General features: G+C 54.7%; 2 protein-coding genes across 6 annotated transcripts; both read left to right on the top strand.

Moving 5' to 3' along the window:
- Positions 1-322: 322 nt before the first annotated feature.
- Positions 323-25,264, top strand: PALM (paralemmin). Of its 3 annotated transcripts, none has more exons than XM_070793430.1 (9): positions 323-525; positions 11,397-11,448; positions 11,949-12,029; positions 12,237-12,367; positions 13,830-13,983; positions 15,484-15,505; positions 17,075-17,134; positions 19,534-19,665; positions 23,195-25,264. In XM_070793430.1, the coding sequence occupies exons 1-9, from the start codon at positions 521-523 to the stop codon at positions 23,722-23,724; spliced, it is 1,167 nt and encodes a 388-aa protein (XP_070649531.1). In that variant the 5' UTR covers positions 323-520; the 3' UTR covers positions 23,725-25,264. The 3 variants fall into 3 exon arrangements, with proteins under 3 accessions (XP_070649531.1, XP_070649530.1, XP_070649529.1); XM_070793428.1 differs by lacking the exon at positions 323-525 and adding an exon at positions 8,552-9,168; XM_070793429.1 differs by lacking the exons at positions 323-525; positions 19,534-19,665 and adding an exon at positions 8,544-9,168.
- Positions 25,265-25,362: 98 nt separating this feature from the next.
- Positions 25,363-36,442, top strand: MISP (mitotic spindle positioning). Of its 3 annotated transcripts, none has more exons than XM_070793427.1 (5): positions 25,363-25,488; positions 30,702-32,569; positions 33,154-33,284; positions 34,680-34,718; positions 35,775-36,442. In XM_070793427.1, the coding sequence occupies exons 2-5, from the start codon at positions 30,760-30,762 to the stop codon at positions 35,862-35,864; spliced, it is 2,070 nt and encodes a 689-aa protein (XP_070649528.1). In that variant the 5' UTR covers positions 25,363-25,488; positions 30,702-30,759; the 3' UTR covers positions 35,865-36,442. The 3 variants fall into 3 exon arrangements, with proteins under 3 accessions (XP_070649528.1, XP_019820399.2, XP_019820398.2); XM_019964840.2 differs by lacking the exon at positions 25,363-25,488 and adding an exon at positions 26,474-26,571; XM_019964839.2 differs by lacking the exon at positions 25,363-25,488 and adding an exon at positions 26,774-26,851.
- The last annotated feature ends 28,522 nt before the right edge of the window (positions 36,443-64,964 follow it).

Raw genomic sequence — 64,964 nt, forward strand, 5'->3', positions numbered from 1 at the left:
CGCAGCGGGACCGTGAACTCTTGGAGCCGCCTGCCGGGCCTCCCCGAGCGATTTGTCCCCATTCGCGCCTCTCTGGCCGGGGAGCCGGGGAGGGGCGGCGTGGATGGCGGCCAGGCTGGATCCCCGGCCGGCGCCTGGACCGGCTCGGCACGAGAATCAGACCCGCGCCGAGATGGAATGAATGGGTCAGGGCGGCCAGAGCTTCGGGCAGACAGGGCGGGAGGGCGCGCGGTGGCCGGGGCGCGGCGGCGGCCGGCAGGAGGCGCAGGCGGGCGGCGGCTGGAGGCGAGGAGCCGGCGGGAGGGGGCGCGAGTGAAACGCGGCGGCGGCGGCGCGCGCGCCCAGCCCACCCCCAGCGCCCGCCACCGCGCGGACAATAAACAGCCGCGCGCGGGGCGATGCCCGCGCCGGTGCCGCCGCCCCCGCGCCGCGCAGCCCCGGCCGCCTGGCCTTAGCCCGCCGGCCCTCCCCCGCGCGCCCCCGCCGCCGGCCTCGCGGACCCACTGATCTCGGCGGGGAGATGGAGTGAGTAGCGCGCTCGCGCCAGGGGCGCCCTGGAGGCTGAGGCCCAGATTCTCGCCCCCACAGCGCTGGCGGGGAGGTAGCGAGGGACTCCCGGGACCCCCGCTCAGCCAGGGAGGGACTCGGGCTGGGCGGTGCCCGCCCCAGGCCTCCCCCTCGACCCGGCCCCGGCGGCCCACGGGCTCACGAGGACTCGGGCGGCGGCGGCTGGGGGCGGCCCGGGACGCGTGAGAGTGTGGGGAGGGGACGCACTGTGCCTCCGCCCTCGTGCCCCGGGCGGGCTGCGGCCCTCCTGCTTCTGGGGCGGCGGAGCGACCCCTCCTCACTGCACCGCCGGGCCTGGAGCTCGCTTCCCAGCCCCGGCCTGCGTTCGCTGCGCCCTGTGCCCTGGACGCGCACCGGCCGGTCCTCCGTAGCCTGGCTGCCCTCCCCAAGGACCTCAAGTGCTGTCTGGAGCCCTTGCTAAGGCGGGGGTCCAGCCGCCCGATTTCCCGGCTTCTAGTGGGCTTTGCTCCAGGCTTCCGGGTCTGGCATGTGTGTGAGCCCAGGGGTCCCTGTGCTTTCCAACAGCGGAGCTGCGGTCCCCTCCCTTCCTGGCGAAAGTGTCTCTGAGGTGGGGCCCCTAATGATGTAGCCAAGAGTCTGCTAGCCCGGGGCTCGGGGTAGGAGTGGATGAGTGGGCTGTGTGCCGCGGCTTGGATGAAGGACTGCGGGGCAGCGGCGGTCCCTGCACTAGCGGGTGCCCAGTGTGTTTGCCTGGTCATTTACGGGGCGGGTCCTCTGTTCCTGGCGTCAGGGCATCCCCCACGCCCCTACTCCCACAGGTGGGCGCAGGGAGGCTGTGGGGTGTGTTTACATGGGCAGGGGCTGGGAAGGCGATGTCTGGCGTCCTGCAGCCCCCCCTGCCCTATGCGGGGGCCAGCGACTGCCCCACTCTGGGCCATATCCCCACCCTGCCCCGGGCCCAGACATGGAGGTCCACCAGCCCACCCGGCTGGCTCCTGGGCCCTTCCCACAGGGTGTATTTTCCAAGCCTGCAACTTTCCTCCGGGGATTCACCCGTGACCCACCACACCCTCAGCTGGGTGGGAGCCACTGCCTCCTGCCCCCACCTCCCGGCAAGGCGACACCCTATGTCCTCTGCTTTTGAAAACCCAGACAAAGGCCCTGCCAGGCCCGGGAGCCCAGCCAGGGGCTCAGGGGAGCAGGGGCCCAGACCTGTCTTCTATGTTCCCCTCACTTGTTTATCTGCTGTGCTCCCAGGGGCCCAAGGGAGCCTCTGGGCCTCCAGACAGCTGGCCTGGGCAGGGTGTGGCCTTGAGGAGGGGGCTGCCTGGGGGAGGAGGCGTGTAGACAGAGGAAACGCCCACCCAGAGCAGAGGAATGAGATGAGATATTCAGGATGGACCCCATTGTTTCCTTTCCCGCCACCCGTTCATTTTCCATGGGTTTACGGAGGCCCAGAGACGGGCAACCGCTAACCCCAGGGCCACAGAGCACACAGAGGGCTCCTGGGTGCTTGCCGCCCTGACCCTAGGCCTTCTTGGTCACAGTCAGATGTGGTGCCAGGGTCTCCCCATTAGGCGGATCCCTGGTTTTTCTGGGTGCAGGTGTGGGACGGGACTTGGCATTAACTGCCTGAGTAGCCGTGCAAGGAAGCCAGTCCCCAGCGCTGGAGTTGACGATGTGTGGGGAGGGGCTCCATCTGCTCCCCACATGAACACCTGCCGGGCCCTCTGTCCTTCTTCATGGGATCACAGCCCCCACCAGGGCACAGTCATTTACCTCCCTCCGTTTCCATGGATTCCGCCATCACAGGAGATGGTAATGCTGGAAACTTTCTTTTAAAAAGACGTTTAGCATTTGACAGATTTTCATCATTTTAAGGATTAAACAAATTTCCACTAATTTGAGAACGTAAGAATTCTTACCAGCCAGTGGGGGCGATAGGTGGTGCTCTAAAGGTGGAACAAGGGTGGGGCCGGGAACTGGGGGACAGGGAGCTGGGTGCATCCTGCCATGGGGAGGGTCTGCTGGTGGCCCCAGGGGAGGGGCTGCTCCTCTGGCCCCTTAGCTGGAAGCAGCCGTCTCAGATGTCCACATCTTCTCTGGTGAGCATGAGGTTCGGGCCCCGTAGTGGGCAGGAAAGCAGTTGGGTCAGGACTCATCAGGTCCCTTCTCATCCTGAGGCCTGAACAGTTTTAGAGAGATCATCAGCTCAACTGGGTGCTAACTGCATCCTTAATGCTCCTTCTGCATGTGCTGGTCTCCCTCTCTAATGAGAAGCAGAACCAGTATCTAGTGATAATAGAACTTAATAACAAGTTTTTATTTTCATGGTATCTTTTTTTAAAGTGTTTTTACTCTGATGGTTTTGGCACTGGCTTCTGGTTTTCTCAGCCTTGGTAACATTTCCTTTGAAAACAAAGGGGTTGGATTTAAACAGTGAGTGGATTTGAAGGGAAGAACATAACGATAATCCTAGAGGTGGTAGCAGGAAGACAGGAAAGTGGCCTAAGAGGTCCAGATGTGACATTTACTTGACGATTATTGAGTGCTTGCTGTGTACTGGGCCCCTTTCTGAATGCTTTGTTCCCGTGGACACACTTGGTCCTGTGAGGTGGGGAAACTGAGGCACGGAGAGGTGACTGGACACGCCCGAGGCCACACAGCCAGAAGAGGGTGATGCTGGCATTTGCTCTTAGGCATTCTGGTGCTGGGGAGGGGGGCTGAGGAAGGGCCTTTGCACCTTCTTGTCCAGGGGCTGTGGACTGGTGGTTCTGGGTATCCAGACATCAGTTTTTCAGCCTGGTTGGCCGATTGGGTCGCACAGAGGTGGCCTTTGTTGTGGTGGTCTGGTCTCCCAGGGGCCATCTACTCTTGACCCACTGCCAGGGAACCCTCTGTGGCTGCGGGCATGGAGAGGGTTTCCTCACCCACCATGGGGTCTTGGTCAGGCCGCCCCCTTCTCTGAACCTCACTTTTCTCATCTGGTGAATGGAGCATCCTGGGAGGTCTCAGCCCCATGGGGAGGCCCATCTTCAGAGACTTCAGGTTTTGATGAAGGAAAACGAGTTGACTTTTTTGAAAAAATGTCTCCTCACCTTTCCCCTAGTCTGAGACCCTACTGCCTCCATCCTTTCTCTACCCAGGAAGCCTGGCATCTGCTTTTTTTGGGGTTGTTTGTTGGTTTGTTTTTGGCCACACCATGTGGCTTGCAGGATAGTTTCCCTACCAAGGATAGAACCTGGGCCCTAGCAGTGAAAGCACCAAGTTCTAACCACCAAACCTCCAGGGAAGTCTCTCATCTGGTCATTTAAGAAACACTTCCTGCTGACTACCGTAGCCCTGTGCAGGATCAGAGGGGTCTGGGGGAGCCTGTGGAGGGTCTTCTTTGAGGTCTGGGAAAGGTTTCCTGCTCTGTTCTATTATGGACCTTTTTTGTAAAAGATACTTAAAAGTTTTCCCAGGCAGGCAGAAGGGTGCAGCAGGTGGAAAGACTGGTCTGTGCAAAGGACCAGAGGTGGGAAAGTGTAGGGAGAAGAGAGCGTTCTTTGGTTTGTGCTCTTGGGGCCAGGTCCTCCTGGGCCTACACTGCTCATCTGGGGAGCCATGGGTGGTGTCTGAGCAGAAGAGAGAGGTGCTGACCCAGGCACCAGAAAAAGGCTCCAGTGGCTAAGGGGCCAGAGCAGGGAGCAGGGAGAAGCAGCTCAGGACTCAGCCTCGACAGGCCATTGGGGACAGCCGGCAGAGAAATGCCGTATCTGGAGGAGAAGTGGCAGGACCCCATGTCTGGGTGGGCGTGGACCCGACTTCAGAACTCTGTGATAGTCAGAGCTGCCTACAGAGATGGGGGCTTGGTCAGGGTGAGACAGCCCAGTCCCTGGGCGTGCTGGGAGGCTAGGGGTCATCAAGACCATGCTTCAGAGGGTTTCTGTAGAGCGTGAGATGGCTGAGCAGAGGTTGTGGTGTTGAGGAGTGGAGATCTGGGATGTGGTTTCTGTCTCCTGCCTGTGGGTTTCAACTAGGAACTCAGGACAAGTCAGAACCATCCCTGGGACAGCCTGGACGGGGCCAGGTATTGGGAGGAGAAGCCCGACCCAGGCCCCGAGGTGGGAAGACAGGTAAGGACAAGAGTGAGTGCAGGCCTGCCTGGGAACCCAGTCTGGGTGAGTGGGGGCGCGGGTGGGGGGTCAGCAAGGCTTGGCAGGGGCTTCTAGTAACAGCTGTCAGGGAGTGGGCAGGCGATGACCAGGTCAGGTTGTGTTCAGATCCTGCTAATCCTGAAGAGCCTCAGAGCAGGGTTGGCAGGACCTTATGATGTCCCTGGGGTGGCTGCCTCACCCCCTAGTATGGCCCTTGGTGAAACAATCAGCATCTCTGCTGTATCTGTGTGTATATTTATTCTTACCAGCTTGTTTGAGATCATTCACACACCACACAATGCACCTGATTAAAGTGGCTCAGTGGTTTTCAGTACATGCAGAGTTGTACAGCCATCACCTCTAATTCCAGAACATTCCATCAACCCCCCAAAACCTCATTCCCACCAGGACTCACTGCCCACCCCATCCCCCAAACCTGCTGCCGCTGCTGCTAAGTCGCTTCAGTCGTGTCTGACTCTGTGCGACCCCATAGACAGCAGCCCACTAGGCTCCCCCGTCCCTGGGATTCTCCAGGCAAGAACACTGGAGTGGGTTGCCATTCCCTGCTCCAGTGCATGAAAGTGAAAGTGAAGTCGCTCAGTCGTGTCCGACTCTTCGAGACCCCATGGACTGCAGCCTTCCAAGCTCCTCCGTCCATGGGATTTTCCAGGCAAGAGTACTGGAGTGGGGTGCCATTGCCTTCTCCTCCCCCAAACCTGGACAACCACTAATCCCCTGTCTGTGGATCGGCCTGTTCTGGATGTTTCCCATCAGTGGAATCACACCCTGTGTGTCCTTCTGTGTCTGCTTCTCTCACTGAGCACCGTGTTCTCAGGGTCCGTCCACCTGGCAGTGAGCATCAGAGCTCCACCCCTTTTCAGGGCTGAGTGAGCGCCTGTGTATGGAAGGACCACCTTGTATTTATCCATCATCCGTTGGTGGGCACTTAGGTTGTTCCTTTATTAATTTGTAAGTCACTTCTGAGGCAGCTGGGGCTTGTTCTTTGTCCTCTCTTGAATGTGGGGAGCCCAGGTACTATTTTGGATGAATTTAAGATGTGACAGGAGAAGGCAATGGCACCCCACTCCAGTACTCTTGCCTGGAAAATCCCATGGACAGAGAAGCCTGGTAGGTTGCAGTCCATGGGGTCGGTAAGAGTCGGACACAACTGAGCGACTTCACTTTCACTTTCCACTTTCATGCATTGGAGAAGGAAATGGCAACCCACTCCAGTATTCTTGCCTAGAGAATTCCAGGGATGGGGGAGCCTGGTGGGCTGCCGTCTATGGGGTCACACAGAGTCGGACATGACTGAAGCAATTAGCAGCAGCAGCAGCAAGATGTGACAGTGAATTTCTTTAAAAAAAAAAAAATGATCACAGGACAGATGGTCTGGGGTGGGGGGGCATGGAGGGAGTGCGACAAAGGTGGGGAGCCCTTAGGTGGGGGCCTCCTTTGGAAATGGAAGGACCCTAGCACACATGCTCACCCAGTGGACATTTATTGAGTGCCTGCTGTATACTGGGGACATGGCAGGGACAAAAAGAGACAGTTATTGTCCTTGTGGAGAAATCAACAAAATAAAATCACTAGATTTTCTGGATAAGGGCTGGGGGGTGGGGGTTGGAGGTGCTGGGGTTAATTAGAGTCAGAGGAGGCTGGAGTAAGGATGTGACATCTGAAGACAGGCCCCAGGAGCCCCTTGAAGACCTGGCAGGGGTGGCACAGGTCTGGACACAGTCCATGCAAAGGCCCTGAGGTGGGATCGCACCTGGAATGTTTTGAGGCGCTGGAAGTGGAGGGATGCAGGTCTGTGGGGCTGGTCGCTGCAGAGGCATTTACTGGAAGCCAGAGGAGGCGCAGCCCTGCGGGTGGGCAGGCATTCATGCCCTGCTGCCCTGTTCTGTTGTGAGGGCCCGGGCAGGGTCCAGCTCCCCTGCCCCCTATCCTAGGTTAATAGGCAACAGTTTTTCTTTGCTGGGTCTGTGGCCTGCTGCAACTGCTGTCTCCACCTTGGTGGTGATGTCTCTCTGCCTGGAAACTTTTGGAAAGCCCATGCCTCAAGGGCTGTCTACCTCACCAGTGACATCAGTGGTCCTAGGGACTCACCTGTGCTGAAAGCTGAGGGGCTTCGAGAAGAATTCCTTCCTGATGAGGGCAAGAGACCCAAGAAGGCTCCCTGAAAGAGGCAGCTATGTCTGAGTTGAGATTGGAGGTGAAGGAGAGAAAGGGGAAAGGTGAGGGGCAAACACAGGGGCTTGAGTGGCTGCTGAGAGGTTGACGTTCATTCAGGGTGATGGAACTGTGGCGGATCTGTAGCGAGGAAGGTGTTGGTGCTTAGGAGGGGCCAGGGATGGGGCTGGGAACCAGCCTCCCCAACTCCATCCCCCACTCAATGTGGGGAGAGGCCACTGGGCTCCCCTCACCTCTCCACCCCTTGCCCCGCGTGACTCTGCCTCCCCCCACCACCACCCATGGCCGAGGTCGTTGTCAGCTGTTTTCTTTCAGTTAGCACAGGAATGTTCCAGCACTGGGCTCCACGCCTGCCTGGACAGGGACCCCCTCATTCTGGCTGTAGCTGCTGGGCGTGGGCTCTGGAAGGACAAGTGTGACCCCTAACCCCCACACCCACCTCCCACCTCCCACACTGGACCCTCCTGGCCCCTGGGTGACCTTGGGCCGGTTGTGTAACCTCTCTGGACCTTTGAAAAATAAGCGCCTGCAAAGCTGAGGCGTCTGCCGGGCTTGCTGGGTTCGGGTCTCATTAGCTCATCTCCTGGACCACGATTATCTCACGCGCTTGCAGCCGACGCCCTCCCCGAGTCCTGAGCCGCCCACAAGGCCGCTGGAGCCCAGAATCTGCTCCAAGCTCCGTAAATATAATCGCGCGGGGACCAGACGCCTGCGCGCGCTGACGGTGGGCGTCCTGGCCTAGGGCTTGTCCCTCCTCAGCAGCTGCAAGCTGTGGCCCGTAGCCCAGCGCAGCCAGTGGAGGCTCAGAGACACAAGTAACTTGTTCCGGGTCACACAGCCAGAGGAGGGCAGCTGCCCTAAAGCCTCCGCCCAAACTCAGCTTCTCCGCCCAGTGTGTAAATCAAACAGTTTGTGATCTGGCCTCTGCTTTACTCACTGAGCCCAAGTGAGCTTCTCAGGGGTCCCACTGACCACCCCACTGACCACCCCCACCGCAGCCAGGCCAGGGAGACCCTGCGCTCCCTGCGCCCGGGAGCCTGCCCGCCTGTCTGGGTGCAGATCTCACTTCACCATTTAGATCCTTCATTGATAAAACGGCCATAATCATCCCACGTGCCTCACAGGATCTTCGGGAGATCGATGCTTAGCTCCCTCCAGACCCGCCCGCGGAACATGGTTCCTATTCTATTCCTGATTTGCTAGGGAGTTCCAGCCTCCTGTTTTGTTTTTCGGATTTATGATTCGAGCCTTATCTTGGCTTGACCTTGGCTGCCTCGTGCCAAGGGCGGGTTCAGACCCTTCCCGGATAGAAGCCCTTCCCTGGGTGGACGCCCCTATCACCAGACCTGGAAGCCCTCCTCCTGCCGCAAGGGTGGGAGAGACCCAGTTGCCATTTGGGTCCCACCCGGTGCAGGCAATCCCTGAAGCCCCGGGCAGGCAGCCCCTCAGCCCCTTAGCGCCGGGCTGGGGGGTGGGAGATGCTCGGCGCCGGCCCCACCCTTGAGCGCCAGCGGGCCTCTGCGTTGCCATGGGGATGGCGCGGTTGCCAGGGCGACCGCCTCCCGTGGGCTCAGCCATCCATCACCCGCGGTGGCTGAGCCCAGGGGCTGGGTAGGGTGGGGCGGCTCAGGCGACCCCAGGCCTGGGGAGGGGCACCTGAGGGGGGGCACACAGACTGCACCCCTGGGGCTGAGACTGGAGACGGGTGGAGAGAGATGGAAATTCTCTCCCTGGGCCAGCGCCTCTCCTCACTGTGTCTAAACTTCCCCTGCCCTGGCTTGGCCCTGCAGGGATTGGCCGCCCCAGTAAGGACACTGCCCGCCTTGTCTCCAGCTTGGCGAGCTGGCCTCACAGCCATCTCTATGTCCTTGTATCCAGCCTCAATGGCCACCTATCCACCCCTCCAGGGTGGGGACCCAGTGTTAGGCAGCTTGGTCCCCCTGCCCTCTGTGGCCCTGCTTACACTGGGGTATCAGCTGCTATGCCTCCCTCTTGCAACTCTGCCTCTTGCCTGGGTGGGCTCCTGGAGGCTGAACTAGAGCTGTGCGAAAAGGGAAGGCCTGTGGTACAGCCTGGGGCTGAGCAGCTGTGGTTCGAATCCCAGCTCTGCCACTTTGTAGCTATGTGACTTTGGACAGGTGACTCACACTCTCTGGGCCTCAGTTTCCAGCTATGGGAAGAACATAGCAGGCAGAGGGAACATCAAGAATAAAGGCCCTGAGCTAAGAATGAACTTGGTTCAGGGCAGGTACCACAGGAGGTCCTGGTGGCTGGAACAGAGTGAGCACAAGCGGGAAGGAGAGCAGAGGTCAGGCACCAGGGCAGGGGAGAGGATGGGGGCTGGGCTATGCCAGGGGGTGGGCTTTCAAGGGGTGATGGGAGCCAGGAGACTTGAGAGCAGGAGAATGATGGGTTTGGATTCTCATTTTGAGCAGCAGCTTCTAGTTGTGGGCTGTCAGGGTTCAGGGAGGTGGCAGGTGATGGTAGAGGCTTGGGCTGGGCTGGAGAGTGTGGGGTTTGCAAAAACTGAGGGGATGGGCCCATGTTGGGGAGCACAGCATGTTACCCTGTCTGTATGACACGAGGTGATGGGGCAGACCCAGAAATCCTGCTGGTCTGGCCCTTCAGAAAGGGCATCTGAGCTGGACAGCTGGACCAAACCTTTCTTGAACTCCACCCAGCTGAATGCAGCCTCCCTGAGGAAGGAGAAGGGGAAGCTGCAGGGGTGCGGCTGGTGTGCTGGGCCCCTGGGAGGCAGAGGGGGGCAGGTGCTGCCTCACAGGAAGGGAGGAGCTGGGTGGGGTCACCTGGCCGGAGCATGGGAGCCAGATGACTTCACAGGTCTCAGCATGGCCAGGAAACTAGACCCGAGTAAGGCGGGTGACCGGGTCACTGCTGCCCCGGGATGGGTGTCCACCGAGAAGCTACAGGGTCTGTGTGTGTGTGTGTGTGTGTGTGTGTGTGTGTGCACGCACACAGGGGCTGGGGCTGGGGTAGACCTTGCACAGTGTTTCCCTTCTAAACCACAGTTTAGGGGGTGACATAGCAGGAGGGCCCAGAGCTGGGATGTGCAAATGGGGAAATGAAGGCCAGAGGGGCAGAGAGTGTGGAGGCCTTGGGGTGGCTCTGGGCCCTGAGTCAAGGCTGGGGGTGGGCGGGGTCCAAAGCATGGTCTGTAATTTCAGTGCCTGTGAAGATAAGGGGGTCGGGGCAGACGGAGGGGGCGGTGGGGAGGTGGGGAGTGGAACAGGTTGGGGGGGTCTGGCTCCCACTGCCAGGCCCTCCCATATGAGATGAGGCCTCCCATCAGTCAGTCCCTCCCAGAGTGGCCCTGTGGTTTATCAGGGGTTTGAGGCAGATGGTCTGGAAGCCCCCCACTCAGGCTGAGGACCCTCCACCCCCTGGAAGCTCGAGGTTACCCTGAGGAGGAGGAGATGTTCAGGGCATCATTCATCTGACCATTTCACTCTGCATCTACTGTGTGCAGCTTCCAGAGACAGGAGACCTGGAAGGGAGGGGGCAGGTTCTGAAAGCTCCTCCCCCCTCCACCCCAGGTAGGGAGGGGGATGCAGGGGATCAAGGGGAGGGGTAGGAGGAGGACCTATCTTCCAGGTCCCGTGCCCTCTCTGAAGTCCCCAGATCCTCAACAGCATGAAGTCCTGTCCCTTTAAGAGCATCTGGCAACACTGGCATTTATCTAACTCCTACTGCATACCAGCTTAAGGCTAATACTGCACTGGGTGGGCTCTCAGAAAACATGGATGGGGGACTTCCCTGGCAGCTCAGTGGTTAGGACTCTGTGCTGTCACTGCCAGGGCTGGCTTCAATCCTTCCAGACCCTCACCTTGGCTGGGTAACTAAGATCCTGTAAACCTCATGGTGCAGCAAAAATAAAAAATGAAAGAAACAAGCAAAACATGGGTGAGGTGAAGAAAGAATCTGGGGTTGGATTTAAGCTTTGCTACTTTTTTGCTGTGTGTTCTTGGGAGGCTCACAGCTCTCTCTGAGCTGTTGGGGTTCTGGAAGACTCCAGAGGCAGCCAGTGAGGGAGACACCAGAAATACCAGAACAGCATCGAGGACTTGGCAGTCAAGGGGTGGGGGATGGAGCTGGAGGGTCCCTCTTCCTCCAAGTGTTCCTCCCAGAGCTGGAGAAGGATGAGGAAGGGGCTGTCTTGGTCAGTCTCTCAGTCTGGAAGAGACCCTCTACTCCAGGCTTCTATTCTCAGGGAACTCCTATGCATCATTCAGAGCCTAGCTTCAATGCCCTCCCCTTCCCAAGCCATCCCTAGGTGTCTGGACTGGGCCTCAGCTATCCTGTCCCTTGTCCCTGCCCTGAGGAGTGGCAGGAGGGTTTGTGGGAGAATAATGCAGGAATAAGCTTGCATGGGGACAAGGGGGCTGTGGAACGATCTCATTTGGCAGAAGGGAACTCGGGCTCACCCGGCAGGAAGGCATAGAGTGGGAATTCGAACTGGATCTTCTGAAAGCAATGTTGGGGGTCAACCCCCCCACTTGATCTTTTCTGTCCTCCCAGGGTCCTGGTGGCAGAGACCCCATCCCAGCAGGAGCGGCTGCAGGCCATTGCAGTGAGTTGTTCCAGGTCCCAAGGATGGGATGGGCATGGGGAGGAGATTGGGGGGGACCCAGGGCCTCAGGTGCTCCCCACACCCAGCTTGGGGCTCGGGGACTCAGATCCCAGGTGTAGTATGGGACACTTCAGTGCCTGCTAGCATCTCCCCACAAAATTAAAACGTTGAGCGTCCCTTAGTCTTCAGCATGTGGACTCCAGCTGAGAAGCTTCTCAGAGCCCCTGGGCAGCTCCCCTGCAGTGGTGGGGTGGGGGGGGGGGCAGGGCAAGGAACTTGCACTTGTGGCAAGGCTCGGGGAAGTTGGGGGGAGGCTGGTAGTCCTTCCTGGTGAAGGGACAAGGTGGGGGAGGTTGGGGGAACAGGCTGGGTGCAGGTGGGGGTGTGGTGGGCCAAGTGGGTGCTGTTCACAGAACAAGCGGGACCCGCGTGGGTGAAGTCCCGGTAGCTATGGGGTCTCCGCGGCCCCAGCCTGCCCTTACCGTGTGCGGGGTCTGCAGGAGAAGCGGCGGAGGCAGGCAGAGATTGAGAACAGGCGCCGGCAGCTGGAGGACGACCGGAGACAGCTGCAGCACCTGAAGGTCCGGGCGGAGCCTCGGCTGGGGGTGGGCAGGCTGGGGTGGGGGGGCGGAAGGGGGGCAGCATCCAGGGACCCCTGCCTCAGCCGGATCCAGGACTTAGGGGCTGGGAGCAGGAGGGCTGAGATGACCCCCATCCTGATTCCAGTCCCAACTCAGACCCTCACCTGACCCTGACCCTGACTTTGACCTTGGTGCCCACTGCCCCAGTCCAAGGCGCTGCGGGAACGCTGGCTGCTGGAGGGGACGCCTTCTTCGGCCTCGGAGGGGGATGAGGACATGAGGAGACAGATGCAGGAGGACGAGCAGAAGGCGCGGCACCTGGAGGAGTCCATCTCCAGGTGGGGAGCTGCGAGCCTCAGGGCTGGGGAGTGACTGGGGGTGGGTGCTGCCCGCCTGACCCCTCCTCACCCCAACCCCGCAGCCACACAGGGGTGAGGGGTGAGTGGTCTGGGCCATGGAGGTCTCTGAAGACAGGTCTCTGAGGACGGAGATGCAGTCTCCCCCGAGGCTTCCTGGCGCCAGCCCAGCTGGTCTTCCCAGCGCTCCTGCAGCCATGGAGGCAGGAGGCACCACAGCTGGCCTGCAGGAAGCTGGGGGAGGGGGCAGGCCGGGGAAAGTGACCATCCCCCTGGCCTGGGACAAAAGCACCGAGGAGTTTCCGAGCAGGCGGGCAGCCGGGCGGGAGGCCCGGGCTCAGTTCCCGGGGCAGCGGGGTCAGGCAGAGGGAAGTGACAGCCAAAATTCCAATGTCCACTGGCCAGGGGAGGCCTGAAAGGCATGTGCTGGCTGTGGCACCCTGGCCTGCTGGCCCGTGGGGACCTCAGGATCCTGTCTGGGTGCATTTAGTTTGGAAGAAAGTGGGGGCAGCTTGGCTGGGGTCCCCTCCCCAGGCCTCAGTTCCCCAACCTGGGAGCATGTGCCCAGAGGAGGCTGGGCTGAGACGTGGCCTGGAGGGCCACTCAGGACTGAGCGGGCTGAGAGGCACTTGCAGGTGGGAAGGATGGTCAGTAGGAATTACCAGTCCCTGGGGGTTGGATGAGGTGGGCTTCTGCTCAATCCATCCTGCTGGGTGCAACCCTGGGTAGGGGGTGGTGAGGAGGGCATCTCTTGAGCCCAACTGTGTGGCTGGCTTTCGGGGGGCCTTGGCTTTCTTCCCCTCAGGGCTGCACGTTCCTTGGGTGGTTCCATCACCTGCATTTTCCCTGATCAGTGTCTTCATCTGGACACCTCCTCCGGGAAGCCCTCCAGGCTGACCCCAGCTGTGTCCAGTCTGCTGAGCTGGGCTCAGTTTATTAGGGGGCTGCAGACTACCCACCTCCCTGTACTGAGTCTTCAAGGAAAACATCTCCTATCTCCCGGGTCCTGAGTGCCTGCACCCCAAAGGCGTAGGCAGGTGATGCCTGGGGCAGGATTGAATATGCCGGCTTTGTTTTTACTGCATTTATGAGCACCATTATCTCCTAAAACTTGGAAAGTGACATGGTTTTTCCAGTTTCCCTGGAGAGATAAAGCTTCCTGTAAACATAAATGTATTTGAGTGGAAAAAGAAGAGTGTGTTGGAAGTGAACAGAGGAGTAAACAGTGACTCGGGCGGCCCAGGGGTCTAGGGACCGGCCGGCCTGGGTTTGGGTCTCAGGTCTGCAGCTTACTTACCTCCATTTCCCCGCTGAGAGTGCGAAGGAGACCACCTCGCAGGGTCGTTAGGAAACACACGAGTCAAGAAAGTCCTCCTGGACGTGCCTGGCGGTGCCGGGCTCCAGAAGTGTCCGGCAGGGTGGTTACCTCGTGCACACTCCCCAGGCTGGAGCAGGAGATCGAGGAGCTGGAGAACACGGATGCGCTGCCCACTGCCACCGCCAGGGGGAGCGTGGCTGCCCCGAGCCCCGCCCCCGGCCCCGCCCTGCGCCCCGCCCCGGAAGACCAGAGAGCCGAGGCTGTGCCCAACTCTCAGCAGGTAAGAGGTTCCAGGGCGCCACCCTGCTGGCCGAGGTCCAGAAGCACCCACCGCCTCTGGGGCTGTGGCTGGGGGCGCCCTACATCCCAAATGCGTGCACATCCACATCCCAGCCTGGCCACATCCCAGCTGCGTCGCCTGCACGCCTTGCTTGGCCTCCCGGGGCCTCGGTTTCCCCACCAGACAGGGGGGTCACTGGTGTTTAGAAAATCAGTGAAAAACGAGCGTTTCATGGGTAGAGGGTCTTCCCCGAAGACCACCTGCTTGTCATCCTCCCTAGGTTCACCAACACACTGGGTATCACCTGTCTATCTGCATGCAGCCCTTTCAGGTGGAGCCGCATCCCCAGTTGAAAAAGACTGTGGCCCAGAGAGGTTGAGAGACTGGCTCAGGGCACACAGTGGAGTAGTCTTTACTAGGCTTAGCTGTTAATTCTAGGCTGTGACGTGTATGCCAGGCTCAGGTGAAACCAGAACCTGAGCTCGTGGTTACCGCAGCATGTTAAGGCAAATTCAGGAGTCTCCCGACCACCCTTGTTGTCTTTAGGACTCGAGGGGCCAATGGGGCACGCCTCCTCTCTCCCAACCTATCCTTGTTTCCCCCTCCCCGGTGAGCTGCAGCCCAGGGAACATCCCTGCTGTGTGCCCTGCTGCTCCTATGATAGTTTCAGTCTGGAGCTGACACACCCACCCTCACTATTTGCCAAGGCTTGGTTGGGGCAGAACCGGAGGATGTAGTCCCAGACCTTGGCCTTCTTGAGCTGTTTTTAAGTGGGCAGATGTGCATGTATCAATCAGCTGCAAACACAGGAAGGTGTAAGGACCTATCCTGGGGAAGCTTAGGGCACTGTGGAGTCCCCAGTGAGGTGTCTGTTTCATGGGAGAGCTGGGCAGGCTTCCTGGAGGAGATGGGTTTTGAAGACTGAGTAAGAGTTCTCTAGGAACAGACTCAAGTTGAGAGGGGGCTTTCAGTGAGGTTGATTGAGCGCAGACTGAGTGCTGGCATGGCCTCTCCCCTCAGTATAACTGCCTCCTGGCCCATCTCTTGGCCGGTAAATGACATGGTAACCTGAGGGACAACCCGGGATGGGGGTGGGGAGACACCTTTAGGTCGGGTGGTCATGGGGGCTGAGCAAAAAGCCAGCCAAGCGGAAATCCGGGAAGGGCCTTCCAAGTGGAGGGACATGGCTCACGGAAGAGCCAGGAGGCCAGGGAGGCCGGCCAGGGGTGGGAAGAGGCGGAAGAGGCCCCGGGGGTCATCAGGAAGGGTTGGACTTTGTTCTGGGAGCATTGCGAGCCCCTGGAAGCTTCTGAGCAGGCAGGAGCGTTTCTGGCTGTCACAGGCTAGGGCGGGGTGGGGGATGGGTCCAGAAGGAGACGGCCCCTCCAATGGGGTCACCGCTGAACCACGCCCCCCTCAGGCTTGGGCCTCGGCCGGTGGGACCTTGGACGGCGGAAGGGGGCGCCAACACCCCTGACTCCTCCCCTTTCTTTCTTGCAGACCCCGGTGGGCACGCCCAAAGGTACGTCTTAGGGAAGGGGCGGGCAGGGCCCTGGCGCCCTCTGGTGGCCAGATAGGAGATGGCAGACAGGGGAAGGGTGCCTTTAAGTCGTGTGCGACTCTTGCGGCCTCATGGACTGGAGCCTGCTAGGCTCCTCAGTCCATGGGATTTTCCAGGCAAGAATACTGGAATGAGTTGCCATTTCCTTCTCCAGGGAATCTTCCCGATCCAGGGATCGAATCCACGTCTCCTGCATTGGCAGACGGGTTCTTTCCAGGGAAGCCCCTTTAAGGTGTTATTGTTGCTAAAAAGTGATAATGAAATAGCTTAATGGCTCGCGCTGTCATTGCGCTCAGCAAACCCAGACTCTGAGCTGGGCCCAGAGCCCCTCAACATCATTTCATCGAATTTTCACAAGCTCCCTGGGTGGACTGATGTAGCACCTGCATTACAGATGAGGAAGCAGGCTTCGCAAGGGCACATCTGCCTGAAGTCTTAGCCCCACTGTGGGTTCATACTCTCCACCTGGAGTGCTTGGCCTTGGTCGGCCCAGCCCTGGTTCCATGCCCACTTGCTCTGGGCTCCAGGGCAAGTGGGCACCTCAGTTTTCCCATCTGTGAAATGGGGTCAGTGAGGATGAGAAATCAAGATCCTGGCCGTCCTGGAGATTGTGCACCACTTAAAAGGCAAAGAGGAGTTCCCCTGGTGGTCCAGTGGTTAGAACTTGGTGCTTCTGCTGCTGGAGCCCGGGTTCAGTCCGTGGTCAGGGAACTAAGATCCTGCAAACCACGTGGCACGGCCATAAAAAAAAAAAAAAAAAGGACAAAGGTCCCACACACACAGAGATGTGGAAGACTGACATCCAGGAAACAAAGAAAAAAGCCCAGAGTTTGAATTCTGGGAGAGATTTTAGCCCCCACCTACAAATTTATTACAGGTATGTGATGTACACATTTACAAATACTTCACGTGTACTCATGACACTTCAATATGTACAGTTAACTATAATGGTTTATTAGCTATATTAAAATTTCCTTAACACTAAGTTATATTTTAAAATATATATTCAGCATGTCTATTTTTGTGTGTAGAGCCTGGAAGGAGCGCCACCAGCCAGGACTGGAGGTATGGTCAGAAGTGTCTCTGGCCTGATTTTTCAGGAGTCAATTATTCATGAGGAGAGTCTGTCTCCTCATCTTCTGTGGAATTAAAAATTAATAATTAAAAAAAAAATCCATGAAGGCCACTCAGGGATTTTGTGAAAATCATTTGGACCAAGAGATGGGTCATGGACTATGGGACTGAAGCGTGTTTTCTTTTTGCGGAGAGTGATTCCATGTGTGTCTGGGTATTCAGGGCATGCACACGTGTGTGGATGGGTCCAGGTGCATGCATGCGTTAGGGAGAGGGTCCAGGTATCTGGATGAGTGTGTGGGAGGGTAGTCCAAGTGTGTGAGGGGCGTCCAAGTGCCTGGAGGATGTCCATGTGTCTGGGTGAAGTCCCACATCTTGGGGGAGGGGCCTATGTGATCTCCCCTCTGAATCTATCTCTCTTCACTCTTTTCCCCCCACCACCACCATCGTGAGCAGAGAAGCAAATCTCCAACACCCCTCTGAGGACAGTCGACGGCTCCACCATGATGAAGGCAGGTGGGTTGTCCCCATGTTGGGGTCAATGTCCAGCTGCTGTCCTGGGCTGAGTGTTGGCCCTGTGGGGGCCGGGTTGACGGGCCAGGCCTGGTGCAGATGCAACCATCAGCATCACCGGGTGGGGTCTGTGGTTTTAGTGGGGAGCAGCTGGACCAAGGCCGCAGATCTGAGCCTGGGTGGGGCCGGGTGCCCCCTCTGCTTTGGCACGCCCGTCACAAGCTGGCCCAGCTTCCCCGAGAAGACGGGCCCCCTCGCATGGCGGCTCTAACCTGATGCCCCCTCCTGGCTTCTATCTCCCTAACATTGCCACTTGCTCTGGGTCCTGGCGGGGGTGGGCACAGGCTCACATGCTCGCTGCATACTTTCCCTCCTTCACTGTCTTTGGGCTGCCTCAGGAGAGGGAGTGAGCACCCTATTCCTGGAGGTAACCAAGCAGGGCAGAATTGGGATTAGTGCTCAGTGCTCAATAAGGTTGGGTTCAAATCCCTGCTTGATCACTTGATGGCTGGAACCTGGTGGTGGTGGGGATTGTAGTGACCTTGTGCCCAGAGTCTGGCACAAATCTAATCCTGAGAGTGACTAAAGTCATGACAAATAGCAGAACCTTGTAGCTGCTGATATTAGAGTAAATTTGGAGGCACAAAACCACAGAGGGGATTGAAGACCAGGATGTAATGACACTCAGGGAAGGAGAGGGTGGCAGGGGAAGCGTAGAGAAGGAGGGGACACCCTCAAGGCCTCAGTGTCAGACAAGTGGGCAGAAATTACCAAGCTACATGCCCCCAGCTGGTGACCTTGAGCAATGCACAACCTTCCCAACTATGTCTGATGGCGGGGTGTTAGGCTGCATAGGGACGTGGTGATACCTAGCATTCTTCATTCAGTCAGTCAGTCTCCAAGTGCTTGCTGAGCATCTGCTGTGAGCCTGGCAAGAGGGTTGCAGGCTTACAGCAGGTGTTCTGATGCGGGTCAAGGTGGAACATAGGGAGCTGGAGGGGAGCACAATTTGAATCACAGGGCTCAGAGGAGGTCTAACTTAGGAGGTGACATCTGAGCAAGGATAAAGGAAGTGAGGTAGCAAGGCATGCAGACAGAGGGGCACTGCCAGTGCAAAGGTCAAGTCTGGACTGTGGGCACCGGTGGGTGGCAGGGGCCGCGTGCTGGTCGGAGTGGAATGAGCGAGGGGGAGGGGCAGGAGGTGAGGGCGAGGAAGGGACGGGGGCGGCCCATGCCCCTGTCGGGGTGCAGAGAGCTGGGGGTGGGTAGAGCAGGGGCGTGCCTGCTCGCAGCTCACAGGCGCCCACTGGCGGCTGTACGGAGAACAGGTTGTGGGCGGAGCGGATTGCGGGGGGGGGGGGCGGGGGGGGGCGGGGGGGCGGGTCCCGGAGGGTTGATGATGGGTATAGTGGGTGGGGGGAAGGTGAGAGGAAACGGTGGAGGATAGGGGTATTGTGGGGGCGGGGGTGATGAATGGGATGGTGAGAGATGAAGGAAAGGGATGAAGGGGGATATGGTGGGGCATGGTAGGGGATGCTGTGGGGGTCTCAGGAGATGCGTGTCGGGCTGAGGGATGGTGTGGGGGATGCGGTGAAGGGGATTGAGGGATAGTGGGGGTGGATGCAACTTCTTCCAAGCAGGGGCCGTAGAGGACGAGCAGTGGGTGGGTTCTGGGAGTCTTGAAAGCAGCACCCTGGAGTTTGCAGATGGACAGGTTGGGGCATGGGGGAGGTAGTAGGGTCGGTAAGAGAGGGAGGAGGGAAAACAAAGGTGTCCGTGTGAGAAATGGGAAGACCCAGGAGGGGCAGGTCGGGGAGGGGTTTGGGGCGTGGTGATGTGGGGCTCTCCCTGGAGGGAGGGGGCCTGGGGACCTCACTGCCAGGAGGCGTCTCCGTCTCCGTGTGGTGTTTGTGGCGACCTGTCTGCAGAACAGGGGCAGCTGCTGGCCGTTGGATGTAATCTTCAGGGGTTATAGCTCCATACACTTCCAGGGGACCGTCCCCTCTCCACGTTGAAGGGATGAGAATGTTGACACGTCAGTAGTGGCCTTACAAGAGCAGTGCGGAGGGCGAGTGTCCAGAACCCTGGGGGGCACAGGCTTGCTCACTTGCGTTTGAATCCTTTCTGGATTGGGCCAGGCACGCCCCCACCTCCCTGGAACTGATCGAGGCTTTGCAGTCAGGGCAGGGCGGCCGGAGTGGCCCAGGAATTCAGACCCAACGCCCGTGGGCGCTGGGGAGCCAGGGAGGGATACTGAGCTGGGAGGAGGGCCGCGTCGAGGGCACACGAGGGTACCCGCTGCTTGGCTCTGTGCTGCCGGCTCCCCTCCCTGGCTTGGCTGCAGCCCGGCGGGGGGCACGTGGGCAGGTGGGCAGCGGCTTGACCCGTGCCTCTCGTGCCAGCCATGTACTCGGTGGAGATCACGGTGGAGAAGGACAAGGTGACGGGGGAGACCCGGGTGCTGTCCAGCACCACCGTGCTCCCCCGGGAGCTCCTCCCTCAGGGCATCAAGGTCTACGAGGACGAGACCAAAGGTACGCGCCCCTCCCCCGCCCCGCCAGCGCCCCTGGCAGGTCCTTCCTCCATCCCGGAACCTGTCTGGAGGCGTGGCCAGCGCCAGGATGGGCTGGGGAGCCGAACTCTGGGTGAGGTGCGCTCCATCTTGTGTGCTCCCGCGCCAGGGGTCTGAGCCTTCCAACCCCCACCTCACAGATGTTGTTCAGTCGCTCAGTTGTGTCGGACTCTTTGCGAACCCATGGACTACAGCACGCCAGGCTTCCCTGTCCTTCACCATCTCCTGGAGTTTGCTCAAATTCTGCTTAAATATCTTCGCAGGATAATTCATTTAAATAATTACTGTTGTGGTAAAGGCTACAGACGCCCCCCTTAGAGATTCAGAGGGGGCCAAGGGAAGGTCCTACAAGGTGGGGAGGGACAGAGAAGGGAAGCAGCTGCACAGGGGGCACCCGGTGTGGGTGCAAAGGCCCTGGGGTGGGATTTGGTTCACAGGCTGGGGCTGTGGAGCAGCCCGTGGAGCCGATGCAGAGTGAGGGCGTGGGGGATGGGGAGCCTTGGCAGGGGTGGCAGGAGCCGGGAGGGGGGTGGTGTTGGAAGGGCTGTAGAGCTGAGACCTGGTTTGGGTTTTTTAGGGTTCTCTCTGGCAGCTGGAAATAGGAGGGGAAGGCAGCCTTGGGCGAAAGCTCCAAAGTCCCTTTTCCCACCCCCATATAATTCACAGAATGTAAAATTCACTTTCTTTTTTAAAAATCTAAGGAAAACTTTCTTTTAAACTGTGAGATCCGTCAGTATTTAGACAACCGTCTCATAATGGTCATGGCATTTAAACTTTTGTTCATTTTTGGTATGTCCTGCCTGGGGAGAGGAAGTTTGGGGCAACATTTGCTGTGATACCAGAAAAAGAAGAAAACATACTTTCCTAAAGACAGCATTTTAAGAAACCTTTAAGGGACTTCCCTGGTGGCTCAGTGGTTAGGACTCTGTGCTTTTACTGCGGGGGGCCTGCATTCAATCCCTGGTTGGGGAACTAAGATCCCCAGGTACTGAGGGTGGGGTGAGTCAGGTCAGATATCCCCAGGTATCCAGGTGCTCCCCACAAGCCGTGGGCAGCAAAAGAAAAAAAATTAACGGTACATTTGGAGTCAAGGTAAGCATTTGCTTTCTTCAGGACCTGAGGTCCCCAGAGCTGATCCCTTCAGTTAGGTATAAATTAGCACAGCTCAGCCCCAGGGTCCATTAGCGAGTCTGGTAAATGCTGCCCTCAGGAGAAGATGGAATTTGGAGACAGAGATGCAGGACACACGTACAATTCCACGCACAACCCAGTGAGAACTCTCCATGTTGTATGCCCTCAGTACCTGATTCTAGAACATCTTGTTCCTCAAATAGAAAGCCCATCCCTCCCCATCCCTACCATGGCAACCACGAACCCACTCTGTCAGTGGACTGGCCTGTTCTGGCCTGTTTCCCATCAATGGAATGATACACTATGTGACCTTTTGTGTCTGGCTTCTCTGACTGAGCATCATGTTTTCAAGGTTCATCCATGATTATGTTTTATGGCTGAGTAATAGTTCAGTGTGTGGATGGACCACATTTTGTTTATCTAGGCATCAGTTCATGGACGTTTAGGATGTTTCCACCCTTTGGTTTTATGCTATACAAGGTTTTGTGTGGGTGTATGTTTTCATTTCAGGTAATACCTAGGCGTGGAATTGCTGGATCATGTGGGAATTCTGTCTAACTATTTGAAGAACTGCTGGGGTGTTTTCCACAGTGGCATTACCATTTTATTTTTCCACCAGCAGTGCATTAGGGTTCCAGTTTCTCCACATCCTCAACAACCCTTATTATCGACTGTTTTAAATTATAATTGCCATCCTAAGTGGGTGTGAAGTGGTATCTCACTGTGGTTTTGATTCCCAGAGCCTTGTGTTCTTAGAGGTTCAGGCCTCTGGAACATCCAGGATGTTATTAAAGGAGTCCTGTCACAATCCAGCTCTGCTGTACTTGGGGATCTTTGACCCAGGTGGAATCCTGGCTCCAGTTCTCACCAGCTGTGTGGTTCTGGGCATGTCCCAGCTGCTCTATTTCCTGGACCCAGCATGGCCACAAAGGGCCAAGGGGCAGAGATGTCTGTGCTCATGGAAGGTCCTTACCTTGGCCACTGAGCCCAGCCTGGCCCAGCCCCTGGGGACTCAAGACCCGCCAGACTGGACTCTGGTTGCTTAGCAATGGGAAGGTGATCCGTTTCCATGGCAGCCAAGGGCTTGGGTTCCTACCTTGGAGCAGTGGCCAGTGGGAAATACCTAGCTTGGTTCTGCATGGCCTGGACACACCCCACCCTCTGGGCCTCCAGCCCAGAGTCACTGCAAGGCCTTGAATCATGGATGCCCCTCCCCAGGAGTTTGGAAACCGAGAGTGGAAAGCACTTTCCTTCTGGCTGGAGCCCAGATACTGCCAACCCTGACCCTTGGCCCCAGAGGAGGAGAGTTCCTAGGGCACTCAGTGTGTCCCTCCCTCCACCCTAAGCAGCTGGGTAGCTGTGCTTCTAGAAGGGCTGTGATCCAGGGCTGGCGTCAGACCACAGTGGGGACTCCTCCCAGGTGCTGATATCCGGTCTTAGAGACTGTAACACAGGTTAGAAAATGACACATCAGAAAGACACGAATGATGAAAGCTGGAGAGATCTGGAAAATATGCTTAACAAGCTTGATTGTCCTTGTAAAACTCTGCCCAATGGAGGATGCATATTCTTGTCAAACACAGGTAGAGCATTTTAGAAAGTGACTATGTCTTGTCACAATGTTATATCTTACATGCTGTGTTCTTGGACCACAGTTCTCCTCTTTCCCAGGTTTAAAAACACTCTTCTAAATAAATCTTGGCTTATAGAGACAGTCAGTCAAAATGGAAATAATAAGACGTTTACACTTCAAACAGAATGACCTAACGTAATCCGTGAGCTGCAGCCAAAACGTAACTCAGAGGAAAATGTATAGCCTTCGAGGGCATTGATGAGAAAACAAAAAAGATGGGTGAATGGACTAAATTTTTGTTTAAGATCATCCACATGAAATCAGACTCCCTGCAAATCCTCATGAAGGGAAATAGACCCAGACTGGGAGAAAGAGCAGGGTCAGCCCCAGCCAGCTGTGTGACCTTGGACCAGTTACTTGTTACTTACCTTCTTTGAACTCCATTTTCACCATCTTTGCAATGGAAAAAATAATAGACCTACTTTGAAAAGTAATGGCCTGCGAGCAAGTTGGCTGGGGAGTATGGAAATGCTTCACACTGCAGGGCAATAAAATCCGAGTTCATTTATTCTTGTTTTCTAACACATGCTCTTGTGTCTACACATTTTCCTCTGTGTGCCAACTTGGCCGTGCGCACTGATCCCAATCAGGGCTTTACTTGTCAGTCGGTTCTAAAGGTGTAATTTAGTTTATGATTCCCCTTTAGCCTAGAGGTGGCTCTCAGCCTTACCAAGCCTTCCCTCTGGTCTGGGAACCAGCTCACACTCTCTCTCTCCCCCCATGCCAGTGGTCCACGCCATGGACGGCACGGCAGAGAATGGGATTCACCCGCTGAGTTCCTCAGAGGTGGACGAACTCATCCACAAGGCAGACGAGGTCACGCTGAACGAGGCGGGGTCAGTGGTTGGGGCAGTGGAAACCCGGGGGCCATCAGAAGAGGCTGTCCGGACCACGCCCTCCAGACGGGAGATCACTGGCGTTCAGGCCCAGCCTGGGGAGGCCACCTCGGGCCCGCCTGGCATCCAGCCCGGCCAGGAGCCCCCAGTCACCATGATCTTTATGGGCTACCAGAACGTGGAGGATGAGGCTGAGACCCAGAAGGTGCTGGGTTTGCAGGACACCATCACGGCAGAGCTGGTGGTCATCGAGGATGCAGCCGAGCCCAAGGAGCCTGCCCCGCCCAACGGCAGTGCGGCTGAGCCCCCGGCCACTGAGGGCTCCAGGGAAGAGAACCAGGTGGGGCCTGAGGCTCCCGCCGCCGAGCCCCAGGACCTCGATATGAAGAAGCAGCGCTGTAAATGCTGCTCCATCATGTGACCCGCCCGGCCCCCCCAGACCCTGGCCCTGCCCTCTGTACCAGACACCCACAGCCCGGCCCTCCCGGCGCCTGCCCACCCTCCACCCGCAGTCACAGGCCCAGGACCTGCCGTGTTGTCGCGTGTTCCTTCCGAGTTTTCTTTCACTGGAAAGAGAGGGACAGGGGTCCCCCATCCCATCACCACCCCCCACACACCCTAAACCACTGAGCCGTGCACCGACGCCTGGTAGGAGAGACACGGACACACCCGCTTCTCCCCAAACGAGGGCCCCCCATGTCGCGGCAGCTCCTGGCCGGTGTGACCCAGGGCCTCAACGCGGCCCCATGCCAGCCCACCTCCCTCTGGGCCTCCTGCCTGTGCCTTCCTGCCCCCTCCAATGAGGTCCCTGAAGGGATAACCCCCCAGGAGAGGGACCCCGGGAGCCAGGGGTCCTGGGAGCCTGCCCTGTCCCCGCTCAGCCTCTGTGGCAGGGTTCCCAGGCCAAGGTGCCTGGTCAGGATCTCGGGCAACTGAGGTGAGGCTGTGCCTCTCCAGGGAGCCCTGGCTCAAGGTCTTGGAATGAACATGAGCCCCTCTGGACACCCCCAGCCAATGCGCCCCTCCCCTCAGTGCTCTCTTTGGGCGCAGCCAGTGGGCGATGGAACATGGGAAGGGGGCACCCTGGGGCCACGCCCCCTACTCAGGCAGGGTGTGACCCCTGTGCTGTCTTCTGGCCGGGCTGGGCCAGGGGTCTTCGAGATGCATCCCGCACAAGGCAGGGCCATGCAAGCCCCATCCTGAGCTCCCACTCCCACTGGGCCCCCCATCCTCCTGGTGCTAATTTGGGGACCCTAGGGGACTGCCCCTGGCCCCTTCTCCAGCCTGCTTGGACCAGGGTCCTGGGTCTCCCCTAACATACCACAGTTTGGGCCCACCGCCGGCTCTGCTGGGCTTGGCGCGTTCCGGGCAGTGGAGGAGGGCACCCCACTCGCCTGGGACAGGGAGCTTCCCCTGGATTGCAGCTGGAGACCTCCATTTGCTGCCCAGCCTGATGTGCACCTGCCTCCCCCTCACTGGAAGGGGTGAGAGGCGGGGGGGCTCCCCTCCTGGGGGTAGCTGACACCAAGATGTACAGACACATCTCCTTGGTTGCAGCCACACTTGTCCCCAGAGGCACATTCGTGCACATGCTCACAGGCCCTCTAATTGTATGGGCTGCGGATGACCAGGCCCCATCTTGGCCCCTCCACTAGGGGCCTGCAGCCTGGTGCCCAGGGCCCAGGACGCTCCCCACCTCAGCAGGGTGGGTGCAGGGCCTGCTCTGGATGGCAGCCTGGGTCCCCGTCTCAGCTCCGCCCCTGGGTGGCTGGGATGAGAGGTCCTCTCTGAGGTGACCTGAGCAGTGGCCGTGGGACCCCCCTTCCTCCTCGAGTTCACCCAAGTCCTCGAGCCGTGAGCCTCCGCTAAAGTGCCCTTGCTGCCCCCCTCTGCTTTCGATGTGTGATGAGGCCCCATGTTTTTGACTTTCCCAGAGAAGCAAATAAACAGTGTGAACAGCCCCAGGGCTGGACTTCTTGAGTTTCACCTGGGCGGGGAGGGTGCGGCCAGGCCAGAGGTTGGGGCCCTGCCCAAGCAAGACGGTCCAGCCTTAAAAGGAGCCTGGTAGAGCCCAGGGGAACTGGTGTCTCCTGTCTGCGGCTCTGCACCCCTCAGACTCACGCCAGTGTGGTGGGTAAGGGGTGTTGGTGGAGTCCCTGCCTGCATCTGTGTGGCACCTGGGCAGGTAAGGCCTGGAGGTAAGGGGGCTGCTTCCCATGGTGCGACTTGGCTTCTGTTTTCTGGGGGGGCCTCAGGTTCCATACCTGCCCACCCCACCTTGGTTGTGAGGCTGCCCCTTGCTGGGCTCACAGTCCCCTGGGGGACAGATACCCTCAAGCTTGGCAGAGAAGCTGGTTCCTGGCAAATGGATGGGGACATGGGGCAGAAGCTGCTGGCCTTGCTTCTCTCACTACATAATCTGGGTAGGAGTGGCCACCCATTCTGGGCCTTGGCTTGCCCACCTGTACAGTGGCTGTGTGAGCCCTGCGGGGGAGGTCGCCCCAGTCTGGGATCAGGAGAGCCCTGGCATGTGGGGTGATCCAGTCTCCACCCTTCCCCCGCACTGTGAGCAGCCCTGCCAGATTCGCAGCTGGAGGCACATCAGATGGAAGAAGAGACAGGTTCAGAGGGGCCCCACAGCTGTCCAAGGGGCAGGTCAGGACAGAGATTCCCATCCCCCACCGCCCGCCACCCCAGCCAGGACCGGAAGCCCAGCCACTGTGTACCCTTCCCTGTGGACCAACCACAGCACCCAGTGGGCTGAGTCTCCCACAGGCTCAGGGCCGCCGTGGTTCGAGCAGGTCCTCTGCACCTCGGCCAAGGATCAGACACCACAGCCTTGTGCTGGGAGCACCTGCCTCCACCTTGAGCCTCAGTGTGCCCGGGCCCCAACCATCCCAAAGCTTTCTGGCACCTTTATGTCCTCATTTGGCCCTTTATTGGGAGTGGGCTGGGGGGCGTCCCCCGATCCTGTGATGTACCCCGCTTCCTGGAGGAGGAAATGGGCCCAGAGTGGTTAAGTGGGATTTGAATTTAAGCCCAGCTGAATCCCCAGAGACTAGGACGCTGGACTGGTCCCAGTAAGGATCTCTCAGGGGAAATGGCCCCAGAGTGTGGGCTGAGCCAGGTGGCCTGGGTGGGGCTCTGGACTTGGACCCGCCTCTGAGGAACAGCAGCTGGCTTGTGGACCAGCTCAGTGACCCCGGGAGACAGATGGCCCCTCTCTGAGTGATGCTGGGAGGCGGTGGGGAGGCCCAGAGGGTTTAGGGTGAGTTTTGGCTTGGGCTTTGTGGGCTGGGGCCCTGGGTGCCAGGGGGCAGTGCAGCGTGGCGCAGCAGCCGCCCTCCCTCTGCAGCGGTGTCGTCTTTCTCTTCCTCCTCTGAACTTTGTTTCTCAAGCCCAGGTGGGGCCTGGGAGGAGGGGTTGCACCTGCTTCCCGGGGTGGGGCCCTGTCCCCTAGCAACCTGGGGCCAGGGCGGGGCTGGGAGGCCTCTGTGCCAGCCAGGGAGCCAGAGCCAGGCTTGAAGTCTGTGGGGCTGAGAGCACGGGTGAGGCTGGGGCAAAGGAGGGTGGGATGGACACTAAGGTGGGGGGTGGGGGGTGGGGGGTGGGGGGTTGGGGTCCTGCTTGGGTGGGGAGCTCTGCTTTTGGCATGGGGGTTTGTGTGTCAGCAGCACCTTCTGACCCCAGTGGGGCCCTCCGGGTACAGGGAGGAAGTCCGCATCCCCACTCCAGCCCCCTCTGGGGGGTTCAGTGGGCTTCCAGAGACGTAGGGGACCTCCCCTCGCTCTGAGCCCCCTGGCTGGCTCTGAGGCTGGTTTATGTCCTTCCTATGCTGCACCTGACAAGAGGAGCAGAGGCCAGTCCCTGAGCTTTATCAGGGCCCCAGTCTCTACCCTGGGCTTCAGGACCCCAAATCCATTGACCTTGAACCCTGACCCTCTAAGGAAGGGGCCTGATCACACCCCTGGGGCCAGAGGCACAGCTCACCCCCGCTGATTCTGGGAATTCGGGGGTTTCTGGGGAGACGCTTAACACCAGCCAGAGGCTTGCTTGGGGAGGGCTTGAGCAGCCTATGACACCCCCTTCCATTGGGCTGGGGTCTGATTGGGGCTCACTGGAGGCGGTGGGGTGGTCTCAGTATGAGGGGGAGTGTCCAGCCTCAGGGAGGGCAGCTGGAATCCCGTGGGTGTGGGGCAGAGACTCGGCCCAGAATCCAGGTGTGTTAAGGGGCCCTGCTACCAGGGTCTTGGGGACTGTAGCCCAGAGGGACAGAAGAGGAACCCTGAGAGCCTGTCCCTGCTGTGTGACTGGCCCTGTCTGAGCCTCAGGCCCTTCCAGCAGGCCTTTGCCCAAGGGCAGGAGGCCAGTTGCAGTGATGAGGAAGCAGGTATGTGGCCCAGAGGCCATAAACCCAGTTTCAGTTTTGGTATCAACAGGGTACAGAGTTGGGACTGGGGAGGAGCAATCCCAGGGAGCTTCCTGGAGGAGGAGGTGACTGCCCAGTTTCAGAACCTGTTGCTCTGTCACGCCCTGTGTGACCCCTCTCAGGGCCTTGGTTTCTTCTGCTTCATGTTGAGCACAGAATGGCCCCTGGGTCGCAGGCTCTTGTGAGAGGCCAACAAAGTGCTGGCATGAGATGCCCAGTTGGGAGGAGCCACTCGAGGAGTTGGAAGGCTCTGATTGCTAGTACAACTCATTTGTACAGTTTGTGAGACCTCCAGGAGGGCGGTTTCTTCTCCAGTGTTTCTGTGTGCCAGGCACCTGCTCGGGCCTCCTGGTTCCTCCCCAGGCCCTGATGTGGAGTTGGCACAGTCCCATCGTACAGACTGAGGCTTGGTGAGGGAGTGCCTGCCCCAGGGTCACTCTGAGATCAGTGGTAGAAAGTGAAGTCGCTCAGTCATGTCCAACTCTTTGCGACCCCATGGACTGTAGCCTATCAGGCTCCTCCGTCCATAGGATTTTCCAGGCAAGTGTGCTGGAGTGGATTGCCATTTCCTTCTCCAAGGGATCTTCCCAACCCAGGAATCGAATCGGGGTCTCCCGCATTGCAGACAGACGCTTTACCATCTGAGCCACCAGGGAAGAGATCAGTGGTAGATCCAGGGTTTAAAAACTAAAAGCATCAGCCACTGCTATAAAAGCATTTCTCTGGAGCCTACTGCATACCAGGCTGAACCTGCGTGGAGGTTGAACCAAGCGTGGCTGAACCAAGCCTCTCTTGGTGGCAGCTGCGTGCTCTGGACCTACCTACCATCCAGAGGGACACTGGGGTCAGTGGGAAACTGGGGGAGACTTGCCCAAGGACTCAGGCAAAGAGGGACCCCACCCTGCTGGCCTCAGTGAATCACCCAGAAGGAATGGGCTGAGGAGGGATGTGTCCCCCACCCTGCCCCACCCACCAGGAGACCCGACACCCTCTGGGTGTGCAGTTCTTTTTCCTGGAGTTAATGTCCCCTGTGGCTTATAAATCCTTCTGGGTGAGCCTCTGCCCACTCACTAGGCAAACATTTCTGCATCAGCCCCATCACGCCTGCACTCGCCTGCATTCCCCAGGGGTCCAGGGCGTGGGGACCAGACTTGCCCTCCAAGGTGGGCTGGGGTTAGGGGGGAAGCCTGGAGGGGCAGCCGGCTCTCTGCTTGAATGAACTCTAACCCTGGCCCCTGGACACGCGGAGTGAGAGTGAGCCAGCCTTTATTAAGCACTTGCTGTGTACCAGACTCTGGGCTATTGGGACAGATGCTCACCTGGGCCCCTGGGAGGGAGCTGATGGCTTGCAGTGGGAGGTGACAGGCCTTAAACAATCTTCTTCTCCTTGCAAAGATGTGTAAACACCCGGCCACTCTCAAGTCTTTGGGATAGAGGCTCAGCCCTCTTGGCTAGGACTTATCACCTAAGCCTGCTTGTTTTTTAAATATTTTTTTCCTAGTTATAATTCAATATTTGAAAGACTGCATGATAAGAACGAGTTGATTGTAGCATGGATCCCCATGATTGATTTTAGGTTGCTTGATGTCACTTTTCCAGCTCAGGGAGGGTCTGCAGTTTTCTTTTAAAACCACATTTCACTTTCACAAGCAAGTTGGTGTAAAAAGGCAGCGATGTACCCAGTAGCCTTGGTGGCATCAGGGGGCTGAGGACGGGGACAAGGGCTGCTTGAGGAGCTGAGAACAGCTTAGCTTCCTTTCTTCAGCTGTACTGGGCCAGGTACACATGGGATGCTCAGGCCACAGGCTCCAAGGGTGGAGGCAGTCTGGAGGGGCTTCCTGGAGGAGCTCCCTGGACTGCAGCTAAGGAGACTGTGGAAGAGCAGAAACCAAGGTCCTCCCAGCAGAGGGAGGAGGAAAGGGTCAGATTTGGGGTCTGGTGCCTGTAGAGTTCGTGGGTTTGGGTTGAGGTAGTGGCCTTGAGTGCCCTGGGCAGGGTGTGAAGGCTGCAGCCTGGGATGCCAGGAGTCGTGGAGGTGTAAGAGCAGCTGCCTGGCCTCCACAGAGGCTCCTGGAGATGTGCTCAGAGGGAGCCCCAAGTCCTGGTGGGGCTGGGCCCCCTGGGGCACTGGGTCAGGGTTTTGCCTGGCCCTGAAGGACAAGGCCCAAGGTACTCCTTAGCTGGGCCAAGTTTTATGGTGCTGAGGCCATAATCATCTGGAAGGGACAAGGTGTCCCTCTGGGCAAGTTCAAAGAGAGAGCCAGATACGGGATTCTCTGTCTAATCACACCCCTCTCTGGGCCTCAGTTTCCCCACTTGACATCCCTCAGTGAGAGGTGGGGCCATCTGTAAATATCAGATGAAATGAAGAATCACAGAAAGAACCTCAAGATGCATGTGCCTTTAGAGAGAGTTTGTCAGGGGGTAGCCCCCCTGTGACTGGACCCAGTGAGCTGGCACCCAACAGGTGCAGTGTCTGGGAGAGGAGGTGGGAGGGGTGCCTGCAAATGTTAGACACACAGGGGACGAGTTGTTAATCAGTACAGGGGCCCTCAGGGATTCAGGTGTGGCTGGATCCAGGAGCTGAAACAATGTTTTTAGGGTGCTGCGTTGCAGTTGGGGGTGCTCTTAAGCAAGGTGTGTCCTCAAGGGCAAATATGGCCCCCCAACAGTTCTGTCTCATCCTATCAGCCTCACAAGCCCAGTGGGGAAGAGGGTCCAATTTTCCACTTTAATTGCAAAGTCCCAGAGTTTAATGTCATTGGCCAGGTTGGGTCACATGTCCATCCCTGTACAAATAACAGAGGTCCAAATATAGAATGCTCTGATTGGCAAGGCTGAGTCACTTACCCATCCCTGAGCTAATCACAGAGGCCACTTGGCCAGGACTTTGTCCTTGGAGGGAGAGGGACTACAGCTCTCCCCAAGTTCTCTGACTTGGTAACCCACACATCCTTCTCCTCCTTCAGTGAGCCCAAATCGTCTCCACCTTGGGAGCCTGTGGTGGGCAGAGACCTCCTTCCGAACATGGACCGAGTTACCAGATATCCCATCTTCGGCATCCCTCACTCATCCCGCATGGCCGGTGTGGCCTTTGATGGTGACACCAGCTACACTTTTGAGTTGGTGGGCGTGGGGCCCACGGCCAGTTTCTGGAGCCAGGACGAGACACCAGCATGGCCCACTGACCATGAGGCCTCCCTGGAAATGACGCGGACTGGGACATCCCGCAGCCTGCGTGTCTTCCCTGGCCGGATGGCCCCATGGCCACCCTGCCCCCAGGATAACGAGGATGAGGAGGTGAAGGCCTACCACCTGGAGGCCAGGGACACCCCACCCTGGCAGCCACAGAACCTGGAGCGGGAGCGCCAGGCAGTCATTCGGGGCCAGGCTGTCAGGAAGGGTGGCACGGTGGCCACGCTCCGTGGTGCCTCTGACCACAGGGAGCCCAGGGGCCCCAGCCGACCACAGTCCATGCCCCTGGAGGAGAACGAGATAGACAGGGAGCAGATTGACTTCCTGGCAGTCAGGCAGCAGTTCCTGAACCTGGAGCAGGCGAACCCCCCACCTGGAGCAGCCCACGCCAATGCAAGGGTTCTCCAGAGCCCCCAATCCAAGGTAGCCCATGCAAAAACAGGGGTCTCTCGAAACACCCCACTTGGGGTGGCCCACGTGAATTCAGAGGTTCCTCAGAGCCCCCAACCCAAAGTGGCCCATGTAAATGCAGTGGCCTCTCAGAACTCCCCACCCAGGGCCAGTCAGGCCTCTAAGGCCCTTAGCAGGCCACCTCTGGCCAATGGGTACGTCCTCCCAGTCAAACCCCAGGTGAAGGAGGTGGTCACAGAAGAGAAGAGGGTTCACCCTTTGCCTACCAGGTCTGTTGCCCAAGCCCTGGAGGACCCCGGTTCCCGGTCCAGAGAAGAGTCCCCAGAGCCCCTCAAGGAGACGCCCATTGAGCGAGAGATCCGACTGGCCCAGGAACGGGAGGCAGACCTCCGAGAGCAGAGGGGGCTTCAGCGGGCAACCAGCCACCAGGAGCTGGTGGAGATCCCAGCCAGGCTCCTGCTAAGCAAGGTGAGCCTGGCTGCAGCACCACGGCGGGACAGGGGCCGTCCATCACTCTACGTACAGCGGGACATTGCTCAGGAGTCACAGCGTGAGGAGGATCACCGGCGGGAGGGGCTGCAGGTGGGCCGGGCATCCACACCTGACTGGTCCTCCGAAGGACCTCAGCCCAGACTTCGAAGAGTCCACAGCTCAGACTCCATCCTCAGCCCAACCCCAGATGCCCACGCGGCCAGCCTGGCCCCAGAGGTGAGGAAGGTGAGCCGTATCCCACCTGATGCCTACCAACCATACTTGAGCCCTGGGACGCCCCCAGGAGAGTCTCCTGCCTCCCACGCCTACTGCAGGCCCAGCAACCTCTCAGCAGATGAAGCCAGGCCAGTGGGCTCTCCCAAGGCTGCAGGGTCTCAGAGGCATCCCTCAGAATCCTCTGCAAAGCCCTCAGGCCTGAAGCAGGAGCCCCCCCGGGGACCCCTGCATGCCAGCAGGGGTGTCCTGAGACAGGAGTACTTCCATCTGCGGCCCCTGCGGTTCAGAGTCCCAGATGAACCTGAGAGAGCTGAGGCCCCCCGAGTTTGGGGCTGGGAGGTGGCGGGGGCCCCAGCACTGAGGCTACAGAAGTCCCAGTCATCTGAGCTACTGGAGAGAGAAGTGGAGAATGTCCTGCGACGGGAGCGGGAGATGGCTGAGGAGCGGCGGAGTGCTCTGTACCCTGAGGTCTTCTCGGATGAGTGCTGTGACCACGACTCTCGGAGCTCCTCCCGCAAATCTAGTGAGGACGGGTCCTGGGAAAGGCTGCTTTGTGCAGAGTCTCAGAGGAGGGTGGCAGGAGGAGTATGAGGATGCCAGGAGAGGGTGAGGGTAGGGGAACATTTGGGGAACTTCATCCACCACCTGGGTTGGCTGGTCTGTCCATTTGTCTGTCTGCTGAAGCAGTAGATTTTGGAGAAAGATGTTAACTTTGCCTTGAGTTTTTTGCTTTATGGATTTGGAGACTTTGTTGTTAGGTGCATAGAGGTTTACAGATGTTCTAGCCTCTCAATCAATTGCTCCTTTTTGTCAATGTGAACTGCCTCCACCCCATGTCACTTTCTAGTGTTTTTCTCCTTGCATGGTCAGCCCATCTGTTGATCCAGTTTCTCCTGACTGGCTATTCTGATCACTCTGTCTATCAGTTTTCCCAACCAGCTGTCTGCTCTGTCTGTCTGTCCATTCACTCATCTCCTTAACTGGTCCAGCCTCTCAACCAGAATCTGTGTCTCTTGGGCTGAGTTCTCACAGACGTTATGCCCTCAGGAGACTATGGGACCCTCCCTGATGCCCTTTGCTTCCTCTCCCCTCCCCAACCCCCACCAGGCATCACAGGCAGCTACTCAGTGTCTGAGTCACACTATTTCACCCCCATCCACCTGCACTCGGACCTGGTGTGGACGGTGGAGGCCCCGGCCAAGGATGCTCTCCAGCAGAAAAAGAAGAAGGAACAGTGGGTGAGTCTTGAGTTCTGCCATCCCCCTGGAGGCCTAGCTGAGGTCTGACTCCCCATTAGGGGCGGAAAAGTTCAGGCAAGGTGCACAATGGATAAACTGAGTTTCTCTTCATGTCTGGGCTGTATAAGCAGAGTCCCCACCATGAGGTTGTTCCCCCTGAGCCAAAGGCTGAGGATGAGCTCTGCTTGGAGGAGAGCAGTGGCAGTGTATCAAAATGAGCCTTATTATTTTCATGTGTTTATTACCATCAACATCATTTCTGATTATTATCCACATCATATGATGGATGTCTCAGGGCTCTGCAAGCACCATGCCTTTAACATCTGGAGGGATTTTTGTTTCCCTTTTGTTGAGAAAGCCATACTTGCCTGTGCCCAGGGTCATACAGGGCTTCCCAGGTGGCGCTAGTGGTAAAGAACCCGCCTGCCAATGCAGGAGATGTAAGAGATGCAGTTTGGATCCCTGTGTTAGGAAGATCCCTTGGAGGAGGACGTGGCAACCCACTCCGATTTTCTTTTTTTTTTTAGTTCTCTCAGTTTATTACTATCAACCCATCTGCCTCCACCCTCATGCATGTGTGCTCAGTCATGTAACCCCATGGACTGCAGCCTGCCAGGCTCCTCTGTCCATGGACTTTTCCAGGCAAGAATACTGGATGGGTTGCCATTTCCTTTTCCACCACTCCAATATTTTTGCCTGGAAAATCCCAGACAGAGGAGCCTAGTGGGCTACAGTCCATAGCATCACCAAGAGTTGAACATGACTGAGTGACTAAGCACTCATGCAATGTCATATAGTCTGAGTTCCCAAGCCAGTACTTGAACCTAGGCCTGACTCCAAACCCTACATTTGTAACCATGAGGCCATCTCCTCTCTGGTCAGGAACTGTTACACTACAAAGAATAACACCCTGTCCATCCAGCCTTGCCCATGTGGTGCTCACAGTCTTGCCTAGTGGTTTGGGGCAGAATGGAGTCTGGGGACCTGGGTTCAAGTCCCAGTCCTGCTGCTTGCTGACTATGTGAGGGGCAAGACCCTGCCCTTCTCTGACCCTCAGTCTCCTCCCCTGTAAAATGAGTGTGATAATAAGAACGTCCCCCTTCGAACCTTAGAGCAGGGCTGGCCACAGCAAGAGCTCTGTAAATGTCAATTGTCTTTGTTACGATGATGTTTACAAGAGAAAACAGTTGCAAATGATGGGCAATGCTTCAATGAGGGGGACAACATGTGGGAACAGCATGGTGGGTGGTTTTGAGTTTGGGGTGATTGAGGAACGCTTAGGGGACCAGAGTGGGCAAGGAAGGCCTTCCCTTCTTCCCCAAATGTGACTGTGCATCGAGTCCAGTGGGGAAGGCTAGAAGGCCCTGGGGACTAACATGTGTTCCTTTCCTGTAGTATGCCGGCATCAATCCCTTGGATGATGTCAACTCGGAGGTGAGTGTGCTTCTGGGGCGAGGACCTGGGCCTTCCTCCCTTCCCCCTGAATCAGTGCCCCCTGTCCCCTGGCATCAGGGTCGTGGGAAGCCTTTCTTCTGGGTGTGGGTACTTGCCCTGGTATCTTCTTGATTGGTAGTGTCTGCCTGAGGTGGACTTTTCTGTGATCTGCTTTTGATGCCTGCCACAGGCACAGACTGTGGAAAGAGGGTCCACCTGCTGCCTTTTTAGGAGATGGTTTTGGGGCAGGTTTGGCCCAAGACAGGGGTATTTTCTTTGAGGGAGGGGTCCACCTGAGAGTGTCACCTACCTCACCTGAGAGAAGGTCACCTACCTCAGTGGTTTTGTGGAATACATTTGTGACCCTCTCTGCATGCAATGCCAGAGAAGGCAATGGCACTCCACTCCAGCACTCTTGCCTGGAAAATCCCATGGACAGAGAAGCCTGGTAGGCTGCAGTCCATGGGGTCGCTAAGAGTCGGACACGACTGAGCGACTTCACTTTCACTTTTCACTTTCATGCATTGGAGAAGGAAATGGCAACCCACTCCAGTATTCTTGCCTGGAGAATCCCAGGGACAGAGGAGCCTAGTGGGCTGCCGTCTATGGGGTCGCACAGAGTTGGACATGACTGAAGTGACTTAGCAGCAGCTGCATGCAATGCAGGAAACTTGAGTTTGATCCCTGGGTTGGGAACATCCTCTGGAGAAGGGAATGGCAACCCACTCCAGTGTTCTTGCCTGAAAAATCCCACAGACAGAGGAGTCTGTCAGGCTACAGACCATGGAATCACAAAGAGTCTGACACAACTGAGCAACTAAGACTTTCACTTTCATTTTGATCTGAGTCCACAATGCCAGGCCCGGGCATTTCCCTCCTGTGGGGTTCAGCATGAGTTAGCACATTCCTTTGCACTGTTACTGGGAGTGGAGGGTCTGAAACAGGAAGTGGTGGTCCTACTCTAATTGTTCTCCAGGCCTCTCCTAGGGGTTAGTGGTCGAGGGAGCTGTTTGGGGACTTAGAGCCCTGAGGAAACTCCATGCCTCCTTTTTGCAGATTCTAGAGGCCACACGGGTGACCCGACACAGGAATGCCATGGCAGAGCGCTGGGAAGCCGGGATCTACGCCAGCGAGGATGAGGACTGAGCCTGGGCAGGCGCTGCCCTGGCACTGGGGAACTGCTGAGTCCCTGCCTTAGGACCTAGATCCCCGTTTAAATCCACACCCGAGAACTGCACGTCTCGTGCTGACGGTCCCAAGGGTGGATGCATTTGTGGGGTGTGGGGTTTCTTTCCCGTTTTCATTTTCCTGGAGAAATTGCTGTGCTTTTAGATGACTTCTTCTGCTCCTGTGACTTTGCCAAACACTCTTGAGTTCTGGGAGGAAAGAGACCAGTCCTCTCACCTCCTGATATAATTATTACGGCTGGTCTGAGAGGGGAGACATCCTAACCCTTCTCCTTCTGGGAAGTCCCAAACTGACAGGGGAGACCTGCCTGGCTCCAGCCCTCGAAAGCCTCCAGTCTCAGGGAGGAGGCCTGAGCACCCCAATCCGAGGGTCTCGTGGCCCCCTCCGCAGAACACCCAGCACAGCTCTGACGTTATGGGATCCCATGGGGACAGCTCCCTAGCCCCGGGCATTGAAAAGTGCTCGATTTAGGGGCTTCTGTCCTACCTGAAATAAAGCAGCCGATGCGGTCCCTGCCTGGAGTGGGCGTGCCCTGAGCCTCTGCCTCCTTCACTTCTCCAGGTGACATCACTGCCCCCACCATTCCACTTCCCCAGGTGAGGCATACAGAAGGTGCTCAAGTAGTGCTTGTTCATGAGTGATTGTTCAGCTCTCCCACGTGGCCTCGTCAGTCACTCTCAGAGCGCTTATTCAGCTCCAGCTGGGTCCCCAGTCCCTCTGGCTCCAGGGGCAGTGATTAGAAAAGGGTCGTTATTAGGCTCCACACATATACCACAGGCACCACTCCCGCGGATGAGATTATTCCCAGGAATGACCTGGTAGTCCTGACCCTTGTGTGGCTGGGGGCCCCTTTGCCCACCCTGCCTCGATTTCCTCCATGCATGGGGGTGGTGATGGGACCTCTTCTGCTCTCCCAACCCGGACCTCAGGGGTGAAACCCCAGCACCTGTGCATGGACCCCAGAGGGACCCCGACGGCGGCTCCTCCCCCTCCGATCCGGACCCACCCCCAGGATCTAGACTAGGAGCAGCTGGGGACGCCCACCCACAGGGTCTGTCCCCACCCGCTGCCCCCACTCCCTCACCACGGCCCGCGCCCCCTTCCAGCGCCTCCCCGACAGGCGGCCACAGGGAAGCCGCCACAGCTATTCTGAGAGCTATTCTTGAGAGCGGCCCACGCGGGGCGGGGAGGCGGTGCACCCGAAATAGCTGAGGCTGCGGGCGAGGGCGTCCCCGGGGCAGGGGGTAGGTGAGGTAGAGAGGGGCTACAGTGGGCAGAACAGATCCGCAGAGGGAGGGGGCCCTGTCCCCCGGGGGACCCCAGTCTAGGAAGGAGGCAGCGTCTGTATTCAGGGGGACGCCAGTCTAATGGAGGAGGGGACCTGTTCTCAGGGGGACCCCAGTCTAGGGAGGAGGCAGGGCCTGTGTCAAGGGGACCCCAGCCTCAAGGAGGAGGGGCCTGTGTCCTGGGGGAGCACTGGATCTGGCAGCATGCCTTCTGCCTGGTCCAAGGTCTGCTTTTCTCTGTGGTTCCCACTGTTCTGTTCCAGCCCCAGGAACCAAATGTGCCCCCCACCCCCCGCCCTCCCCGCTAGCCTTTTAGGAAGGCAGTTTCGGGGTCTTGAATACTACCTGGGCCTCACCGGCTCCTCCCCCATCTCCTACCACATCTGTTCCTCCTCCACCCCAGTGCCCACTGGCTGCTCCCCCTGGTCCCCCTTCTCTGAGGATGCCAGTCTCTGGGGGTGATTGGAACTAGCAGGAACAGAGGGCTTAGACCAGTACAGCTAGGTTTTCTGACAGTCCTGAGGTCAGGAGTCTGGCTCAGGCCTCACCGGGCTGAATCCAGGCATGGGCAGAGCTGGTCCCTCTGGAGGCCCCCGGGGAGCACTGTCTCCCCACTTTTTCAGCTTCTAGAGGCGCCGCATCCCTGGCTCGTGGCCCCTCCCTCTATCGTTACAGCCAGCAGCCAGCAGCTCAGCATGTCCTGTCTCTCTGCCTCTGACCCTACCCCTCCCTCTTATAAGGACCGTGTGATGACACTGGGTCTGCAAATCCAGGGTCGTCCGAATCTCAGGGGCCTTAAATTAATCCCTCCTGCAAAGTCCCCTCTGCCCTATGAGGTGACACGGCCACAGGCCTCAGGACCAGGATGGGGACATCTTTGGGGCTGTTACTCTGCTGACCAGACACAGAAGGACACACACTGTCTGATTCCACTCACAGGAGGTCCCTGGAGGAGTCAAATCCGCAGAGACAGGAAGTAGATGGTGGGGCCAGGGGGTGGGGGAGGGGATGGGGAGTCATTGTTTCATGGGGACAGAGTTTCAGTTTAGGAGGACCGGAAAATACTGGAGATGACGGTAGGGCTGGTTACACAACAGGGTGAATGTGCTTAATGCCACTGAGCTGTGCTTTTATGTTATGTGTATTTTACCATAGTTATTTTAAAAAGAGAAAGGAAAAAATAGGTGTCTCTCTCGAAGGCCTCAGAAGGACCTTGGGAAAGATCCAGGAATGATGCATTTACTGGCTTAAAACCTGAGGAGTGTGCTGAAAAGTGCACTGTCCTTGAAATTCTCAATTCACCCTCACGGGCACATTTCAGGAGGCGGGTGGGAAGGTCTCGTTTTGATGATTCACTTTTGCTTAATTCTTCTCACTGGGCTGTGCCCTCGGGGAAGGGAGGGGAAATTCTATTCCACCTGCCAGGCTGCCTAGTCCCACAGGGGCTCGGCAAGAGGTTTTTTGTGTGTTTTTTTTTCTGGTGAGAGGTTTCAGTGAAGTCTTAGTGCAATTCCCAAAGGAGGGAGGGTCTGTCTGGATGGAAGACAAAGTGGAGACAAAGGCTGTGTCCGGACGTCTCTACTCTCTCTTTCCTGGTTTCCTCCCAGGTCGAGGTGTGTGATCTGGGGAGGAAGGGAGTTTTCTCCGAGGCCATTAGAAAGGCTGAAACATAAGCCCGGTTTCCAGCTGAAAAGCCAGAACCTTTCCTTGCTCTCAGCATTTTTCACCTTCTCCTTTGGCGGTGTTGCTCTTATTCCATTAACTCCTGCAGGACCACGTGGGGATCAGGAACCAGGAGCTGGGCTGGGGCTGTGGCTCTGGGTTCTGGTGTGCCTCTGTCACTATCACTCCCTATGCACATCCGTCAGCTTGTGCTGTGTGACAACCATCCCTCGGTGCTCCGATAGCAGCTGCTATGAGCTCAGGATTCTGTGGTCAGCTGCAGGATTGCTGCCGGGTCTGGGGGACCCCCAGCCACATATCTGTTGGGCTGGGTGGCGAGGGGAGAGAGAACATTCAGATGCCCAGTTCCACTGAAAATCAAGCCAACCGTAAATGACATTTCCAGTATAAGTATATTCCATACAATATTTGGGACATTCTTATGCTAAGTAGCATAAGCATTAGATAGGATCAACAACTCAATGGACATGAGTTTGAGCAAACTCCAGGATATGGTGAAGGACAGGGAAGCCCCGCGTGCTGCAGATCATGAGGTTGCAAAGAGTCGGACACAACTTAGTGACTGAACAACAACAGCAATATGCTAAATAAAAAATCACACACTGTCTATCTGAAGGTATGGATGGCCTGGCTTTGTATTTGTGGAATCTGTGGCCCTGGACAGGGTGCCACAGCCAGGTCTCATCTGGCTCATCCCCAAGGAGTTTGCTCACAGGAGTCCTGGGCACAACAGGAGAGGTTCCAAGGCACAGGTGCTTGGGTGCTCGTGTCAGTCTGGGCGCTGTCCCTCCAGTGGTGCTAGGGGTGTGACCAGCCCTGAGTCAGGACAGACGGGGACTGCCAGGCTGGGTGGTGACCAGCACTTCATCCACCTGGCAGGGCAGGTGCGCCTTACATCGTCCTGCCCCTTGGAGGTGATGGGCAGCATGTACTGGACTGGAAAGTGTGTGGACCCCCAGCCCTGTGGCTTAAGGTCCAGCTGTGAGGCTTGGGGAGCCCACGTGCTGCAACTTCTGAAGCCTGTGTGCTCTAGAGCCTGTCCTCCACAACAAGAGAAGCCACCGCAGTGAGAAGCCCACACACCGCAACAAAGAGTAGCCCACACTCACCACAGCTAGAGAAAGCCTGTGCAACAGAGACCTAGTGCAGCCAAGAAAAAAAAATGGTCCACATTAAAAAAAAAATCTAAAAAACGAAATTAAAAAAGTAAAAACACCCATTATCTCTACACAGTTTCTGAGCGTTGGAAGGCCAGCTCAGTGGGGCTGGGTCCTCAGCTCAGGGTCCCACCAGGCTGCAGTCGATGTGTTGGCTGCATTCTCATCTGAAGGCATTTTTTCCAGGCCTCTTTTTTGGGTACTGGCAGAAATGTTTTACATTTGTAGGACTAAGGTCTCGGTTTTATTGCTGGCCACCCACGAGTCTTTGCCACATGGTCCCTCCACCAGCAGGTCATTATGTGGATATTTGCTGCTCCCAGGCCTCCACAAAAGCCTCACCTGATTAGGCCAGGCCCACCCAGGGTGATCGCTCTTTCAATCAACTTGAGGTCAGCTGATTTGGGGACCTTAATCATACTTGAAGAAGCTCATCACCTTTACCAAAAAAGTTGCACCACACTCAAGGGGATTACTCAGGGTGTGCACACAGGGGCCAGAATCATGGGGACAACTCAGAGTTCTGGCCATTTTGGGGGGACCTAGAGTAGGGTTGAGGGCGTGGGATCTAGTGGGAAAGGTTGGGTCTGAACTTCATCCCCAGTTTGAACCTCACCCTCATCAAGTTACCATGAGTAAACTGGCCTCTTCCAGTAAAAACTAGTCTCTCTTCCAGTAAAGGTGAGGTAACCCATTCACCCACAGACCTAGGGGGCCCATGAACGAGGGGTTTGGCAGTTCTTAACCCTTCAAGTCTCAAACTGACGGCAGAGGGGCAGATTTAGAACAGAGGCCTCTCTTGGTCGTCAATGTTTAAATCTTTTTTTCTCTCTTTTTTAAACGATTTGCTAATATTTAAAAATCAGGAAATTTTTATAAAAATCTGGATTTCTCACTTTTCTTGAGGAAGCCGAGCATGGCTGTGGCTGGGCAGCTCCCAGCAGATCCTGTGGGGAGAACCATCCCTCGGGTTTCACCACATTTCCCTTCTGCAAGAGAAGTGAGGAAACTATAATTGGATAAAAATTAGCGAGGGCAGTGCTGAGAGCAGTTTCTTTAAAAATAAATCCTCCTTTGCATCTTTTTTAACTTTCCATGCCTGCCATGCTCCCCCACCTCCATCTGCCTCTCAGACAGGCTGATGCCTGGACCCAACAGCAAATTTCCAGGCAGCGCCTTCTGTTGTTCAGTCGCTCGATCGTTTTGGACTCTTTGCGACCCCAAGGACTGCGGCACACCAGGCTTCCTGTCCTTCACTATTTCCTGGGGTTTGCTCAAACTCAGGTCCACTGAGCAATCCAACCATCTCATCCTCTGTCTCCCCCTTCTCTTTATGCTTTCAACCTTTCCCAGCATCAGAGTGTTTTCCAATGAGTTGGCTGTTCACATCAAGTGGCTGAAGTATTGGAGCTTCAGCTTCAGCATCAGCCCTCCCAGTGGGTATTCAGCACTGATTTTCTTTAGGAGTGCCCTCTAGTGGGACTGAATTTGGGGATAAAAACAGGGTCAGAGCTCTGAGGTTATTTGCAGGGCCCTGTGCCCCGGTTTTCAAAGGTGGTTGCTGCTGTGGGTTAGGTAAGCCCCCTTCCCTAGATTCATGTCTAATGAAAGCTCAGAATGTGACCTCACCTGGGGACTGGTCCGACTGGTCAGGGGTCTTTGGATTGCAAGAAAAAAAAGGTTGAAGTAAACTCTACTCAAATGGGCTTTGGTAATACTGGGCTTTACTGGTTCACATAAATGAATAGTCAAAGTAGGACAGCTGCAGGCTCAGCTGGTTCCAGCCCCCAAACAGGGTATTCTTCTTCACCTCTGAGAGCCCCAGATTCAAGACCCAGCTCTGCCAGCCTCAGTTTCCTCATCTGTAAGGAGACTCTGGTGGCTCAGATAGTAAAGAATCTGCCTGCCAATGTGGGAGACCTGGGTTTGATCCCTGGGTTGGGAAGATCCCCTGGAGAAGGGAATAGCAACCCACTCCAGTATTCTTGCCTGGAGAATCCCATGGACAAAGGAGCCTGGTAGGTCACAAAGAGTCGGACACAACTGAGCAACTAATGCTTTCAAGAAGTAGTCTCGCTGACCCCTCCATAGGTGGGTGGTTATGAGGGTTACCAGGCAGCTGACACACAATCAGGGCTGCATAAATAAATGTTGGCTCTTGTTGCTACTGACCAAGTAAACAAAGGAATCCTCACCAATCAGGGACTCAGATGCAACTTCCTGGATCGAGGCTGAAGGGAGCAAATGCATGCTGCCACCAGAGGGCAGCAAAACATTAACTAAGTAGCATTTAAAGGCCATGAACCCTGAATATTCACTGGAAGGACTGATTATGCTCAAGTAGAAGTTCCAATATTTTGGCCATGACTCATTGGAAAAGACCCTGATGCTGGGAAAGATTGAAGGCAGGAAGAGAAGGGGGTGACAGAGAATTAGATGGTTGGATGGCATCACCGAGCCAATGGACATGAGTTTGAGCAGGCTCTGGGAGTTGGTGATGGACAGGGAAGCCTGGTGTGCTTCCTGTCATTGAGGTCAGACACAACTGAGCGACTGAACAAGCAGCACCAGTTCTCATCCAGCATGAGAAAGCTGCCTCCCTACTCCTCAAATTGGCTGGCATTTTCCCAGAACACCTTGAGGGCCCAGACTGGAGAAAGTGCAGCATCCCCCCCGCCACGCCCACCCTGTCCCTCTTCCCCCACCAATCCAGAGAAACCCCTAGGCTGGTGAAGGTAAGGAGTAGGGTAGTGTGGAGGCAGCAGCACTGAGCGATGTTAGAGGAAACTATTTGCCTTCTAGAAGTGTTTTTATGTATTTTAAAAATCTATTAATTTTTTCCCAGAACAAAGTAGTTGAAAAAAAGCCAAAAAAAAAAAAAAAGAAAGAAAGAAAGAAAGGTAGGTATATTAAAATGGCATTATTTTAGGCTTAAATACATACATTTCATTTCTACTCTAAACAGAATTTATGCTTTTGTCCACAGTCTTGCCCCTGCAAACTGCGTTTCCTTCCTTGGTTTCCTGCTGGGGACCTGCAGTGTCTGGATAGAAAGTCCATTTGGCAAAGAGCCTCTGGTGTCTCCAAAGAATTCTAGATACCTTGAGGTAATATTGGGGGGGCTCGCTGGACAGGTGCCCACTGTGGGCACTTTGTCACGTGGGATTCGGAGGGAGGCAGGGTAGGGCGTGGCCGGGAGCTTTGGAGGGAGACCTCGTGCACTCTGCTCTTCCGCCACAACCTTCTGGGGCTCCCGGTGGCCAGTGGCCAGAGGCCAAAGGCCACTGACAGCACAGTCTCCAAGTCCTTCCTTCCTTCATTCACTCAAGCCTCCAAGTGCTGTCAGACCAGCAACAAGAAATCATAACAGCTCACCTTTGTGTGTGCTTAGGGAAACCCTTCTAAATCATCGTGGTCTTTATAGTCCTTGGAAACAGAACGCACCCTTGCTCGCCCCCTACGACCCCCACCCAGGCTGGATCCCAGGACCCCTCCCACCACCCCGCATCATCCCTCCATCATTCTTCACCCCACCCCATCCCACCCCTCTGGGACCCCCGCTGTCCTCTCCGCGGTCTGTTCTCCCTGTAGCCCGCAGAGGGCGCTTGAACAGCCGGCCGGGGCGTCCCTGCTCTGCCCCGCCACCTGGGGACTCCCGCGTCCCTGGGGGTGGGAGTCCAGCCTTCCGCGCCCTGGGGCCCTGCACAGCCTGCTCCACCCTCTACCCACGTGGATCTCCTTGCTCCTCTTCCAACACACCTACCCTGGGACCTCCAACAGGTATGCGCGTCCTCAAATGCCCCTCCCCGCCACGTGGTATTTGCTCTGTAAGTACTGAGTGACTGAACTGACTGAACAACCTGTGAGGCGAGAACAGGCTAGAATGCCCAGGCCCAGAGGGAAGCCGGCAGGACCCGGCGTGCAGCCTAGGTGTCAGCCTGCGCGGCCCCTGGGGGCGTGTCCGACGGTCACTGGCCGAAGGTGGGGGAGGGTTGAGCCCCTCTCAGGGCTCAGGCCCCCTGCGCCGACCTCACGGGGCGAGACGAAGCCACCTGGTGGAGAGTCCATCCCGGGGGCCCGGCACAAAGTAGGTGCTGAATAAGTGTCCCACGGGCTGAAACCCTGGAGGAGAGGGCTTCCTGAGGTGCCACCTAGCTTGGTCTCCCCCAGCGTCTGTTTGGGGGGGGGCGGGGGCCGCCGGGGAGGTGGAGGCTGGACGGTGGGAGGACCAGTGGCATGAGCCCCCTGGGGCCAGTCCTGACGGAGTCCAGTTGACCAGTGCTAGTTCCAGGCACAGACTCGGGTGGCCCTGGAAGCTGGGGGGAAAGAGAGGAACTCTGACCTCTGACCCCTGACCCCCAGGCGTGAGCTTCAGCCTAGACTCCCTCCAGCTAAGCTGGTCTCTTTAGGCCCATTGCTCACCCACTGGAGAAGGCAATGGCACCCCACTCCAGTACTCTTGCCTGGAAAATCCCATGGATGGAGGAGCCTGGTAGGCTGCAGTCCATGGGGTCGCTAAGAGTCAGACACTACTGAGCAACTTCACTTTCCCTTTTCACTTTCATGCATTGGAGAAGGAAATGGCAACCCACTCCAGTATTCTTGCTTGGAGAATCCCAGGGATGAGGGAGCCTAGTGGGCTGCCGTCTATGGGGTTGCACAGAGTTGGACACGACTGAAGCGACTTAGCAGCAGCAGCAGCTCACCCACTCTGAGCCTGTTTCCTCCTTTGGAGAGCGGGTGGGTGGTCCTGGTGTAACAGTGTGACCAAGGCTCCAGGGGCTTTACTGCTGAAGTTAACACCCAGGATGTTGGCAGATGCCAGTCAGCCCTTGCGAAGGACTTCAGGGGATCTGGGCATGGCTTTGTGGGATACAAGGCCCAGCTCTTGGGGTCCAGACAACCACCAGCAAAGTGCTGTCATTGTCTCCGTTGTTTAAAAATTGAGGTAAAAAATCACATAACATGAAGCTAACCACTGACCATCCTAAAGGATACAATTCAATGTTTTTTAGTGCATTTATAAAGTTGTGTAACCACCACCTTCAATTCCAGAACATTCCCTCACTCCAAAAGAAAGCCCCGTCCCCATCAGCAGTCACCCCACCTCCTCCCCAGCCCCTGACAATCAGGAATCACTCTCTGTGTCTATGGATCGGCCTGTTCTGGACGTTTTCCGTCAGTGGAATCACACCCTGTGTGTCCTTCTGTGTCTACTTCTCTCACTGAGCATCGTGTTCTCAGGGTCCATCCACGTGGTAGAAAGGTTCCTTCACCCCTTTTCATGGCTAAGAGATGCTCCTGGGTGTGGAGGGACCACATTTGTATATCCATCATCTGTTGATGGTCATCTGGGTTGTTTCTACTCTGGTTGTTATGAATCATGCTGCTGTGAACACGTAAGTAGTTGTGAGTGTGTATGTGTGTGTGTTTCGTTTCCTTTAGACATATACCTAGGAGTGGAATTGCTAAATCATAAAGTAATTTTTTTTTAACTTTTTGAGGAACTATGGACTATCTTCCACTGCAGCTACACTGTTTTACATCCCACCTGCCATGGACAAGTGTTTGATTTCTCCACTGGGAGCTTCTTATAAAACAAAGCGCCCACCAAGGGAGGCAAATGGCTCAGGAGGTGGCTTTGAGCTGGTGAAGACTCTTCCTGCCCCTGACTGACTGTGGGTCCCCCGGCCTGGTCTCTTCTCTCACCCGCAGGCTCCTCATACGGGCTACACCATCCCTCCAGCCCTGTATCCAGTGTCTAGTGGACGAGGCAGGAATTAACACAGCCATGGAGAGGGAGAGGCCTGGGGGTCTGGGGTTGCCCTAGCTGTGTGGTTTACAGCTATTCTGAGCTGCAGTTTCCTCATCTGTAAAATGTATACGTTATCATGTGTGGGACTTACCTGGTGGTCCAGTGGCCAAGACTCTGAGCTCCCAATGCAGAGGACCTGGGGTTCGATTCCTGGTCAGGGAACTAGATCCCACATGCCACAACTAAGACCCAGTTCAGTCAAATAAATAAATAATTAATTAATAAAATATATTAAAAAAAAAAGAAGAATCCGCAGGGGATATGGGTTCAATCTCTGATCTGAGAACTAGGATCCCACATGCCAAGGGGCAACTAAGCCCATGCGCCTACAGCCTGCAAGCTACAACAGAAGAAGCCTGAGCACCACAGCTAGAGAATAGCCCCTGCTCCCAACAACTAGAGAAAGCCTGAGCACAGCAATGAAGACCCAGCACAGCAAAAAATAAATAATATAAAAAAATAGCTTAAACGAATTATCATGTGACTCAGCACTTCCACGTGTGGGTATGTGCCCCAGAGAACTGGGACATATACTCAGGCAACTCCTTGTACATGTACGTTCACGGTATCCAGAATGCACACAACACAGATGTCCGTCAGTGGATGCGTGTTACACACCATGTGATCCTGCTGCACCATGGAATATCATTCAGCCATTAAAAAGTGAAACACTGATTCTTGCTACAATGTGGATGAACCCTGAAAACATAATGTTGATTGAAGGAAACCAGACACAGAAGGACAAATATTACGAGTCTGCTTGTGTGTGTGTGTGTGTGTGTGTGTGTGCATGCGTGCGCTCAGTTGTTCAGTCATGTCTGACTCTGTGACCCAATGAACTGTAGCCCACTAGGCTCCTATCCATGGGATTCTCCCAGGCAAGAGTACTGGAGTGGGTTGCCATTTCCTGCTCTAGGGGATCTTCCTGACCCAGGGATCGAACCTGCATCTCTTGCGTCTCCTACATTGGCAGGCGGATTCTTTACCACTCTGCCACCTGGGAAGCCATTCATTTATTTGAAAACCCTGAAACAGGTGGGTTCACAGAGGAAGACAGTCAATAGTGGTCACCAGGAGCTGCTGGAGCGGGTATGGGAAGGCTTGCTAGTGGGGGCAGGGCTTCCAACTGAGGTGGTGAAAGTGCTCTGGAGTCAGACCGTGGTGGCATTTGCACAACTCTGAATGTACTACCAACCCCTGGATGGTTCATTTTAAAATAATGGATTTTGTGGTCGGTGGTTACATCTCAGTTAAAAGAAGATGCTTCTAGAGCTTTTTCAAAAGCAGCTGCCCCTCCTGTCACCTTCCTATCAGTGACATGAGGAAGTTCCCATTGCTACGGGCCCTGGCTGACACTTGGCATTGTCGATATATTTGGTTTCAATGGCTGGCCCCTCACTGGGGTCTTACTCTGCACAGGGGCCACACGGGGTTCAAGCTCTTTGGCCATTTGGGGTGTCCTTCTTTAGGACCTTCCCATTCAGGTCTTTGGCCCATTTTCTTCAATTGGGATATTTAGTTGCTTTTTTTTTTGTCATTGATTTGTGAGAGTTCTTTATATATCGTAGACCCCAGTCCTTTGCTAGATTATATGCTGTAAGTATCTTCCCCTACTCTGCCCTTTGCCTTTTGACTCTCCTAATGGTGTATTTGGACAAACTCACTTGTTTAAAATAAAAGACTAAATGTTTTAATTATAAATAAATTTTATAAGCAAAGAGGCTCAGCATGTGAGTCACCAGGGAGAAGGTTTGCCAACAGTAGCATCAGCTTTTCCATGCAGAGGGCAGAAGGGATAAGACTGGTTTCATTCACAGATAAAGAGACCAAGGTTCCCAGAAGCACCCTGACTTGTCCTGGGTCACCTGGAGCAGCAGCCCCGAGCTCTGCTGTCCTGCCCCTGCTTTGGGAGGGATGTTTCCAGAAGACACACATCCTGGCCCACAGAAAGGAGTTTCTGAGCAGATCTGGAGGTTTGGCATGAAACCCTTCATTTCAAGTTATAAAACCTCATTTCCCGTCAAGACAAATGGAAAAGGCTGGGGACAGGGAGACCACTGTTTATGTCTTGTCCACTCTGGCCGGCCACTGGCATAGTCAGTCATGTAACCAAATGATATGGGGTGAGGACACAGCAACCCTCAGGGGCTCCGGAAGACCGGGGTCAGCTGGCTTGAGCTGGACACTGCTGCTGGGGCCCATCCCCCACATGGGGGCCCCCAGGTCCACCTCTGTGTCCTCTTTGCTCTTCCCCTGGGGGCAGTGGGTGTTGGGAGGAGCCAGAGTGGGCAACCAGGAGCCACTTGAGTGATGCATGCCCCGCCTTTCTGGGCATTAGATATTTGGTGGTCGGGACTTCCCTGGCAGTCTAGTGGTTAAAACTCTGTGCTTCCAATACAGGGGTTGTGGGTTCAGTCCCTGGTTGTGGAAGTAAGATCCCACATGCCACACAGTTCATCCAAGAACAAGCACTAAGCAGACTATTTGGTGTTTGGAAAGTCTGATCCTGGATGTATATATACCCAAAATAACTGAAAATAGGTATTCAAAGAAAAACTTGTACATACACATTCACAGCAACCAAAAGTGGAGATTACCCAAATATCCACCCACAGATGATGGTGAAACATCATGTGGTCCCTCCACTCATGGAGCATCCCTCAGCAGTGGAAAAGAAGAAAGCCCTGACACTTGCTACCACGTGGATGGACCCCATGTTGGAAGTATCCTGGTGATTAGTGACGGTGGGCCTGCCCGTCACATCGTGGCCACAGGGACAGAGCAGACATGGGATTTTTTAAATTGTTTTTGAAATTTAGCAGATTGACAATATCTGTTAGTTTCAAGTGTTCAGTAAAGTGATTCAGTTTTTTATATATATATATATATATATATATATACACCTTATCAGATGATTTTGTTATAGGTTATTACAAAGTATCAAATGTAGGTCTTTGTACTTAGAATTGGGATTTTAAAAAATTTACTATTTATTTATTCTCGGCTGTGCTGGGGTCTTGGGTTGCTCTGCGTGGGCTTTCTCTAGTTGTGGGTGTGCAGGCTTATCACTGCGGTGGCTCACCATTTCCAAAGTAGTTGTGGCCCACAGACTTGGTGCTGGAGATGCTGGGCCTGAGGACCAAGGTGAGCCTGATCACACCCCAGCGGCTGGTCTGAGCAGGATGCCACCGCCAAGAGGGTGGCCGCAGGCACACCAGCCCTATTTATACCAGGAACCCATGGAAAGTTCTCCTGGCTGCACCAAGCTGCTCTCATCAATAAGTCATTAGCAGGATGAATATTCCACCCCAGGGGCAGCCAGGAGGCGCTGCATTACCTTCTGCAAGCCTGCCTTGGCAGGATATTAAAACGGCCAGTAGGGCTGTTACTCGGAAGGTCAAACGTAGAGTTTCTGTGTGACCTGGCAGTCTCCCTCCTGGGTGGAAATAAGGTGAAAACAGGAGTCCACACAAATCTGTTCATCCACGTCCACAGCAGCAAGAGGTGGACATGCCCAGACACACATCTGTGGAGGGCGGGTGATTGCAGTGTGGTCCCTTCCCACACAAGAGCATCACTAGGCCACGAAGAGAAGCCCTGACATTCCCTCCAAAATGAGTGGACCCCAAGAACAAGATGTTCAGTGATAGAAGCAGACACAGAAGGACACACAGGTTGTGATTCCACTGATGGGAAATGTCCAGAACAGGCTGGTCCACAGACACAGGAGTGGGTTCCTGGTTGTCAGGGGAGGGGGGTGACTGCTCATGGGGTGGGGTTTCCTTTTGAGGTGATGGAATGTTTAGGTATAGGATAGAGCTGATGGTCACATAACTGAATATATAAGAAACCACTAAATTGTATAATTAAAATTTTTTTGTATAATTTAAAAAATGTTTACTAGTTTTTTGCACAAATTAAGGTATACAATACAGCAGGGTATAATTTCTTCTTAAAAGCCTGTCCCAATTCATCATTTCCCATAATTCCATCAAGCTGTCTCTCTAGGAGCAAACACTTTTATTTTCCAGCTTTATTGAGTATGATTGGCAAATAAAAATTGTATATATTTAGTGTGCAGAATGTGATGGTTTGACACATGTTTACATTGTGAAGTGATGACCCAATCAAGCTAATTAATACAGACATCACCTGATGTAGTTACCTCTGCTCTTGTGATGAAAACATTTACAATCTACTTTCTAAGCGACTGTCAAAGACGCTGAGCAATATTATTAACTGTAATCACTGTGATTAGATCCCCAGGACTTATTCATCTCATAACTCAATACCCTCCAGCCCCTGGTAACCACCATTCTGCTTCTTTGAGCTTGATTTTTTTTTTTTTTGGTTGCACAGCATGCAGACCCGGCATGCAGTATCTTAGTTCTCCTACCAGGGATTGAACCTGTGCCCTCTGAAGTGGAAGTGCAGAGTCCTAAGCACAGGACCACCAGGGAAGTTCCTGCATTTCTCCATCTGATATATAATGTCCTCTGTGTCCATCTATGTTGTAACAAATGGCAGGACTGCCTTCTTTTTTAAGACAGAATAACATTTCATCATATATATATATATATCACATTTAAAAAATATATTCATCCATCAATGGACACAGGTTGTTTCCATATCTTGGCCATTGTAAATAGTGATGCAGTGAACATGGGGGTGCAGATATCTTTTCTGCTTAGTGTTTTTTGGTTTTCTTCAGAGAAATACCCAGCAGTGGAATTGCACGATGATATGGTAATTCTATTTTTAATTTTTTGAGGAACCTCCATGCTGTTTTCCACAGTAGCTGCATCAGTTTACATTCCCACTGACAGGGCACATGGGTTCCCTCTTTTTCTGAATCCTCACCAACAGTTATTGTTTGTGTTCTTTTTGATGATTGGCATTCTAAGCGGGCTTCCCAGGTAGTGCAGTGGTAAAGAATCAGCCTGCCGATGCAGGAGACACAGGAGACAAGGGTTTGATCCCTGAGTCAGGATGATCCACTGGAGAAGGAAATGGCAACCCACTCCAGTATTCTTGCCTAGAAAATTCCATGGGCAGAGGAGCCGGGCGAGCTACAGTCCATGGAGTCACAGAGTCAGACACGACTGAGCACTATTACTTCCTTACTTCCATTCTGAGTGGTGTTAGGTGGTATCGCATTGTGGTTTTGATTTGCATTTCCCTGATGAAAGCAAAGCTATGGTTTTTCTGGTAGTCATGTATGGATGTGAGATTTGGACCATAAAGTAAGCTGAGCGCTGAAGAGTTGATGCCTTTGAATTGTGGTGTTGGAAAAGACTCTTAAGAGTCCCTTAGACTTTACCAGTCAATGGTAAAGAAAATCAGTCCTGAATCCTCATTGGAAAGACTGAAGCTGAAGCTCTAATACTTCGGCCACCTGATGCAAAGAACCCACTCACTGGAAAAGACCCTGATGATGGGAAAGATTGAAGTCAGGAGGAGAAGGGGCTGACAGAGGATGAGATGGTTAGATGGCATCACCAACTGCCTGGATGAGTTTGAGCAAGCTCTGGAAGTTGGTCAGGGAAGCCTGGCATACTGCAGTCAATGGCATCGCAAAGAGTTGGACATGACTGAGTGACTGAACTGAACTGAATTGATGACTAGTGATGTTGAGCATCTTTTCACGTACCTGTTGGAAAAGTATTTATTCAGATCCTCTGCCCAAGTGAAAAGTATATATTTATTTGTGTGCACTGAGTCTTAGTTGTGGCATGTGGGATCTAGTTCCCTGACAAGGGATCCAACCCAGGCCCCTGCATTGGGCGCTCAGAGTTTTAGCCACTGGACCACTAGGGAAGTCCCCTCTGCTTTTCTTTTTCTTCACAAAATCTAGCTGTTTGTTATTTTGTTGTCACATATGGACCTCCCTTGCCCTGCTCTTATCAGTGTGCTCCCTCCTTAAAAAATAGCTTTCCATTTTTGAGCAGTTTTAGGCAGAAAAATTGAGCAGAAATGGCAGAGTTCCCACATAGACACCCTCACACTCATTTCCCTGCTGTTTCTTCCTTGGTCATGAATGTCTGGCGTTGCTGTGCTACAGAGTTACAGCCCATGATCAACTGTGATACTCTACTATTCACAAAGGTGGCAGTGACACAGGTTATGCTTCTTTAGTAACTTTTTTTTTTAGTAACTTTTTAATATTTTTTTTTATTTATTTGGCTGTGCCAGGTCTTAGTTGCAGCACGCAGGATCTTTGATCTTGTGGCGTGTGGGATCTTTAGTCATAGCATTTGAACTCTTAGCTGTGGCACGTGGGATCTAATTCCCTGATCAAGGCTGAAACTCGGACCCCCAGCATGGGGAGCACTGGAGTCTTAGCCACTGGGCCACCAGGGAAGTCTGCCGTAGCTCATTTCTTCCTAGCCCTGAATCACATTCTACTGTCTGCAGGTCCAGCGTGTGTCTATCCATCCACCTGCTGGAAGGCACCTTGGTTGCTTCCTGGCAAGGCAGTTAGGGCAGTTAAGAGTTAGAAGCTGCTGTAAATGCCCAGGTGCAGGTTTCTGTGTGGATGTGTCACCTGCTCTTACTTCTTCAGAGCTCAGGCCACTCGCCGCAAAGGTCTTGCTGAATCCTGGAGCCCTGGGCCAATGTCCACCACCACCAGTGACAGCGTGAGGGTGGGACCGATGGAGCTGAGCCTGGGGGCAGCTAGAGGCTGGGTTGGACAGACCCTGCTCCAAGTGCCACTTAGAGCTGTGAGCTGAACCTCAGTGTGCGCAGCTTCATGAGGCCCAGAGGAGCAGTGGGAAGAGGGCTGCTGGCACAGGCCTCCCCACCTTCCATCTTCTCCCTTCCCCCCTTCATTTTCCCCTGCTTCAGGTGGACGATGTTCGTGAGCAGCCAGTGGGGCAGCCACAGGTGGACAGCCATCACCCTTGAATCCTTGCTTGTCAGGGACAAGAGCCTCCAGACACGGAAAAGTGGGGCAGAAAATGTCCTCAGCAGGTTTTTCTGGCCCACGGAGTCCGAGGTGGTAACTCACCGTTGGGCTGCCTGAACTTGTCCAAGTTTCCCAATTTCCCTCCTGTGCACACAGATCTCAAATGAGGGAAACTCCCATGTGGTCTGACAGGTACTTCCCATGTCCTGACCCCGCCCCACCACAGCCTCAAGGGCCGCTGGGAAAAGCCGGAGTCCGCTGGTTTGAACCTGGGGACTCATGTTCTGTTCACCAAAGAATCCTGCTCACAGGTGGAATGAAGTAAAACGGGGCAGCTGCTGTGAAAACAGCAGTTCCTCCAAAAGTCAGACCTAGGTACCATCCATCCCAGTAATGCCAGTCCTAGGACTGTACCCCCCCCACCCCCAGTAACTGAAAAGCGTTAAGTCACTCAGGTGTGTCTGACTCTTTGTGACCCCATGGACTGTAGCCCACCAGGCTCTTCTGTCCATGGCAATTCTCCAGGCAAGAATAATTGAGTGGGTTGCCATTCCCTTCTTCAGGGAATCTTCCTGACCCAGGAATTGAACCTGGGTCTCCCACATTGCAGGCAGACTCTTTATTGACTGAATCACCAGGGAAGCCTGGAAACTGGAATAACTGAAAATAGGTATTCATACAAAGATGTGCTCACAACTGTTCATAGCAGCCCCAAAGTGGAGACAACCCAAGTGTCCATTGATGGGTGACTGTATACACAAATATGGTCCCTCCACACACGGAAACACCACTCATCATGAAAAGGAGAGAAGCCCGGACACGAGCTACCATGCGGATGGACCCTGAGGGTGTGATGCTCAGTGGGAGAGACAGACACAGAAGGACACACTGTGTGATTCCATTAATGGGAAACTATCAGAAGAGGTCAGTGTAGAGACAGAGACTGGATTAGTGGTTGTCAGAGGCTGCCGAGGGGGTGGGGGTGACTGCTAACAGGGACCACATTCCTTCTAGGGTGATGGAATGTTCTGAAATTAAATAGAGGTGATGGTTCCACAGCATTGCAAATGTACTGCTACTGAATTGTTCACTTGAAAATGGTCAACTCTGGGAATTCCCTGCTGGTCCAGTGGTTAGGACTCAGCACTTTCACTGCCCAGACCCAGGTTAGATCCTTGGTTGGGGGATTAGGATCATGTTCAAAACAATGTTACTCCCTATGAGACTTCATTGATCATGAAATTGACTGTAAATCTAAAAGAGCCGGTCATCTTACCAGCAAAATGGGTTTAGTGTGGAACAGCAGAAGAGTTACAATCTGGAACACACACTCCTGGGAGCCATAGGCCAGTATGGAAGACAAAGCCAGGAATCTTTTATAGAGAATAAAAGTCAGGAGGGTTGTTGTAAGCAAAGAGCCCATTGGAGGAAACTGGGAGCTAGGAGTGTGACAGTTTTTCATTGGCTGGGCTGTGGTGGTCTCTCATTGGCTGGGTTGTGATGGTCTCTCATTGATGGGCTGGGGTGGTCTCTCATTGGCTGGGCAGCTGTGATCCCCCTCATTGGCTCGGCTGAGATGATCCTTCATTGGGTGGGCTGTGGTGGTCCCTCATTGGCTGGTCTGTTGCTGGGCAAGGAGAAACGCTTCCTTCTCAGCGGGTGAGAAGTAGTAACCTTCCTGGTGGGATGAAAAAGTAAGTCTTCCTATTTGGGCTCTGCAGTAGTGGGGGTGAGGGTGCCCCCTTCCACCTCCAGCTCCACTTTATTTATTTATTTAATTCAAGTGATGTATTTTTTTTCATTTTTTGGCCTTGCTACTGGGGGTGGGGGACATGCAGAATGGAACCCATGCCCCCTGCAGTGGAAGTGTGGAGTCCTAACCACTGGATCACTCCAGAAGTTCCTTTTGACTCCATTTTAAGTGAGGTTTCCTTTGTTCAGTGTCAGAATTCTACTGGCTGGGTGCCTGCCCTATGCTGGGCAGAGATTACGGGCCCAGGTTAATCATAAAGGCCACCATCTTGAGTATGCGTCGAACGTCTGAACCTGGCCTCCAGCCTCCAATTTCCCGGAAAAAAATATTCCATTTCAACAACAGCAGTATCGCTGACTCTGTTGGTGTCCCACTTGAGTGCCGAAGCCCCCTGAAGCCTGACGGATATTCTCCAGTTTGGTCTTACCTGTCTTTCTGTGTGGAGGTCAAGACCACACAAAGGGCTTCTCACTGCATTGACCAGGCTCTGCAAGGGGCAAATCTTGCCCTTGTTTTAGAAGTGAGCCCTTTTACGCACAGGGCACAGGGACGGCTCCAGGGTGGTCAGCCTCACTAACTCTGTGCTGTGTACAGAAACCCGAACTGGATCACAACAGTCGAGGAGCTGCCCAGCCTGCAAGCCTCGGGGTGGTAGCCTCTGCCTCAGTTTCGTCGTCGGCAAGCTGGATGTCAGCTGTCCACTTGGCGTCTAAAATTCTGTTCCCTCCCTGATCCAGCCTGGCCTGCCAGTGGCAGAATCTCCTGCCCACCCTCCTCCCTACAGCGGCCACGTGGGGGCGGCCCAGCGGCACCGGCTGGAGGGCGGGAGTCGGGGGATGGGGGAGAAGCAGCCTGCGTCGTGGGCCTGGGGTCCAGTAGATGCTGGGCCCGCTGAGATGCAAAATAGCCCACAGTGTGGTAGTGGGGGGCGGGGCAGGAGGGGGCCTCTGGGAGGGTGCCTAAGGCTTGGCCAGGCGGAACTCAGCAGAATCAGAAAGGAAAAAGCAGTTCCTGGCGGCCTCTGACTTAAAACAAACAAACAAACAAAAGTGGGAAGGAGCGGAGGAATGCCAGGAATGCGGCCAGTTCCCCACGCGGGTGGGGCCCTGGCCGATAGCCTCCAGTCCCACCCAGAGGCCCACCCAGACCACCCCCAGCCTCTGCGCTCCACCAAGCGACAAAGACAATTATTAACAAGCTTGGAAGAAGCAGAGCCATTAAAATTGCTTCAAACCCTCTCTCTGGTTTTCTTTCACTTTTTGGTTTTGCTCGTCATCCCTCAGGCGGAAGTAAAAGGGAAAAATTATTAATATCAAAAGCGGTGCCTAGGAACCAAAGGAATTTTCCTTCCTTGTCTGGGGTCGTGATCTCGGCTGCCCTGCCGGCCCTCAAGTAAGGGGACCTAGGGGTCTGGCCGGGGAGTCCCTGGTAGTTTGAATTCTTCAAGCTCTGGGATGGAAGAGAAACCCCGTGGAAGGTTCCAGAGACAAGGGTTTCATAGGCAGGAATAACCATGAACTCTTCAGGGTGTCAGTGGCCCACCGGAATTTAAAACTGTGTTTCTAAAACCTTGGCCTGGTCTGTCCCTGTATGTCCCCATGGCTTTGCCGGAACCCCAGACAATATCTGGAAATGACACAGAACATTCCGGAGTCCAGAGGCCGCTCTCTGGAGATAAATACAAGACTCTCAGTACGTTTGTTTTTTTTTTTATTATGGGACCTATTTTATCTTAAGCAGAAAGGAAGTCGCCAAGAAAACAGGCTAATGGAAGCTGGTGGGGCCTTCCTTTGCCCAGCTGCTTCTAGAATGTTCCTTCAGGGTGATGGATGGGAATTTAAAACCCTGTTGGCTCCACAGAGAAGCTTGGGGTGGGGGCAGGGGGTGCAAAATGTGAATTTCTTAAAAAAAAAGTTGGATCACAGGGAAGGAAAGGTGATCGCCCCAGGCTTTCAGGTTTTTTTCTGGTTGTTTGTCCAGCTCTGATGCTCTGATAGGAAGGCCCAGGGGCAGGGTTCTGGTGTTGGACGCTCTGGGGAGACCACAGGTTCTAGGTCAGCGGGGCTGGGGAGGGGGCTCCCAGACATGGGACTGGGGGCCAGTGTGCATGCACCTGGGCCCAGGGTGAATCCTGAGTTCAGAGTTGGCAGGGCAGTGGCCCGCATGAGGGCCCAGGGAGCGGTGTGAGGGCCGTGGCCTCAGCCAGGGGCTCCCACTTGGACAGCTAGCCAAGGATGTGCAGTGTTTCAACCTTGATCCAGTTAGAGTTAAAGGTGATTGTTTCCAGGGGTTAGGGTTCGGTCCCTGGTCAGAGAACTGAGATCCTGCAAGTCCTGAAAGTGAAAGTCACTCAGTCCTGTCTGACTATCTGCAACCGCATGGACTATACAGTGCATAGAATCCGCCAGGCCAGAATACTGGAGTGGGTAGCCTTTCCCTTCTCCAGGGGATCTTCCCAACCCAGGGATCAAACTCAGATCTGCTGCATTGCACGCAGATTCTTTACCAGTTGAGCCACAAGGGAAGAAGCCCAAGAATACTGGAGTGAATGGCACCCCACTCCAGTACTCTTGCCTGGAAAATCCCATGGACGGAGGAGCCTGGTAGGCTGCAGTCCATGGGGTCGCTAAGAGTCGGACACGACTGAGCGACTTCACTTTCACTTTCCACTTTTTCATGCATTGGAGAAGGAAATGGCAACCCACTCCAGTGTTCTTGCCTGGACAATCCCATGGACGGAGAAGCCTGGTGGGCTGCAGTCCATGGGGTCGCACAGAGTCAGACACGACTGAAGCGATGCAGCAGCAGCAGCAGCAGCCTATGCCTTCTCTAGCGGATCTTCCTGACCCAGGAATCAAACCACGGTTTCCTGCATTACAGGCAGATTCTTTACCAATTGAGCTATCAGGGAAGCCCTGGAAGTCTTGGGAGTGGGGAAAAAAAAGAATCGATGTTTCTGGAAAGTCCTGTGGATGGATGGTGGGGACGGCTGCATGACAGTGTGAATGTGTTTTGTGCTAGAAATGGAGAAGATGGTGAATTGTATGTTCTGTCTCTTTACCACCATTAAAACAAGAAAAAGGATGATTCAGAAGAAATATTAGTATCATCCAGAAAGTTTCAAAATATCAAATAAGTGGAAAGGAAAACGAGGAAACCATCTTAACAAGGAGACAGATCTCTCCCCTTGGTTAACAGAATAAAACTACAAAGTAAGAATTTAAAAACCTGTTCCAGGGAGCTTCCCAGAGGCCCAGGGGTTAAAACTTCCTCTTTCAATTTGGGGGGTGTAGGTTCTGTCCCTGGTCACGGGGCTAAGATCCCTTGCTGCCAAAAATAGAACATAAGCTAAGATTTATGAAGGGCTTCCCAGGTGGCACGAGTGTTAAAAACCCGCCTGCCAATGCAGGAGACTTAAGAGACACAGGTTTGATTTCTGGATCAGGAAGATCCCCTGGAGGAGGGCATGGCAACTCACTCCAGTATTCTTGCCCGAAGAATCCCATGGACGGAGGAGACTGGTGGAGTACAGTCCATGGGGTCACAAAGAGTTTGACGTGATTGCAGCAACTTAGTATGCACACAGATTTATAAGCACTTATTAAAAGCAGCAGAACACAGAATTATAAATACTTTTTCTTTTTGCTTTCTATGTAAGGCACTTGGAACATTAACCAGTAAATCCTACTTCAGTCTGTGGGACTGAGACTTTGTATATTAATTCCATCACCATCATTCTAACTTCACAAGGAAACATCATTCACTTTAATATAGATCATGAGCAGTTTTGTCTATCTACACATGCATTCCCTTCTTGGATCCTCATTCTTCCAATCGTTGTGGAGCTTCCATCTGAAATCAGTTTCCAAATCCTTCAATATAAACTTTAGGATTTAAAACACAACAGAAGCAACCATGTAACAAATTCAAGACTTAAAGACCTGCTGCATGTTTTACCTTTGGATTCCTGGAATGTTTGTTTCCCTTTCTGCATGGACTTTTAAAAAATGTTTTTCCTGCCTAAGCTTTGGAGATGCCAGAGCTGGTTGTTAACTGTATCAAGGAAAAATGGATACAAAAGGCTTGAGGACTGTTTACAAACCACAGGAGGGAACCTGTGTAACACCTGGGAGTGAGGTGCCACCTTTACAATCCCAGATCCCCACAGATGCTGGGGTGTGGAAAATGCCTGCAAGTAAAGAGCGTGAGCTTGGAGCAACAGGAATGTGACAGGACCAGGAGAGAAGAGCTTTGCACGCTTATTTTATATTTTTTCATAGTTGTGCAAACTTGCTACAATGACAGTAATTTTTAGGCAAGGTTTGGAAGATATCAGTGTGATCCCAATTTTGTGTATGTATCAATTGATGGCAGCAGTGAAAAATTTTATTTTCTTGGGCTCCAGAATCACTGCAGACAATGACTACAGCCATGAAATCAATAAATGCTTGCTCCTTGGAAGAAAACTATGACAAACCTAGACAGTGTATTAAAAAGCAGAGACATTACCTTGCTGACAGATGTCCATATGGTCAAAGCTATGGTTTTTCCTGTAGTCAAGTACAGATGTTAGAGTTGGACCATAAAGAAGGCTGAGTGCTGAAGAATTGATGCCTCGAACGATAGTGCTGGAGAAGACTCTTGAGAGTCCCTTGGACTGCAAGGAGATAAACCAGTCAGTCCTAAAGGAAATCAACCCTGACTATTCATTGGAAGGACTGAAACTGAAGCTGAAGCTCCAATACTTTGGCCACCTAATGCTAAGAGCCGACCCATGGAAAAGACCCTGATGCTGGGAAAGATTGAAGGCACAAAGAGAAGGGGGCAGCAGAAGATGAGATGGTTGGATGGCATCACTGACTCAATGGACATGAGTTTGAGCAAACTCTGGGAGATGGTAAAGGACAGGGAAGCCTGGGGTGCTGCAGTCCATGGGGTCGCAAAGAATCAGACACGACTTAGTGACTAAACAGCAACAACAATCTATGGTGTGTAAGTATTATATATATGCATACATGTGTATACATATGTTCACATGTGCACATCTATGTTTACATACATACACGCTTCCCATACAACCTACATAGATTCAGGAAGTATACTGAAGGCAAAACCTCTGATGTTAAAGGTAGTTACTGCTGACTTGGGGGGGGGGCAGGTGTTACAGATGATTTTTAGTTTTCTTCTATTTCATTGTCTAATTGTGCAGAATGTGTATTTAATATATATAAATGTTAAAGTTGGTAAGAAAAAACACATCTAAAAGGCTCAGGAGCAAAGAGAAGCCTCACCCCTTGAGCAGTCACTTGCTCCTCCCCTGACCAGGAACCCACTCTCTGTATCTGTGGATCGGCCTGTTCTGGACGTTTCCCATCAGTGGAATCACACCCTTCGTGTCCTTCTGTGTCTGCTCCTCTCACTGAGCATCGTGTTCTCAGGGTCTGTCCACATGGTACCAAGTGTCAGGGCTTCTCCTCTTTTCCTGGCTGAGGGATGCTCCTGTGTGTGGAGGGAGCAGACCCATGTGTCTGTCTGCTGATGGACACTCAGGTTGTGTCCACATTCTATCTGCTGTTCATCCCTTTACCGTGAACTTTCATGTAAAAGTACTTATCTGACATGTTTTCATTTTCCTAGGGTGGAATTCACAGGATGGAATTGCTGGCCATACAGTAACTCTACTTTTACCCTTTGGAGGAATAGCCACTGTCGTCTATGGCAGCTGCACAGTTTCATCTCCCACCGTCCGTGGACAAGGATTCTAGCCTCCCCACACCCTGGTCCACACTTGGTGACTGCTGTATGGACACCATCCACCCTTGCAGTCGGGATGTGCAGTGTTGCTGTGGTCTGACTTTCGTTCCCTTTGTGATGCTGAGCATCTTTTCATGGGCATGTTGGTTGGCTGATCATCTATTTTTGCAGAAATGGAGAGGAATTTGGAGTCTTTGCCTTTGCCCCCACCCCTCTGGGTGAATGTCAAGTAGCCGCCACCCCTTGGCCCATCGAAATGAGAGTGAATTGGTGACAGACCATCTCCACCCCAGGAAGGAGACACTTCTGTGAAAACCATGGCACCACATGCATGCCTGCTGGTGTGTTCAGACTGAGAGGGGCCCATCCTGTTCCCTGGGGGGCAGTCATCAGGAGCCTCCCGCACAGGTGGCCCTGAGGCGCCCTAGCCAGCAGCCCGCGATGTGGGATCAGGTGTCCATTCCCTGCTATAAACTATTGATGCCAGTGATGTCAGCCACTCAAGGTCTGTGAGTCTCAGGTGTTACTGGCGGAGAAACCGGAGGGCTGCTGCTGCTCTGTCCTGGAGTCCCACAGCCCACCTGGGAGGCACAGTTCTTCCCCTTCCTGGATCGTTCCAGAATTAGCTTCTTACCAGGAAGGCTCCCACTCCCAAGGAGTCCTGACCTCCAGGAAGCAGGACTGCAGAGGCCCAGGAGGGTTTCGTTGAATTGGGCTATCTCCCTGCAGGCCCCTATGGCCCCAGAAAACATTCAGAAATACCAGAGTGTCTGGGCTGAATCTCTTTGGCTCACAGCATCCTCTGTGGGGCTGTCCTAGGAGCTGTGGGGTGTGGGGAGGCCTCCCTGTCCCCACCCACTCAATGTCAGGAGCCTCCCTCTGCCCCAAGACAAGCACAGATGTCCCCACATGCACCCCGGTGTGCCCGGGGGCAGAATCTCCCCAGGTGAGAACCGCTGCTTTACTGTGGTTAATTCTGGTCTTGGATTTGGTCTGGCCTTTTCAAGCCGGTCTCACACACATCCAGGGTCACAAGCCAAGATTTGGACAAGGCATTGACCGACTTTCCCAGAGCAAGTTCCAGACGAGGCAGCCCAGGGTGTGGCCAGGGAAAGTCTGGGGTCTCCACTCCCCTCACCCGGGCCCATGTCCAGCCTGGATCCCGAAGGCAGCCATGTGTTGCCCCATGACCCCGCAGACAGGCAGTGGGGGTTGGGGGGCAGGTGAGCAGGTGGCCTCAGATCGCTTACAGCTGGGCTCATGTTCCTTATCGAGATGTTGTCCTTGTCATGAATTTTGCAAGCTCGTGGAAGCAGCTGCCCTCCCCGCCTGGCTGGCCCCTCCTCCCCTTTTCCTGGGGGGCAGAGTGGTTTCCTGTGGCTCTGGCTGCTGAGAGCCCCAGGGGCGGGGTTGGGGTGGGCACCTAAAAGGGCACAGGGCTCTCCTCTTGCAGTGAGGGCCGGAAGCCTGAGGTCAAGGTCTTGAGGGACTGGCCCCTCCTGCAGGCCCTGCAGAGCCAGCTTCCTGGGGCAGCTGGCCACCTTGGGGCCACATCACCGCTCTGGGAAGGGGAGCCCACATCACATGGCCCCTCCCCATGTCTCTGTGTCTTCTCTTCTCAGAAGGACACCACCCTTGGCATGAGGGCCACCCACTTGGGGTGACTCAGCTCCTGACATCCCTGAAGACCCTGGTTCCAAACAAGGTTGTGTTCTGGTGCCGGTGGTCAGGACGTGGGCATCCCTTGAGGACCCAACCAACCCCTGGTGGGGTCTCTGTGGGTCCCTCCTGCACACGAGCCCAAACTCCAAGTGCTCCCCCATTAGAAGGCCTGGATTTGATCCCTGGTCTGGAAAATAAGATCCCACAAGCCACAGTGGGTGGCCAAATAAATACAAATTTAAAACAAAAAATCCACATGGGACCAGTGGCCACCTCACCAGGTGGCACAGATTCAAACAATAGTAAGTTCTGGTTTTTCACAAATTCTGTATCTGTGAATTCAGCTTCTCGCTGAAGTTGATTTGTATTTATCTGTAAAATGTATTGTTTTATTGTCAGTCAATGTGCCCGGTGCTCCTGTGGTCACTCTTGAACACACTATGGCATCCAAGCCCAGGAGATGTGGAACCAGGACTCTGCCTCTGGGTCTAATCCAGGATGGAAGCCAGGGTCTTTTCCTTGCTTGTTTAGTGCCTGGTTTTTCACATTAGGGCTTTTTGTGGGTGGTTTTGAATAAAAGTATTTGACCTAAGTTTTTCTATGACCCTGCTAGCCACTGAATCAATATATGTTGAATAAGGGGTCTTCAAACAGAAACTTGCACGAAACAAGATGTGTGTTGACTAGTTGGTGATGGTGTTTTGAGCAGAGAGGCTCAAAGGACCCTCACTCACCCTGCATTGCCCCCAGGACTGGGGATCTGTGTTCCCCAAGCCAGGACTTGCTGCAACTTTACAGACCCTGGATGTGAGAAAGATGTTACAATCACTAGGATTTTCTTTTTTAAAATATTTATTTGGCTGTGTTTGGCCCTATTAGTTGTGAGTGGGCTTAGCTGCCCTGTGGCATGTGCCATCTTTGTTCTCCAACCAGGGATTGATTGATTGCATCCCTTGCACTGCACAGTGGATTCCTGACTACCAGGGAAGTCCCATCACCTGGATTTTCTAAGCAGAATTTTTACTGAGCTGCAACTTACATGCAGCAAAACACCCCTTCAAGCTGCCATGCTTAGCCACTGACTCCCCAAGAGCGTCCAATCCCGATTTCTGGCACCGTGGGTGCGTTTTGCCTGATGCTGAGCTTCCATTTGTACACTTGGAATGAAGGTTTACCTGGCTGGTCTCTGTGCTTCTCCGCTGCCACGTGGGCTCCTGAGTGGAGGCACCACATGGCCTATCTGCATCCTTTGGGCAGTTGCTCACCTCCTTTCTTTCCAGTGTTTGTCTGTTATGTCCTTTTGTCAAAGCTGCTACGGAGTTTCTTGCCCAGGTTTTTGTTGACTGTTGTGTAAGCACGAAGGAGCACAAGTGCCTGACCTTAGGGAAGGCATACAGGCAACTTTTTAAGAAACTGCCAAGCTGTTTTGCAAAGTGGCTGCACTGCCCGCTCCCCAGCAGCATTTAGCGTTCACCTGCCCCATCCTCGCCAGTGCTGTCATTTCTGGTCTTCATCCTAATAATTTCTTAAAAACAGGTTTATTAGATACAATTCACATATCCATACTGCCTAGCCACTTGAATTGTTTTCAGTCTATTCACATAGCTATGCAGTGATCAATTTTAGAACAATTCATCACTGGGGAAGAAATGCCAGACCCTGACAGCCACTTCCCAGCCGCTGACAGCCAGGAACCCACTGTCTGTGAATCTGTCTGTTCTGGACGTTTCCCATCAGCGGAATCACACCCTGTGTGTCCTCCTGTGTCTGCTTTTTCCACTAAGCATCGTGTTCTCAGGGTCCGTCCATAGGGCATCTCTCCTTTTCATGGCTGAGAGATGTTCCTGTGTGTGGAGGGACCACGTTGTGTTTATCTGTCAGTGGTCACCTGGGTTGTTTTCACTTTGGGACTGTTGTGAATCACGCTGCTGTGGACATGCGTGTTCAGGGTTTGTGTGGACATCTGTTTTTGTTTCTTTTGGGCACATACCATAACTTTTGGGTCAGGTGATAACTCTACTTTGACCATCTGAAGACTGGCTAGACTGTTGCCCTCCCTCCTTGGTGCTCCCATAAAGGCAGAGCAGCCTGGGTAAAGCTCAGGCAGGGATGGGAGTGGGGGTTCCAGGCTGACAGGCCCCAGGCAGCTCACTCAGCCGCTCTGGGCTTGGGAAAAGGAGACTGTTTCTGACTCAGAGGATTAGAGTTAAAACAGAGCCTGTAGGGAGGCGCCAGCACAGGTTGAGCTCCCAAGGGTGTGGATGGGCAGGCGGGGGTCGGGGGGCGGCATTGCTCCTGTCCTAGGCAGGGTCTGGGGACACTGTGGGTCCTTCCTGGAGGGAGCGGCTGGCCTGCTGGTTTGGGCAGATAAGGCTTGCACGTTGATCTCAGAACCTGGGGCCGGGGAACCTGCTGTTCCTGAGGAACCCTGTCAGGGGGCAGGAGGCAGATTTTACTCAGGCCTGAGTGAACATTAAGTGTCTGTTCTACCCCTGAGTTTTGGAGGCTGGGGTGGGGGTGGGGCTCCAGCCTGGAAGGGCTGAAGATAGCCTCAGGTCAGCACACTCAAGGCTCTGTCCCACAGAAATCTGAAAATGAGTCAGAGAGGCTGGTCTTCCCAGGTCAAGAACCCAACCTGCTAATGGAGACATAATGAGATGTGGGTTTGATTCCTGGGTGGGGAAGATCCCCTGGAGGAGGGCACGGCAACTCACTCCAGTATTCTTGCCTGTAGAATCCCATGGACAGAGGAGTCTGGTGGGCTACCAGCCATAGGGTCACAGGTCAGACAGGGCTGAAGCAACTTAGCAAGAGGCTAGGAGACCTCGCTTACTCCTTGGAAGAAAAGTTATGACCAACCTAAATAGCATATTGAAAAGCAGAGACATTACTTTGCCAACAAAGGTCCGTCTAGTCAAGGCTATGGTTTTTCCTGTGGTCATGTATGGATCTGAGAGTTGCACTGTGAAGAAAGCTGAGCACCAAAGAATTGATGCCTTTGAACTGTGGTGCTGGAGAAGACTCTTGAGAGTCCCTTGGAC

The sequence above is a fragment of the Bos indicus genome, chromosome 7, assembly GCF_029378745.1.
Source record: "Bos indicus isolate NIAB-ARS_2022 breed Sahiwal x Tharparkar chromosome 7, NIAB-ARS_B.indTharparkar_mat_pri_1.0, whole genome shotgun sequence".
NCBI classification, from domain to species: Eukaryota; Metazoa; Chordata; class Mammalia; order Artiodactyla; family Bovidae; genus Bos; species Bos indicus.

What these genes read in the sequence shown, in the direction of transcription:
- PALM (XM_070793428.1), top strand. Translation starts at nt 9,089, where the DNA reads ATGAACTTGGTTCAGGGCAGGTACCACAGGAGGTCCTGGTGGCTGGAA. An exon ending in AGCGGCTGCAGGCCATTGCA is followed by an intron (nt 11,449 to 11,948) that starts GTGAGTTGTTCC and finishes CGGGGTCTGCAG; the next exon opens with GAGAAGCGGCGGAGGCAGGC. An exon ending in CTGTGCCCAACTCTCAGCAG is followed by an intron (nt 13,984 to 15,483) that starts GTAAGAGGTTCC and finishes TCTTTCTTGCAG; the next exon opens with ACCCCGGTGGGCACGCCCAA.
- MISP (XM_070793427.1), top strand. Translation starts at nt 30,760, where the DNA reads ATGGACCGAGTTACCAGATATCCCATCTTCGGCATCCCTCACTCATCC. An exon ending in GAGCTCCTCCCGCAAATCTA is followed by an intron (nt 32,570 to 33,153) that starts GTGAGGACGGGT and finishes AACCCCCACCAG; the next exon opens with GCATCACAGGCAGCTACTCA. An exon ending in TGGATGATGTCAACTCGGAG is followed by an intron (nt 34,719 to 35,774) that starts GTGAGTGTGCTT and finishes TCCTTTTTGCAG; the next exon opens with ATTCTAGAGGCCACACGGGT.